Source organism: Diadema antillarum, unplaced genomic scaffold (assembly GCF_040938485.1).
Source record: "Diadema antillarum isolate AM-2024a unplaced genomic scaffold, OU_Dant_1.0 seq00001244_RagTag, whole genome shotgun sequence".
NCBI classification, from domain to species: Eukaryota; Metazoa; Echinodermata; class Echinoidea; order Diadematoida; family Diadematidae; genus Diadema; species Diadema antillarum.
Window position 1 is genome coordinate 94,063 of NW_027272031.1, and position 72,089 is coordinate 166,151.

A 72,089-nucleotide genomic window follows, 5' to 3' on the forward strand; every position below is an offset into this window, starting at 1 on the left:
TTTTGTCCAAAGAAGATAAGGTCAATCTGTGATATGTCGATTTCCTCACAGATCTCTTCCACATTGACATCAAGGGGAACGTCTTGATTCTTGCTTGGATTAGGCATTCTGCTCAAAGCATCTGATATGATCATCGATTTGCCTGGCTTGTACTTGACATCATAGTCATAGCCTTGAATTTTGATGAGAAGTCTCTGCAAACGTGGTGGTGCACATCTCAGTGGCTTTCTGGTGATCATCTCTAAGGGTTTGTGATCAGTTTGGACAGTGAACTGGTTTCCGAACAGGTATGTGTGGAAACGTTGTATTCCAAACACGAGGGCTAGCGTTTCTCTCTCTATGTTGGAGTAGTTAGCTTGTGACGATGAGAGAGACTTTGAAGCAAATGCGACAGGTTTGCCTTCTTGCATCAAACAAGCTCCTAGGCCTTTTGATGATGCGTCGACTTCTAGGATCGTTGTCTTCCTTGGATCATAGTACTGCAAACAAGATTCTGCAGAGATCGCTTTCTTGAGTTCGTTGAAGGCATGTTGATGATCGTCTTGCCAAGTGAATGGCACATCTCGCTTCAGTAGTTCACGTAAGGGTGATGCCTTTTCAGAGAAGTTGGCGATGTGTGGAGCGAGATAGTTAAGAAGACCAAGGCACTTTTGTAGATCTTCTTTGTCTTGAGGTGTTGGCATGGCATGAATGTCTTCAATCTTCTGTGGATCAGGGCGGATGCCATCTCTGGTATATACAGAGCCGAAGAAGTTGATGCTGTAAGTTTTGATGATACACTTCTTACTGTTGAAGACAAGTCCTTCTCTTTGGGCAACTTCCATCAGTCTGTGGAGGTTTTTGTCATGCTCTGCCTCGGTACGTCCAACAACTGCAATATCATCAGCGATACAGATGCATCCATCTACTTGACCAACGATACGGTCCATGTGTTGCTGGAACAAGTCTTGGCTGACAGAAAGTCCGAAAGGTAGGCGTGTGTAGCAGTATCTGCCAAATGGAGTACGAAAAGTTGTCAGCTCCTGGGATTCTTTGGATAGGTGAACAGACCAATATCCGGATTTCGCGTCGAGCTTAGAGAAATACTTTGCTCCGGAGAAAGCTGGGTTGACCTCTTCAAGAGTTGGAATCTTGTGGGGACATCGTTTGAGATTCTGGTTTAATCTCCTGGGATCTAGGCATACTCTCAAGGATCCATCTTTCTTGAGAACTGTAGTAATCGAACTACACCAGTCGGTGTGATGGTCGATTTGTCTGATGATGCCTTGCTTCTCCATTGAGTCAAGCTCAGACTTCAGTTTGTCTTTGATGTGGACGCTGCACTTTCTTGGAGCATCAATGGTGGGGACAGCTCCTTCTTTGACATGTAGTGTTGCTTCTCCACGAAAGTTACCAATACGATCAAACTGGTCCGGATAGAGCACTTGCAGGTCCTTGACAGATTTCAACGGAGACGGTCTGTTAGTTGGACTACGACTCTGAGGGTGCATCTCATGGATTGTTACCACGTGTAACTCACTGCACATAGGTAGTCCAATTATCACTGGTCCTGAGACATCGACCACGTAGAAAAGTTGATCTCTCCACTCGGAGTCTTTATACTTGCACGTGATCTGAAGGGTTCCCAAACAATGTATCGGGGAACCGTTGTATGCGGTAAGACGTGCTGAAGTCGGGTGTACAACTGCTTGCCACCTGCTTCCATACATGGCCTTGATTGTCCGTAGAGGGAGTGTATTTCCACTCGCTCCGGTATCGACCTTTGCATGTAAGATGTGTTGTCCACGTTTGCTGGGACAGATAATTCCAATCTTCACGAATGCTTCTTTCTGATGCACAGAATCGATAGATGCGTCTAGGTCGTTTCCCAGTACGATAGTGTTAAATTCCTCAAAATCTTCCTGGGTTTCTCCTTTTGGCTCTTTGGAGAATTCGGCTACATTTTGTTTGGTTGGCTGCCTGGTGGGTGTCTTCTGTCTTCGTGGTGAAAAACTGCGGTTACCACCTTGGCGTCCTCTGCTTGGACTTCGTCCTCGAAGCACTTTTCTGTGTTTTGTCTTTCTGCAGCATTTAGCCCAGTGTCCTTTGGAACCACATGCTTTGCAAATGTCTCTGTAGGCTGGACACTTTCGTGGTGGATGATTCAAATTACAGTTACCACACTTCTTGCGTCTATCTTGGTTATGTGATAGAGCATCTACGTTGCTTGCGGAGGAGTCGATCGAACGAAGACACTGTTTGCCTACGGCTATGGCTTCGTATTTCCTGCCTTCATCAAGGAGGTTTGCTATCTTGTAGCCTTTGGGTTGGTCTAGAAGATCTTTCTGGAACGCCTCGATAGGTGTAGACGCAATGACTAGCTCTGTCACGCGTTCTGAGAGCTCATTTTCGGTAAAGTCACATTCTTTGGCTTTACTCCGGCATCTATTTACAAATTCGTCGATAGTTTCATTTGCGTGTTGACGATATCGCATCAGTTCCAGTCTGTGGATGCGAAAATTCAGCTTGACTTTCAGCTGACCTTCAAGAGTAGACCACAACATTGCAGGTTTTTCTTGATCCTCACTGGATAAACCGGATGCGTTAATTCTACGCAAACCTTCATTTCCTACTGCAATTTTGATTTTGATTGCTTGCTTCTTTGGGTCTTGGACATCGTTGTCTTGGAAGCATAACTCCATGCGTTGTTTGAATAACTTGAATTCTTCCGGCACATCAGCACTATTCCAATTCATTTCTGGATACTTTGCCATCGTGCGTTTTGATTTAGATTGAGTTGGAGATACAAATGATACAATGCTTGATATCAACGTCACACTGTGCAAACTTATACGGCTGAATGGTTACAGATATAGTTTACAAAGTAAACAAATCAATAATAGTTTGCAAACACAGAAATATGTGACACAAAATCACTACTGATATACATGTATCAATAATATACACTCTCCAAAATACACCGAAACATGTCTAGATGTCAAGATTACCACAGTAATACACAGATGCATATGAATATGTCAAAACATTCATGTACACAAATAACGAATGTATGTAATTGTCCACACGCAAGTGTTCAAATGTCTGAGATAGTTTAATGAATTGTACTCATTCTCATTTCTTTTATCTGGTTGCATGGATTCAATGTTGATATCAGTGTGGATCGTGCCGTGTCTTGATTGTCCGTCCTCGTAACGTTGTAGCTTGCAGGGTAGATGAACTGCGATAACGGGAAATTGCGTATGCTCTGTCAGAAATATCCTTCCGCTGAGTGATGGTCCCAGTAGAAGCAATGATGTCGCAATACACGTTGCTATGCCGATAAGATAAACACATTTCTGGCCAGTCCAGGATAATACGCGTCTATCTGCGTCTTCTATTGTTATGTCAACAATGGATGTCAATGGATACGGTGCGCTCAGGTAATGCGAACTTGGTCTATTGTTACGTCAACAATGGAAGTCCTTGAATGAAACGCTCGGGTATTGCGCGTACTTGGATACGGTGCGCGTCGATAATGCTTGCTTACAGAACTGCAACTGTCCAATGTGGCGAATGTCAGCGACGAAAATGTTGTGACAACATTTTGTACGAGCTACACAGCTATATCTAACGATGTAGAAACGAATATAGAATGCTCTGCAAAGCGTTCATCAATCCGATGATATGTATTCGTATCGTTATTTGTTGATGAGCAGCATGGATGATAAAATAATCGGTTTACTCACGCACAGTGTTACTCACAAGACGAGTCGTTAAGCTAGTCCATGCACGTATCTGCAGTAGACGTAGACGTGTTGTGCGCAGTGTCCTCTTGGGCGGTTTCAGCACAAATCACTCATGATGAATTTCCCTAAGAAAACTTAAGTTCCGTGCTGTTTTGGCATAAATCCGTGTCGGCACCGCTGCCACCATGTTGTAATAGTGGACCAGATTCAATGATGAACAGAGGACATAGTTGTTTAACGATAAAATGAACAACTTTAATCCACTATCACAATCTAGCGTCATGTAACGACTGCTACTCTGACCGTATCACTCAAATATAGAATACATAGAATATGCGTACACTTGTGATAAATGTAGTGCGCTCATATAACACAACAGGTTGAGGTGAGGATTCAGCTTTTAACTTAGAAACCATTTTTATCAAATGTTAAAGATCATACAACTCTGTTAGGAATTCTAAGTTCATTTGATTAGAATTGGTTTTGAAATGGCTGACATATAAAAAAAAAAACCAAAGTAAAACAAAGCGACCCTGATAAAAGGTGGGTTCCACCTTTAATTAGAATCATGCTTTTATTTTGTTTATCTTAGCCATTTCGAAACCCATTTTCATCGAATAAACTTTCAATTTCTCTTAGACTTATATGCTCTTTCATATTTCATAAGAGGTTTCTTATTATCTTAACAACAACAAAATCATATTACCATATCCAACGAAATAGTTTGATCTATTCCCCACAATCATGTAGAACACAAGTTGCCGGTTGAAGAATATTGTTAGTTTGTTTAACACTTAACCATTCATTGACATTTAGTGACAATTCATTGTTTGTTTGTCTGTTAATAACTGTCTTTACTGTCAGTGAGCTATAATCCAGGTTAGTAGTAGTACTATACGAGCAAGTAAAATGAATATGATTATGATGGCGCAGATACAGCCCGAAAATCCTGTCTTGTTTTGGAAGATTCTGCCATAATATTAGTATTTGACTGCCATAGAGTGCAGTAGTCTATTCTGCATCACCATAACCACAAGATGCGAAAAATAAACGAACGTGTTCCAATGAAGAACTGATAAGTATTAGTACTCTGAGTCATGACATACCGCTGCTTTCACAAAATAACATTAAGGACAAACCGAGAAATCGGCCAATGTGTGCATCCGTGCACGTTGACGTGAAGAAACATTGTACTCTGGAGGGAGCACTTGTTTTTCAATGTTCTTTCCATCTTTGCCAGGACTTTCACATGGACACCAGAGGCTGGTGGGACATAGGATACAACTTTTTGATTGGTGGAGACGGGAACGTGTACGAGGGGCGTGGCTTGGAGAGAAAAGGAGCACACGCAAGATCGTACAATCAGTACTCAATAGGTCTGTGTTGTACGGAGGTTGATGATAATAATATTGCCATCAAGAAATATCCCGTCTTCTCGACTTCTGAGGTCTATATACTGAAGGCAAGAAAACGAGATATGATATGATATCTCGTCTTCCCGACCTCTTGGGGTCCAAGAAGGTGGGAAGATGAGTTCTTTTATCTGGTCTTTTCGACTTTTCGGGTCCGAAAAGGAGAGAAGATAAGATTTCGCAACTCGCCTCTTTGGGACCACAAGTAAAGGCCGAGATGACGAGATCTCATAATCATCTTGCCTTTTTGTCTTCTCGGACCCGAAAAAAAAATCGAGAGTGCGTGAAACCGTCCCGTCTTATCGGTGGCACTTATTAACTTTCATCTCATTATCATTGGTTCCCACATTGCGGCCTACGCGAAATTAAACAGTCATCTGTATTCTCTAGCGAAACATCATGATCAGGAATATGCCTATAGAATTATCATCTTAAATTAATCTCTTCGATATAAGCTGTCTGTTTCTGAGGGTTCTGACATTTCTATTACACCATTGCTAGGTGCTTTTTCTGATATCCGGGGTTAAAAGAGACAACCTTTATGGGGAAAAAAATAAATACATAAATGAATTAATAACAACGACCAAAATCACACTGAGAATGATCTAAAAAAAAGAACGTGAAAGTAACTCTGATTTAAAGAGCCTTCCAGAAACCCTAGCTAACTCACTGTCAAATTATGTGCATAACATCCTATACCTAAAATAACTACTAATCACATTGGGCTACAAGGACAGTGTAGGTATTGCATCCCTTAGCCAAATATGTATATAGGCACTTCCTAGAACATTCTAGATTGGGTGAGCTGTTTCCTTTCACAAGCATGTACTGTAGCCACACCAAATGGAAACTTCTCCACTAGTCTGGTCAACCTGTATACATGCACACATTAAAGCAACTATACAATACATCTGATATCTACCACAATGCACATTCATGACAACAACAACAACAACGACGACAACAACAACAACAACAACAACAAGAGTAAGCGACCTTCTCCAAGGAGAGCTGGGCAGGGCTAGAATTCCTCTTTTTTCAGGATTACTAGACTTGTTAAATATTCTATAGTCACGATAGTGACTAATACAGCTTGTGATTTCACATATGTAAAACCATATAAAGAAAATATGAAGAAAATCCAATACATTTTCACTTTTCTCGCATAAGAAAAGAACATTTGACTTTCCCCTTTCGGAAGGCAGGGGGAATAATATTACCCTTAAATACCTAAATGACAAGTTGAGGAAATGTGCACTTTTTCATATCGTTCTACGCATGTGACATCGAACTCTGTAATAGTCTTCTCGCCCAGCAGTTACTGCACAGATGCTTTAAAAAATTTACAACTTTGAACATCTTTCCCCCAAACTTTCACTGATGTGATGATATTGCTGCATTCACTCAATCTACATGACAATGTATATGAAGTTGGACTTGTCCTTTAAGTGGTTGTATAAATTTCCGACAATCTCGACGACAAACACAATAATATCTCAGTATGAGTATACCAATGATGAATCATTACAAAGTTGGAAGGACTGCTAACCATATACCATAGTGCTTTTTTTTTTCTTATCCGTGACTGTATTTCAGCAGGCATTGCCGTGATAGGAAACTACATGACGTCACTTCCTAGTCAAGAGGCGCTTGCTACCCTCGGCAAGTTTTTAGATTGCCTCCGGAATCAGTGAGTTTGTTTGCTTGTTAAATTGTTTGTTTCTTTGTTTCTTTGTTTGTTTGTTTGTTTGTTTGTTTGTTTATCTATTTATGTATGTCATTATTCTTTATCTTTTTTCTATTTGTTTTTTGTTTGTTTGTTTAAGGTGGCTACTTTCTGTAAAGCACCCTTAAATTGCTTATGAGCAAGCTCCCACGGGTTTGACGTCTTTAAATCGTTAAAGTGATTTCTTATGTAATGTACATCTTTCTCCATTGCATCTACCATTGAATTTATACAAACACACACGCGATCACAATATGATATAATATGATTACATAAACATATCATAGGCCTCCTTGCATGTATGTAGGTATTACTATACTCTACGTGGATTTGTATACGTTATGAATATGATGATTAAGGATAGGGTAGCTCTCAGGGGTATAATTCTACACACTTTTACAGAGTTTTAGGAGAAAGGCTGTATCACGCGTATAGCTCGTGGCGCTTTTTTGATCGATACGAGAAGCTTAATGAGGATAGTATTGATACAAAATCTCTGATGAAATTGGATCTTGTTCTTTATCAAAAAAGAATTTTGATGGAACATCTTCAAATGATGATATTGTACCCCCCAAAAAAAATAATAATAATACTAGCATGCATTTATTGACTACTCATCCATAGTCATGATAGTGATGATCCGATGGAATGTAGCTGGTCACTTTTTATCAGCAAATATTTTGAAAGAAAGAATGCATCGCGTAAAATAAATTTGCTTTTGCTGGAATGATAATCGATATGAAAGGAAATGACAATTGTTGTGTTTTTGCAAATTTTGATGAAATTGTAACTTGGAACACTTTGTCACTTTTATCATCACCATATAGATCGATGCTTCATCCATGTTACGCCCTTTACGGTCATCGACAGGCAGTCGCGACCTTGTGTCCGGGTGATACGTTTTACGCGTATTTACAGGATCATCCTCATTGGGTATGTCATGTTCCTTTTGTAGACTTTATATTTTGAGTCTTTCTAGATCCATATATCTATCTATCTATCTATCTATCTATCTGTCTATCTATCTGTCTATCTATCTATCTATCTGTCTATCTATCTATCTATCTATCTGTCTATCTATCTGTCTATCTATCTATCTATCTGTCTATCTATCTGTCTATCTATCTATCTATCTATCTATCTGTCTATCTATCTATCTATCTATCTATTTATCGATCTATCTATCTATTGTTTATCTATCTATCTATTTATCTATCTATCTATCTATCTGTCTATCTATCTGTCTATCTATCTATCTATCTATCTGTCTATCTATCTATCTATCTATCTGACTATCTGTCTATCTATCTATCTATCTGTCTATCTATCTATCTATCTATCTGACTATCTGTCTATCTATCGATCTATCTATCTATCTATCTGTCTATCTATCTATCTATCTGTCTATCTATCTATCTATCTATCTGTCTATCTATCTATCTATCTATCTGACTATCTGTATATCTATCTATCTATCTATCTATCTATCTATCTCTTTCTGTCCACCACACTACGTAGGCCCTATAAACATATACATTTCTTTTCCCCTCCCAATTAATTTCTTCTTTAACAATCTGCATTCTACCCATTTTTATGTGTCTAACATAGTTTTTATCCCTTTTTTAGACTGATCAAAAGAAAACAACAACACTGAGTTTGTATCCAGTATATAATGAGATTTAGGAAATACACTGCAACATTACGCAAACGACTACTACTAAAGGTTCCTATTAATACGATTCGGAGGAATACAATGGTATAATGATAATAATGGTGATATTTTCAATCATAATGAAAAGATGATGAAGTGATAAGCACCATGATATCAAGTAATGATAATATCTATCATCAAACTCCTCATCATGATTATTGCATTATTATTGTACTAACATACGTTTAAATTATAGACTTCATCATTATCAATATCATTTTGATATTGCTGTGTGTAGAGAATGATAGCTTGCTGCAGGACCGAAAAAGAAGCATCAATTCTGATATGGGAATGGCTGTATTTTTACTCTTCTTGTTTCTACTGACAGCGTTACGACAACAACTCCATCGCTAACCCCAACCCCGTGGCTTCGTGTACGTTGTAGCTGGTAACTACTTGGGTGGCGAGGAGAAAGTGGCGTCAGTTACATGAGAGCAATGGCTGCTAATTGACTACGTAAGATGGGTTATTCCGTCTAGAGTGATTAGTGATGAAATCATCGCCGAGAAACATAATCTCGAACATCAAGCATTATTATCAGTGACTGGAAAATGTGTTACCAATTTGGAAGCAACATGGCCAACAATCTCCCCTGCAGGCTTTGGCACATGAAAACCATGAAACATCAATTTCATGATGGCGATAATGATGGATATGAATATATTACGATGAAATACTTATAATGTAATGAACAATAACGATGGTGAGTTTATGTACCATCTTATATATTTTATTTCTGCGGAAAATGACGATATTAACCGGAACTTGTTAAATTGTAATCATTAATCTTTATTAGTTTGAACCGAATCCGGTCTAGTTCTGGACGACAATTTGCGGAATATAGTTCAACTCGCATGTATACAGACCTTGTGTTTATACCAAGACAAACTTTTGTACATTTCGGTGAAGTTTCATCTAATCTATGTTTTGTATAATTTTCTTATTTATGTACTTTATTGTGATATAATGTTAAAATATGAAAACAAATTGAAATGAAATGAAATGAAATGAAATAAAATAAATTGAAACACTTGAGGGGGAGGGGGAAGCGTTCAATGTTGCATACGAGTAAGGAATATCTAATCTTGTGAATTCGTTCTAACACGTATAACAGTATAATACTAGGTTTAGAAAGAAGGGATATTATAACTCTCAAAGAGTTGAAAAGTTTGTATATGCAGAAATATTCTTTGCACTTTGCGTATTTCAGTCACTTCAGTCTTCATGACAATGTATAGACCTAATCACTGTAAGGTTCTACAATATTATTGTATATACTCTTGTCAGTTGCGTTGTTTTGCTTATGAAGCATTATTCTCTGTTACCAAAGAAAATGAAATGAATACGTTCTTGGCAAAAAAAAAAATAATAATAATACAATTTGAACTGAGCTGAACTTCCCTGTGCTATGACACAGGGTCATTTACGTGGAGATCAATTCAATTAGCAAACTTTTGTTGTCGTTGATACTACCGTATCTAAGTTTTTGTGTTCGAACCTGACAGGTTGGTTAATTGATATGAATCAGACCAAATGATGGTTGATACATCATCAGATATGTATATAGGAATGTATATCATAACAAAGTTTTTTTTTTTTTATTGGATGGTAAATACGTACACATATACGTACCAAAGTACATATTCAACACATTGGTTATGTTTGTTATAATTATATCGGTCGTATTTCTTTGAAATATTGTGCATCTGAAATATATGAGTCTTTGGGACTACATGTATATAATATTCAAGTACGCATGTATTAAACATTTATTCAATTTTAGTTTATGCTTGGAGTATATTGGCTATATATTCCTTCAAAATAGTCTGCATCTAAGGGTTTATTGAACGTTATATAAATATACTGCTTGCGTGTGCGTGCAGAGTATTTGGTTTAAAACTAATGCTTTATGACACTATCGACACTAGTCATGACAGATTGTTGGTTAGATGATCATAGTGTGTTTGCGTGTTGAGGATTTTGTGCGTTGGAGAGAGAGTTCGATGTCTGAATCAACTGAACACATCATGGCGGCCATACTCCGCCCAACCAGCCGGAGGTTATCTTCGTTTACTGACTAGCGCTCACGTTCTGCCAGATCAAAGTACACTGTCTTCCCACCATCCCGTCCACTCCTTTCTTTCGATGAGAAAAGGATGTGAAGCTCGTAGAAACATCGAATGTTTTCATAAAGGAACTGGCGATAAACTTCTACATCCAAATGCAGATAGAGTGACTTACACATATTGTGATTTACGTACTTTCAATCTTTTTGGTTTTCTTTTAAGCAACTCACCAATATAGACTACCTTAGCTTCTCGCAAAAGTAAATATGTGATTTACGTTAATTTTAATTCAATTTTCATTTGCTTTTGTGATGCGTAGTATTGTTGACTTCACGTATTTTTCTTTGTTACTACATTGTCGAATATCCAAGATATAAGGAAAAAGGGAGTGAAAATTTTAGGGGCAGAAGTAGATGTGAAATTATTATATTTTAACAATAAAACTAAATCAAAGATTATAATAGAAGACAAATCATTGCAAAGCTAATCGTCTGAATTGAAAAAAAAAAGTTGGGAAGTCGAATATAATACAGGGCCGGCGCACTGTTTTCAAAAGTGTGGGGGCCCACTTCTGGGTTTCATGGGCTAACAAGCAAAAAAAAAATACTTCCGGGTTTCTTCAGCTGACAAGCAAAAAAAAAAACAGGTCCTCAGCTCATCTCTCCCCGTCCCCGCGTCCACTTCCGGGTTTCTTCAAGCAAAAAAAAAAAAAAAAAAAAAAAAAAAGGTCCTCAGCTCATTCTCTCCCCTCCCATTTTAGTGCCACTTACGTACTTCCGGGTTGAAAAAGTGTGGGGGCCCAAAGTGATGACACCTTATGTATTCCTTTGTATGTTGCACAAAAAGTGTGGGGGCCCGAGCCCCCACGGCCCCCACGGCTGCGCCGCCCCTGTAATACAATGGTGTCACTGTTATCACATACACAACTATAAACATAACTAACCTACAACGTGATGTGTATACCAGGCAGGGAGCTGAAATTGTCTGATTTTATTTTTTTCTCTCTCTCTCTTACAATCATATTTCCGAGTCAAACCAATCCTACAGGCATTTAGACAGTTGACTTACAGTTTCATATTCATTTGTGTGTGTTTTTTTAAAGCAAAACAAAAAAAAACCCTAATGTAGCAATTATATGTCAGGGGAAGAACCGACTCAGTTTATCTGAGGTCCCTATCAGCGTATCCCTACGCTACTGGCATGAAGCACTCTGATTATGTTTTGTTTGTTTGTTTGTTTGTTTGTTTGATTGATTGATTTTTTTTCAGCATAATTTCATACATGAATCAGAATTCTTTTTACCTTAGAAATCATCAATATATAGATTGCAATGTACATGAAAAGGAGAAAAGATGAATGTGTACATTGATTCCATTACCAAAATATTTTGTATTACCAAATTTGCAAATAATTACCAAAGTATATCATTGTATAGTCAATGCTTGATTGGATGTGACATCTATTAATGAATTGAATTGAATTGAATTGAATTGAATTGAATTGAATTAGCAAAACAAGCAAAGAAGCAAGACTGGGACTTCCATCCACTTTTTTGCTGTCGAAGGTAGTAGCAAGTTTCGCAATTCCGTGATAAGAAAGCGTCTTACATCACGTTTAAAGTAGCCTTTTGACAAGGCGTCTCTTTTTTTTTACGCCGGATGTAAAACGACTAAGATTGTACAAGAGACAGGCTGTCGATATGGGGTATTATTATTATTTTTTTTTTCTTGAGTTGAGTTTATTAACAACATACATGTGAATATGATAACATGATAACATGAAATTCCACAGTGTAAGATACAATAACATGAAATTTTATGAGAATACAATGATTTTGTACATGGTTCTTACAGCTTTGCAAGCATATATTTCACATACTTATATCTACCTTACATAAGAATACATGTGGTATAATAGATTTAGTTTCGTTGTGATACATTTATCACTGAAAAGGCAAAGAGAATGAATAAGTATGTAATGTAGACATATATGCATAGACAAAGGTTCTGAAAAAAAAATAATAGAAAAACGGAAGATAATGTTGTTAAAGGGGGAACCAAAAGTTAGCACAAGTGCTAGTCGAGAATGGTTCTCCCATTATAGCGACATGTATATTTAAGCTGCTTATTGCAAGGTCTACTCTTTTAAAGTAACTGTACTATAGAAGTACATTAAACTAAACACTGAATATTCTTTTCATCACTAAACTTCATTTAACGAGTGATTTTTTTAGGTTTCTTCGAAGTGAAGATCTTGTTCTTTCCTCTTGAATATTTTTGGGCAAACTATTCCAAAACTTTGATCCGACAAAAGATATAGAAAATGTACCATGACTTGTGTCGTTTTACATTTCGGAAGTCTAAGCATGGAATGATCTTTGCCTCTAGTCCTGTATGCATGATTCATTGGCTCATAATATTGCGTTACAGAATGTGGTAAATGAACCTTGTGTAGATCATGTACAAAGGTTGACACTGCAAGCTTATGCAGGTCAAAAACATCTAACACTCCTAGACTCGTGAATAATGGCCTAGATCTTGTTCTTAAGGGGAAAATGTAATTGCTCTTACGGCCATTTTTTGCGCTAAAAATAAAAATAAAAATATTATATGGAGAGACTCCAGTGGAGCGCGACAACGAGTGACGAAAAAAAAATCGTGCTGAAGTGTTCGTAATTGAGAAGCAGTATATTTATATTAAAAAAATACAAAGAGACTAAGTTTTACAATTTCAGGGTAACTTGAAATAATTTTCAAGAGCACTTGCGTATTGCCCTGGGTTGTTCTTTGATTTCAGTGCGAATTATCGTTCTTCGTGAACCATATTCAAGTTGACTCTAATAAATAAAGTCCAATTAAAAAATTAACAGAAGGATAGAAGTCCCATCAAATTTTGACATTAAAACATTTGACAGTTATAAAATTCTATGAAGTTTCATAAAACTTAGTATTGTCTTCATGGACAGTGACATAAGAAACCGCATAAATTATGTAAATAAGATGATGTCATGACATAAGTGGCCTCGCAAGTCTCTGCCCTTGACCTTCACATAAATCTTTAACATTCCATGTTTGAAATGAAATCAAACAGGAAAACCTGTGGAATCATTTGCACTATAGGCCTATAGCCTACGGTGTTGTATTATGTTGCATCAATGTTATGTTGCATCAATGCAGGAGCAGGACTTAACGATTCAGATGAGTTGTTATATACATTATGATTAATCCAAAATATGACTCCTCCTGATAACTAGTTTATTGCGTCAACCAGCTATTCAGGAGAGTTATACGTTGATCATCTCTTCTTATTTCCGTATGTGGCTGTAGGCCCTACAGCAAAAATGCATTTCTATGGGCACATATCAAACTTTGAAATCCTACAACTTCCTTAGCTTGTGTCCGACTGAATTTATTGACACTTTCACCATCCTCTTCTTATATAATATAATATTTATAGTTTATGAAGTTAACTTGAGCCTACTGAGAAATAGTCGCATGAAGGTTACACTAGACTTCATTTTCGTGTCTGACATTGTACATGACAGCAAGATGACCAAATTCGGTCTTTTCGCAGTAGGTCGTGAATACAGTTAGTTCTGCTGAATGCATTCATGAACATGGTGCAAATTGTACAAGACTCCTGCATTTCAGGAAGTTATGTTTATGCCGTTGTTTCCTGTACACACGCAATCTTCGATCTTGCGCCACTGTTTGGAAATCAGTGTGATCGGTGCTCCTTTTCGGAGTGCGCCATCTAGAGCTGTCACCAGTAGGACAGAAGTTGGAACCCAATAATATGGGAACGCAATGGTATGGTATCTAACTGTTTAAAACTTAAAAGCAAATTGAAAATTGAAAACGAAGCATTCAACCATCTTCATGTTGTAATGGACGTAATGTTCATATCAATTAAAGGAATTTCTACAAAAGATTGCTGTTAGACTTTGTATATCACTATGTACATGGCAAGTATTGGTTGAGGTGAGGATTCAGCTTTGCGAAATACCACATTACGAATGTTGAAGTTGAATAGCATCCACAATTCTAAGAGGAATTCAAGTTTTATTCATTGAAAATCGGTTTTGAAAAAGCAGAGATACCAAAAATAAAGTAAAACAAAGTGATCCTAATAAAAGGCAGTGACGGATCCAGAAGGGGCTCACCGGGCGCTCCCTCCCCCTTTATTTTTTTAACAATAATAAAGAAATAAAAAGAAAAATATGAAATGAAACCCGGAAGTAGCACCAGAAATATCCCCCCCCCCCTTTACGGAATTCCTGGATCCGTCTCTGAAAAGATGTGTCCCCTCTTTTATTGTGATTGCTTTGTTTGGGGTATCTCAGCTATTTCAAAACCAGTTTTCATCAAATAAACTTTATATTGCTCGTAATGTTCTTTCATATTTCAAAAGAGGTTTCTCATTATCTCCAAATATCATTACCAAAAATCGCCGGAAACCTGAAACCCCATCTCAACCAAAAATCCACCATCTCTTTGTTGTTTGCACTGACGGTCTAGTTGTAATTTGATGTGGTTAACCAAATATCAAACAATTTGTGGAATGAAATTAGCCTAGACCAAGATATGATTACACTTTGAGACAATTACATTTAGAATCACATTTATTTTCATAAAGGAAATAGAATTCCATCACATATAATATAGTTCATATTCATGATTCTTTTAATTAAAGTTTCTTTACTTGAACCTATAGCACGTGTCCTGTTTATTCTTCCATTTTTTTCTTTCTGTATCGTTCTATTCCATTTCTTCTTTTGTTAGATTTTTTTAAATAAAATAAAAACATAATTTGCTCTTTTATATCTGTATATAGTCATCTCACATCTCTCTCTCTCTCTCTCTCTTTCTCTATCTACCCTTTTGCGAAGCCTTTGTCAATTGTCCAAATAAAAGAACAAATTAACAACATATTGACGAATAAATTCCACATAATATTGTCATTCTTCTTTTTCTTACAGGGACTATGCAGTGCAAATGCATGTTGACTTGTTATAGGCCTAAATAGTGATCCATAATACCCTGGTCATCACTAGTAATGGCCAAAAGAATATCTAAATAAATATGTGCCGACATTTCATAACAGTATTTTACTATACTTTTCGTCAGGCTATTCGGATACGTACACACACACACACACACACACACACACACACACACACACACATATATACACATGTAGATTCTGCCCGTGACATCATCTGCCACTATAAAGTCCCTTTAACAAGACACTAGGTTGGAATGTACCTTCCCCTATAGACCGAACATAACTTTCATGCACGTTTCCCGGCAATATGCTTTTTTTTAATTCTTTTTTATTTATAGGTTTTCCCGGCCAATTTCGCACTTTTGTCAGTCCATTTGATAAAAGGTTCATTCAATTTAGCGAAAACCCTTGTCACTGCACATTCTATCATTCAAAATTGCAAGTTGTTCGTTCAATTCAACATTTCGATCAATGAAATTTGCACATGTGCCTTTCGAATTCGAAAACGGGCATTCAAATTGGCACGTGCTCTTCAGTCATTCACATTCGCCAGCACTGGCCGAAAGGGTATTTCAGTCATTCAATTTCGCGTATGGGGCAGTCAAATTCCAAACATGCAAACGTCATGTTATTTCTTTTTTGAATAGGTGAGAACATTTAAACGCGTATTTCTATGTGACTTTTTGTTTCATCCACGCACTCTTAAGCAGTAAAAGTATCATATATTTGACCCTATATAACTCGATTTTGTTGTTCTTATCTGGCCATTGAGCGCTTTATTCCTATAGTGTGTCCTTTTTCTTTCATACAATAACATGTCATTTTAGGCCTACATGTACCAATACTATACAGATCAACTTCATCTTCTCACAATCATGACAGCACAAGTTAGATACAGACGTATTTCTCAAGAAGACAGAAAAAGAATTATAGGAACATTTGAATATCATAAACTTGATTTCCTATAAGCAATAGAACTGGCCGACACACTATAGGAATAAAGCGCTCAACGGCCAGATAAGTAAGTTGTGGCCACATGCACTACTAGTATCTTCGGACTGGAAGACTCAATAAGCACATTGAAGAAAAAAAAAACTGTTGCCAAAATCTCTAAAATGAATACGAAAATATGAAATGTAGTATGACGCTTGCAAAACAAAAACTATGTTGAAAAAAAAAATGAAGAAAGAACCAAAGCATAAACATGCGTGCTAAATTGACTGCAAAAGATGTTAAATTGGATGCCCCAAAATGAATTCGAATGAACGAGTGCAGCATGTCCGAGATCACGTGACTATATCATTCTAAATTGAACGAACGAATAACGAAATGGTGCTTGTTTTAACGAATTTCAATTGAAAAGGTGTTAATTAGAATGAGGCTAAAGGTAATTTGAATGCTCCAAAATGAATTTGAATGAAGAGATCATAAAATTTAAATACCGAACATGTCACCTATACGCTAAATTTTGCTAAATTGAATGCAGCAATTAGGAATTGGACAGACAAAAGTGCGAAAATGGCCGGAAAAACCTATATAATTAGAACATTGAAACATGCAAGCCTTATAGCATTCCACTGTCCGTTTTGTTAATGATATATTATCAGTACTCTTTTTGTGAGCGTATCCAATTTATCTGGAGAAAAATAGTAGAAATGTATTATTGTTGATGGCACGTATTGCTACACTTGGGTGTTTAGGCCGTAAGTGATGCTGAAGGTATCTTGAATCAACACAAGGCAACATACATTTGAATTGCATTACATATTCGTTTTCCTTTCATTGATCTGTCTCCTTCAATTTTGCAGACTACAGTATACACGGAAAGGCATTGTGTGTGTGTGTTTGTGTGTGTATGTTTTGGCCACTTCTCCGGAATTCCCCCGTTCTTTATGAGAAAATGTGTTTTTTTTATTATTATTTATTCGTTTGTTTTTGTTTAGGTTTTCTGTTTGTAGGGTATATATAGCTCATCCAACACACGGAACTCCTCCGAAAGACTTTGCAACGAGAAAAAAAAAATAAAAAAAAAACATGTCTTGTCAAGGGACTAGAATCTCATAGACGACACTTCAACCAGTAAAGGGCTCTCTTTTGCGTTTTAAAATTGTGCATGTTCAACAAGATTTATACCAGGTTTATAATTATGATTCATTTGACCGAAAGATCGGTCTGTATCTGATCGTCGCGGGGACTGCGTCTGGCTTCACGGATCCCTTCCTATACAGGAGAAGAGCAATAATGTCAAATGGGTGATAAGACTCCTAAAAGACTCCTAAATAAAAGACAGACGGATCTTTCTGTCTAATCCATTCATGGTACCAAACTTTATTATGGATTTCATATTTGCAACTACCTTACATTACGCACGATTCGATTTGTTTTGGTGGGTAATCTTCAACCCTCGAGAACAAACTTCGAGCAGCAGGTGTACAACTGCGACAACCGGGGACAGTTTTATGATATTTTGACGTGTCATTTGTCAAAATGCCTCCGAAGAAGGGTGCAGCTGGTCCTAGCAAGAAAACTGAACAGAAGAAAAAGGATAAGATTATCGAGGTAACCTTTCTAGCTGTAGTATTTTCCATTTTGAAGTCGCCTGCCAGCCTTCTGAACCGTGGTATGGTGCACACTGCTTCCTTTTTTGGTGCATGTGTATGCACGCAGTGAGTTCGCGCGCTATGTCGCCGTGGGTGAGATGGGCGATAAGCGTTTGTTCATTCATTCATTCATTCATTCTAGAAGAAACATATTTTATGCCTATTTTGAAACGGGTCGTTCTTACTCTTTCCCCTCATCATTGCACGTTTGAGATCGTTTGTGTTTGAGTTGTATTCATGAGTCTCCATAGAACTCTCTTGCCACAGATACAGGAAATTTCCCGATCCTGATTCTATTTCTGCAAGCTGATTTTACGTTTTTATGTTTCTACGTAGGCTACTGCACTGGTGGTACCAGTGCCAGTGGCCAGTGGCAGTGCAGTGGTCGTGGCTGTGGTGGCCTAACGTTACATTGCATTTGTACTGCCTTAATTGTATTACTGTATATAGCCATATAGACCGATCTAGATGTGGATTGAGTGACATCATGTCATTTACTATAGACTAGCGCTAGTTTAGTGAAAATTTTTAGGAAAATCGGAAAGCCAATTAAGAAACATGAATTCTTTTTTTTTTTAAAGTTTTGGGGACAGTCATCGCTGCCCGGACTGACACTGGATAAGGAGACTATGAATGCATTTGAATTCACAAGAATCTACACTTCATGCTTGTTATGAGACATCACATCAGTATGAACATCAGGAACTTTGTATTTTAAAGAGAATATAGAGTGTGTCCAAAAAAAATTGATGTGTATCAATCAGTTTTCACTTTCCTATCCTAGACATTCCTAGCATTTGACGTGTTGACCTCTTTCAGAAAGCTGGAGTAAATTTACATTGTAACAATGGCCTGACCAGACGCCGTGCAAAGCACAGCGTCCCGCCTTACTCAGCACACCTGTATAGTAACAGAGCTGTGTAATAGGGTAACATGTTGATGGAATGTGTACTTTTCATGAAAAACAGAATTTCACGAAATCCTATTTATATTTTTTTAATATTGTAATCCATAATAATGATCTTATGAATTGTAGTAGTCGTCTTTGAAATCCAGCAATTACAGCAAAAAGACTTTAAGAAATCTTAACTATTAAATTGATCGTCTGGTTTCCTCAAACTTTCACTAAAGTGTTCTTGAGACTAGGCTTACTAAATATTGCTGCTTTCAAACTATCCACATTCATGATTGGGCGTCGGTTTCCTTTAGTTCGGTGTTACTTATAGGATTCTGAGATATTCTCCTTGCGATGGCACTTGCCATTTTAAACACTTTCAGGGATTTGTTTCATAAACATGTATGAATTCTACTTTTTTCAGATGATACTCTTGCATAGTCACTCAGTCAACGCCAACAGTAGGTAGTCTGGTGGTAGAAGTGAATTCACTGGGAGTAACAATTATTTTGTGTTTTACATAATAACGTATAGAGTAAGGGAGGGAGTTTTCGGCCTTTTTATGATGTAGGTAAAAAGTAAATAACAGAACCAAAGTGATGAATACACAAATAAAGAGTGTATATATACATGTAATCCCTAAACATATCATGAACCAGTGGTAAGATATTACCATGGCAACAGTTAGAAAAGTGACAAACTTCTTTGGAGGGAGTTTTCGTCCACTCTGGGGGAGTTTTCGGCCGCTATGTAGTATTTGATAATCCTTTCATTTAGACAGTAACAAAATGACTGTATTTGTTATGAAAAGTTGTATACAGTGCACTCCCGTTACAACGAACACGGTTATAACGAAATTTCGTTATAACGAAGTTAATCTTCTGGTCCCAAAATTATCACCATTAAAGTCTATGGTACAAAATTTGCTTATAACGAACACAGTTATAGCGAAATTTCCGTTATAACGAAGTCTTTTCCGAGCGCCACGGACGAAGAAAAACAAAAGAAATGTGCTCCGTTATAACGAAATGCGAATTGCTTTCGAAAATACGTAGCAAAACATGCATTTATAGCGTCTCTGCATGGGTGAACGCTTCACACTACTGTGTGTTCGCTCCTTGTGTCACACACAGTTTCTGAGGGGAACTTGCGTTTATTATTGTAATACAGTTATCCCATCTCATTTCACACAGCTTTCCAGTGTTTGATGAGTAAAAAGCAAACATAATATGATATATACGTGGTTCTTTGTTTTCATTATATATTGTATTTGTTTGGTTATAACGAAATTTCGTTATAACGAAAGAAAACTGCCGGTCCCGAGCATTTCGTTATAATGGGAGTGCACTGTATTAACAAACAATATTCCTCTCTTCTTAATTCATCCACAAATTTCAGGGTTTTTTTCTGCAAATCTTTTCTTAATATTGTATTTTTCTCAACCTACAACATGTACCCTTCTTTCATTACTAACACACTGTATACTTACAGCAAAAGTCACATTGTTTCTCCCTTCTTTTTAACATTTCTCATATAGTGATGGTAATTTTCTTTTTTCTGCTTGTGTGTATAATCATTGAACTTTCTTATATCTATTCCTTATTTATGATCATTTCCCCCTTTTGTCTCATTAGATCATAACATAGGTCTACTATTCAATAAATTTCATTATCTTTATTGATGTAAAACTTCACTGTTCATATGGGGGGGGGGCAAAGTTTACATCTTTTGCCTTAATCCTTAGGAATATGACAATGAAGACAATCTAGGCAGGCTTATGTCTTCTTATTTGCACGCATATAAGGAAGTGCAAAATTGGACTAAACTTACGCTATATTCTCAGTTTTTAAAGTGAAAATAGAAAATCAAAAACTTAACGTATCAACGCCAAATCTCTGCAGCTAGGTCAGATTGTGTGAGCAAAGATATGATCGAAAGTTTGCAAAGGTGGCCGAAAACTCCCCCCGGACGAAATTACCCTCCCTTACTCTACAAAACAATCTCTGGATCTGGTGAAAAACATTCAATTCAAGTAATTACTGGCATAATAAAGAAAGGATGAATTTACCCCATTTACTCTATTTCTTTAGAAAAGATTCAACGTACTTGAAAAAAAAATGAATGAAGTTGTCAACATTTCACTGAAATCAACTGAAAGTTAGACATGACTGACAGCAGCTGTAGACAAATAACATTGAATTCACAGTCACATTCTTAATGTATAGACTATTACATCTATGGCCTTCTTGAGGCTGACTTTGTGTGAATGCATCCAGACTTGCTTGGTATATTGTATTTATATATTTTCAATCTGCAGGTAGATATTGACTACCTCATTCTTGAAAGATGTTTAAAAATATGTTTTTGCCTCAGCCAGTGGTCATAATATTAGACAAAAATCTGATAGCTTGAATGATGAAAATACATGTGTAGCTATATGCCTATTTGATTTGGCAATCCATGATGAAATCTTCATGTACATGTGTAATTTATTTACCCATTATTCATTTTGTATTTCCTTTCTAGGATAAAACCTTCGGCTTAAAAAACAAAAAGGGAACAAAACAACAAAAGTACATCAGTAATGTTCAGCAGCAAGTCAAGTATGGCAACCAGAAAGCATCAAAGGTAAGATCAGTGCTACAAGAGTAATTGTATGACAGGAGATTATTGGAATATACCGTTTGCCAAGACTGAGTAAATTGTAGTTAGGTATGGTATTGATGATAATTGTAATTCCTCATGAGTACTGAGAATGTAATATTTTTATCATGAATATTACTTGTAGAACTAGTAGTAGTAGTTTTGTAGAACCATAGTAGCAGTAGTAGTAGTAGTAAGAGTAGTAGGAGTAGGAGTAATAGTAGTAATAGTACTGAGTATTGATAGTATATCATCATTAAGAATGCTCTGGTATTATTGCTGTGATTTATAATGAATATAAATAACAGTTAAATATTTATAATGCACTAGATTAACCTACACTGTACATGTTGAAGGCACACAGAAAAATGCTCGTGACAATTAAAGCTGATACTATGTGTATAATATACTGCTTTCACAACCATTCTTGTAATTAATGTCAGCCAAGAAAATGGGTCATGTAATATCAATTTATACAGAGTTTGTATCTAAGTTTAATTGTGTGATAAAACTTACAAAATTTTGTAGTTTCACAAAGTTGATTAAAATGATTATAGTGTGGTAATTGTGAGTAAGTTAGCATGTATGGAAGTGCTGCTTCCTGCTCTACATTAAAATGTCTAGATCTCTTCATTAGTTGCCTATATGTCTTTGGGTATCTATATGGCTATTCAGTCACTTGTTAATTTGACTGCCAATTCACCTGCCCATCCATCTTCAATCTTTTATTCTATGTTTTGATCCTTATCTAAAATGTATTTCTATGTCTCTTTTCCAAAGGCAAAGGAACAGGAGCTTGCCCAGAAGGGCGCGAAGAAAGAGTCCAAGAAGAAAGAAGCCGAGGAGCTGAACATGCTCTTCAGACCGGTCATGGAGGCTCAGAAACTCTCCAAAGGTAACCAGATCTGAAAGAGAGACAGTTTGTCACCCTGTTCGTTCGGTCACTCTATCATTCATGATAGGCAGATTACTGTACGAGCTGAAATTTTGGCGGTGGTTTTTTGCCTTCGAACCGCGAAAATAACAACAGGCGAAAATAACAACGCGCAAATAAGTAAGTTCAGTTAGACCCTGGCAACCACGAAATTAACAACACGCGAAAATGTCCTCAAAGTAGAAATTCGCGAAAATATCTGTACGCGAAAATTTCAGCTCATACAGTAACTCCTAACTACAAGTTCCATTCACAGAATGCTTATCAGTGATGATTGGACTCTATAGTCAGCCAACGAGGATCTACACTGTGATGACAAATTGTATTAATTTGTTTTCAGAACAGAACAAAAAAAAAAATGTGAGATCAAATGTTGGGACATTGGCAAATCTCTCTCAAGAGTGTTCTTAATAATGTGGAAAATTGATTCCGTTACAGCTCAGAAAACAAATATTTCATCTTTTTGTATTGAAATCAAAGCATTGTTGTATTGGTTGATTTTTTTCTGTGTACTGTGCATACACTGTATACATGTACAGTAAAACCAGAAACATTCCGGGCATGAAACTTTCACAAATTGACAACTGGTATTTAATGCATTGTATGTACAAAATCTTTCTTGCACATTTTAATTTTGCAATTCTTGGCTCTTCAAGAAATTGGCAAGAGTTTCATGCACACAAATCTCTCAGATTTTACAGTAACTATTGGATTTGCAAAGATGTCATAAATGCATCCTTTCAAATACAGTCAACCATGCTTCAGTCGACCTCGCATTTAAGTTGAATAATCACCCAAGTCAAATGTCTTTTCAAGTCCTTTTCTCTTTATTTTCTATTGATTTTAATCCCTCATAAATCAAATTTTCTCTAAGTCAAAGCTGTTTCTTCAGTCCAAATAGATTCAACTTAGGAAAGGTTGACTGTACATATCAAGTTGACGAACTTGATAAGGAGCCCTGATTATTCTCCTTCTTTTTTTTTTTTAGGAGCGGACCCCAAGTCTGTCCTGTGTGCCTTCTTCAAGCAGGGAACTTGCACAAAAGGAGACAAGTGCAAGTTTTCGCATGACCTCACCATGCAGCGCAAGGCAGAGAAGCGCAGCGTGTATGCAGACATAAGAGATGACGAGCTAGAAAAAGGTGAAGCCTTCGTATGTCAGTCATAGGATGATCTAAACAAAATTCCAAACATTTTGGCCAGAGTGTTGATCAAAAAGAAGAAAATGTATGATAGCAGAGGAAAAGAAGACATCTTTTCATCCTGTTGAAAATGTAGATTTACATGATTAATAGAGATGCCATTGTTTATCGTAGTTTATGATTGTTGTGCTTCTACTATGAAGTACCAGCAGATGTATTTGTGTTTCGTGCCCATCTATCTTATATAGTGTGCAGCTTATGATTTCTTTTGGTAAGTGTGTGGGGTTTTTTTACGCATTGATGATATTATCTTTACAAATTGTATTATCATTACTATCAACAAACCTCCAGACAAACTTTATGTGCAAGTAAAACAAGTGAGGTATAAATTCCAGTGTGCTAAACAGCTAAAAGAAAAAATATAGACACTTGTTTTCTTTACCTATCCAATTTTATATTTGAGTCAAAACTCTGAGGAAATATTACAGAAATAATTCATAATCTTTTTCATTACATCATGATCTGTTTGTGTGAAATGTCTAAAATGCTTACCTAGCTCTCTTCTGTATGTGTATGCCCCTATGCATACATGGGCTACATACATACAGACAAACAAACAGACTGATCACACCATTTACAATACTGACAAATGCTGGCCGGTACTGTAGTCACTTTGAGAAAGATTCTAATTTTCCTTCCTTCATCTTCATGTAGAAAATTGAGATTGCACAGAATTTTTTACTCTGTTTGACACTGCGACATTCAAGAAATACCAGTGTAGCAGGCATTGGACTTCCTCTCACTCTATGGCCCGAATCAAACCTATTATGCAACTGGAGGTAGAATAATATACTTTTCCTGGCTTCTCGCCGTGCACTCTGAGGAACGTGAATTTCCAAATTCTGTAACAAGATATCGATCAATAAAATACAAGTCTGTGATTGGATGAATGTGACCTTATGAATGATGATGGATTATTTGTTAATGTTCTCTCATGAACAGAACATTGTCATGGATGTTTTTGTTTTGGAGGACGTATTCACATTAAAAAATGTGGGAAGGAAGGCATGATGAACTTAAATTAATGCAATATTTGTTTGGAGAAACAGTACAGATTGGGTGCAATATTACAGAAAATGTGTATTGTGTTCATGAGCAGACAGCTAGGTGTGGCCTTGTTGGTGGTGGGTACTGGTATATAGACGTTGTATGTTACAGGTGTGAATTATTCTCAAAGTATTCTGACTACCGGTGCCCCATATGGTAAAAGAGATACGAATTTGACATCATGGAGACGTCCCTGCCACCAGCAGGAGACTGGAAAGAGTCTTTAAAAAAAAAATTCAACATGTATGATTTCATCGCGACTCCCTGGAGACTCGGCTACATTGCAGGAGATGTCACAGAGACATCTCTGCAACCAGGGAGACTCGAGTTGCCAGCGGGTCGCCAACTAGTCTTTAGCCCAGTGAGGGATACCCACTTTAATTTTCATTTTTTTTATTGATTCTCAAAGATACCATGGAAAATTGGGATGAGGACAAGCTGAAGGAAGTTGTCAACCAAAAACACGGAGAAGCCAACAAAAATCAACAAAAGACGGACATAGTGAGTGTATACAATACCTGCCTTTGGGTCTAGTGTCAAATCGCAATAGCTGTGTTTATATCATGACTGTTGTTGATGCTTACATGCATGTCCGCATTTGGTTTACTTCAGATTAATTTGTGTGATAATTGTATGTGTTACTTTGTAAGAAATCATGTGCGATTGGAAGTTACAGGTGCCAGAATGATTTGGAATAAACGAACCATGAAATTAAATTAAAAAAGTAGTCATTCACCCAGGAAACAGATTAGTGTAAGAGAAGCGCTTCATTAGCTTGTAACAAGGAGATTCGAGAGATGGAGTTACAACTGACTATAATTATTCAATCAGCTGTCAGTTTTCTATGGATGGACAAAAGAATTCCACACGTGCATTTGTGCCTTTGATGTTCGATGCTTGAAGCCGCCATCTTTCTGAGCAATCTGAAGAGTCATTTTTAACGCTAACATTATATCGGGTGTATGCTGCTCGTTTATATATCAAATGCAATGAAATTTCACCTAATGATAAAGCATATAAAACAAAAGTCAATTCCGTTCGAAAGTATGTGCAAAAGTGTAAATCTGAGCTGTATTTTATGAAAGTGTTTGAAATTTTACCCTCATGGAAAGCCGGTTTTATCACTTTTCTCCGTATTTCTGCCAAATGAAACTAATATGGTATCATCTTCAAGTATAGTTCTTTATAAAATGATATGTCAGATTAGCGTAGAGACACGTACAGTCGAGTAATTTTGATTTCTATTTCAGCAAATTCGTGCCTTTACCATTGTCTACCGCCCATTGTTTGCAAGTAGGGATAGCGAAAAATAATTACCATCACAAAGACATATCTTCCTTGGAAAGTGGCTGGTGATTATGCAATGAGACACGAGTCAATTGTCTTCACATCTGAGCGGCAGATCCAGTTTGACACATACTTCAAATATTTTTGAGTGGCGGCTTCGAGCATGGGATCAAAGTGAATAACACTGTTGTGACTCCATTTCTCGAACCTCCTTGCTTGTAACTTGTTAAATGTTATATTTTGCGCCAATGCCTACCTCATATTGTAATATGTTTTATTTGGAAGTTGGCTTCTTTGATGAAGATTTGTTGTTATTTGATGAAGTCTATGTTATGTATGCAGGGGAAAACAAAAGCAAAACAGAAACAAACAGCAGTGGTTGCAAAGCAGTGTGTTATGCAAGGTGGTATCAAGCGGTAATCCTATTTTGAGAGAAAGACATTGTGTATATAATTTTAAAGTGAGTATTCCGATGTTGTTTGTGTGTATTCTTCTAAGGTGTGCAAGTTCTTCATCCAAGCGCTGGAGGACATGAAATACGGTTGGTTCTGGGCTTGCCCAAATGGGGAGAAGTGTAAATACCGACACGCCCTCCCTCCGGGCTTTGTCCTCAAGAAGGATAAGAAGAAGATGGAGGAGCAGACGGAAGAGCAGATCTCACTGGAGGAGCTGATCGAAGAGGAGGTGAGACCCTGTTCATACTGAACAATTAAGGATGGTCCAGAGTGGATCATTGAAGAGTGCGATTGCATAGACCTAACCTGGTGTAGCCTGCTTTAATATGGTCCATGGTGCTGGTCTTTGGCCAAGGTGTAGAGCACTGTGATGACATAAAGGAATCACAAAAGGACAAAAAACAGCAACAATGCAAAAATGACTCACATGTATGCCTAAACTTTGAAATTTTGAGGCTTTTTCGTTGCACATATTTCATCAGATTGGTATATGTTGTTGTTGTTGTTTTATTTCCGTACTAAAAAAAAATCAACACATTTCATACATAAAGGTCAGTAAAGAAAAAACATACATACGGAGGGTAGCCCAATATGGTGATGGTTATCACAGATAAATTTTGAGCAAAATCTGTTGATGACTCAAGTCACAGATATTAAAAGGTCAATGCCTGCGTATTCCCACCATGGCTGTATAAGCTCCAGAAATACAATGTCATGTGATTATAGTTTTCACCAAAACTGGCTGTCGATGAAGTTTGTGGCAAAATTTGACAAAAACTCAGTTCTGGAATAGTATAGTCAAGTTTCATCCCTTGACATTGAAATATGGAATATTATGTCTTTAACCTGTTGATCACTGAATTTGTTGTCTTTGCTTTCTTGCTGACAGAGGTCAAAACTGGGTGGTACCCTGACAAGGATCACCTTGGAAACCTTCATGCAGTGGAAGAAGAGGAAGATTGCAGAGAAGAGGAAAAAGCTGGAGGAGGACCAGGCCAAGAAGCGCAATGAACTCAAGCAGGGCAAATCACTCGGGGTTTGTTGTTTTCTTCTGTCTTATAATGTCATCATCTACGTCATGTATTATTGTCTCTGTCCTGCCCCAATTTTGTCCCCCTTGAAACATAATGGAGTCATATGAGGCCTGAGCTTGCAATTGTAGGCGAATTTTCATTAGAGGCAAAAGGATAAACATACAGGGTAAGCAGACACGTGCATGTTCTATGCACTACATGCACTGTCTGGGAGGCCCAGGACACAGAACAGAGAAAACAAAAGGGTTATGCATGTAGGTTAGGTGTCAAAGGCAAGGAGCCAAACGAGTAGGGAGGTGGAATTAAAGCAAATGGTGGAGTAAATAGAAGGAACAAAACATTCTAAAATGGTGATTACAAATTGTGCTGGAAATAGTGCAATGATTTGAGGCGTTGTCACACTGTCCAAATATACGGGATACTTATCATATTAGTTATTGTCACATAATTTGGCACCAACAACCCAACATGCCCAACTGCTGTATTGCCACGTATTTGTGCATGTACACCAGCTAGCTGTTTCAGCTGTCGTGTGGATTTAAAGGGACTGTACAGTTCTGGTTGGGGTGAGGATTTAGCTTTTACCGTTTTGCGAGATATTCAGAAACTACTCTATGAGATGTCAAAGAGCATACAATTCTAAGGGGTATCAAAAGTTTATTTGATGAAAATCAGTTTTGAAATGGCTGAGATATCCAAAAACAAGGTGAAGCAAAGAGATCGTAATAAAAGTCGTGGCCTGTAGCCTTTTATTATTTTCACTTTTTTGGATATCTCAGCCATTTGAAAACCAATTTTCATCAAACATTGAATCCTTCTTAAAATTACATGCTCTTTCATGTTTCATCGGATGTTTCTCATTATCTCACTTAAGAATGTTATAAACCTGAATCCTCACCTCAACCAGTACTGGGCAGTCCCTTTAATATTTCATTATTACACTGCCAAAGTGAAATGACTGAATGAAACAAAAATCTTGCTCCATTGCAAGATTAGATCACCCTTCTTATGCAGGTTTTGGTGTAACAGTGGAAAATGATGCAATAACATCTCACGTGCTAGTCAGTATCACATTATTTCTGGTAGTATAGGGCTGCCTTGTTATAATGTCATCTTATCTGTGAAGTATAACCTCTTATTTTGGTATGTTTCTCCAGGTTACGGGTCGTGAACTCTTCCAATTTAAGCCGGAAATGGCTGGAGAAGACGAAGACGAGGGTGATGTCATCACCTACAAACGGGAGGTGGAGGAGGATGTAAGTTTTGATCCATTTTCCACTAATTTTGCCCCCAAAAGTATCATTGCTACTATTCACACATAACAGGATAAGGTTATAGAACTGAGCAACTTCTCTGTTGTTTCATTGTGTAAGACTTGTAAAGCACTATTCATACATGGCACTGCTACGGTTTATAAATTTGTCAGCCTTGCTTTTCTTGCTGTATCCCTGGGTGGATCATTGGTGGTACAGTAATTGTAATCTTGTATTGTATGTCCATGCTATCATGTAACAAAACCCCAAACCTTGCAAGAGATTTAAAATGCTAAGTAACATTAGTATTGTGTTGTAAATGACCACAATAGAACTTTACATGCTAGGTAAGCAAAAAGGTGGAAAATCCAGTGGATACAGCTTATATGATCACATTCATATACTGTATACGTCATACATTTAGCGAGTCTAAATTTTCGGCGATCAGGACTTCCCGACGATCGTGGAGTTTAGTACTGCACGGAGAAATGTAAATGTGCACGTCACATTCATGACGGGTTCAGCGTCAATATTTTCGCTTGTCTTTAAATTCGCGAATAGCACCTAACTCGCGAAATTTGCAAAAATAAAAGCATCGCAAAATATTCGCATTTACAGTATTAAAGACATTGACAACAGTCATCAGTTAGGCAAGCAAAGCATTTATAGAATGAACACCATTATGATTTGTTTTGTTTAGTTTGGCTTCATTTGGTATAATTTCATGCGAAAGGCATCTTGCAAATGGAGGAGACAGTTCGTATCTGACATATTTTGTCTCCTTGGCTACACACTGTGTGCAGGATTCAGTCAACGTGCAAGATGTCAGTATAGAAGCCTTTGCGGCAGCAGCCATGGAGATTGACAGCACATCCTCAATCACAAGTAAACGGGATCCGGCGGATCGCCAGGCTGCTGCAGCGCCCTCTACCAGCAATCATCAACAAGGTGGGTCATTCAGATGTAAAATTTATATTTTATGTATTCAGCAGGGCTCAACATTAGTGGTGGCCCATGGCCACTAAAAATATATGTAGGGCCACCAAATGAAATATCAAAAACAATTATATCATTGTGGCTTGATCTGGCAACTAAGATTCAAAATTAAATTATATATTTGCTTTCATTTCGGGCTGCTACATTTCTTTTTCAGGCCACCAAAACTTCAGATTTAGAGGTAATAATGGCCCGAACAGCCATCAGAAAAATGATAAAAAATAAAAAATATATATATATATGTATACCATATAAAGTCTGAGATCATAAAGAAAAATGTGCATAAACCAGACTTTGACATTATAACCTTTACAGGTTTCTAGCATTCAAAGAATGTTTTCCATGTATTTAAGTAGGGCAATATCAATTTAAAGTGTAGCATCTACCAAATTCAGATCGGCCCAAAGCCAAGAAATTATTTACCTGACATTATATGGCTTTCGTGATGACACATCACAAATGATAAACAGGGTATGGTAGATTTCATGATATTCTCTCACCTTGGAAATCAGTTAAAAACATCTGATACTCAGTACTTCGATAAATGGCTGTTTGAAGTAATACATTGCTAGTTTTCATGTAATAAATCCCCCCTGATGACATTACTGATACAGGGGAAACTCGATATAACGAGATGGTCAGAACCGAGTCGTTTTCCTCGTTATAGCTGATATCTCGTTATATCAGTAGGCATAAAAGAAAGTATAGCATAAAGACATTCATTTGCACATGTGGGACTACCCATCATCTTTCAATCAATACTGATAACTTGGTAATGTGTGTGAGGTAATTACTCACCTTTATGTGTAAGAAGATGTTTTTCGCCAATGAAATCCAATATCAAGAATGTGTTTCTTATTAATGGTAGATGTTTGAATTTGTAAATTTACATAGCTTGCGATTGTGTCAAGATCGTCTGTGGATTGGTATGTGGTTATGGCATGGGTGTGTGTTGTGTGTGGAAAGCTTGAATATGGTCTGCACAATGCTGTGTGTGTATGCGACACATTCTGTATTTATGTACATTACGACTGCGTGTGTGAAGATGGGGAATTCCCTACGTAGAAAGCCAATCACAGCATCAGATTGCCTCACACCTCCTAAACATCATGATGATGTCATGTATACATACGGCCGTCCCACCACATTTTCTGCATGTATCAGTGCGCATACACACACACATTCACGTACAACATGCGGTGCTAGCTGGAGTGCACTGAAGAAAATAATATGTGTGTACAAGACAGTTTTTGGCGCATCGAGCTTTACAATCTCGGAACATGATAGCACAGGCGAAGTAAAGCTTTACCCGAAGACATTTTGCTTTATCTCGCTATAACAGGTTTTATTTACTATGTTTTTCTTTGTTTGGAAATCACAAAATTTATCTCGTTATAGCAGTTATTTCGTTATAGCCGATCTCGCTGTAAGAGTAGCATTTTACATAGATTTGTGTGGAAGGAAATTTGGGACCGGTAAAATTTCCTCGTAATAACCGATATCTCGTTATAGCAGTGTTCGTTATACCGAATTTCCCCTGTATTAGCAAATTTCACTGCAATAGTGCAGTGATGGCAGTATTGTAAAATCAAAGGAAACTTCCAGATGATTTTCTGACTTCAGCCTTTGAACATCAATAGATTGGCTATACTGGGTACAGAGTTTCAGAATTTGTATTGATTGCAATGAAGAATAATAATGTTTTTAAAATTTAAAAAAAAGCACATTGACTGGGGATGATGACATAGCAGCTTTGAATAAAAGAATGCTTGATTGGATGCTCAAGGAAGCAGAACAAAAGAAGAATGCATGCATAAATTCTGCACAAGCTAACTTGTTAAAGCAAGTGTTAAGGCAATGAAATTACATTGCTATGTTACTGGAATATGGGATCCTCCTACATCGTCAGCCTTGTTCACTGTAATTTGTTTCAGGTTTTTCAGAGTATTGGTGTATCTTCTCAAGAAGCACAATAAATCCCATAAAATCTATACATGGCACTGTCGATTTATGTACTACATGATGTATTATTATGAATATCATCTGGAAATATGTCAAAGGTGTTAGTAACATGTAATTGTTACTTCACATTTTGCAGTGTGAATTCATACGTCTCATTTTCCTTGTATAATGCTACTTTTACATGACCCTTTTGATTTAATGTTTCCATATTGCTGGGTTTTGGTCTCTCATACAGACGAATCTGGGAAGCTAGACCAAGCTGCCGCTATTATACCTGAAGATGATCCTACGTTACAAGCCATTGCTGCTGCCGAGAGTGCGCTAGCCAATGGAGGAGAGGCAGTGTTAGACGATGTGGACATCGATGAGGAGCTATTTGGAGCAGAGGCAGACATCGATAAGGAATTAGAGGCAATCGATCTGGAAGATTAGACCGGTCACTTGGCATTCTGGGCATTACAGGAGGAAGAAAAACTTTGCAAGAAATAAGCCAGGCAACTCTGAATCGATTTGAGGTCTTCAACAACAAAAATTTTGTCATCGGTTAATGAATGGAAGTCGTAAGTGATACCGGTCATGCAGGGCCGTCGTCCTGTCAAGCAACATCTGTACTTGTGTGTTTTTGAGGGTATGACTGAGGAGGACGCGGGTGTTACCATGCCAACAGGATGACAAATTTCGTACCAGCATGGATGACATCTCGTGGAAACACACCGTCTTTGCCATCTCAGCCCCTCAATTTGCGGGATCATCCATTGCTTGCGGCAAGGCACCAGTGATGCATCGTCAAGCAACCTCACAACCAAATGTCACTGGTACCAGTTGGCAGCACCGGCTAGAAGCACCGTACATCCACCCAGAGGTGCAACTCGTGTGTGTGTCCATGGGGATGTGAGTGTCTTGTGCTGTCACCTCAGCATTGCACCATGCTTTACCTTGTCATCATTGAGAGATAAGAGAGCGACATTTAATAATGTCTGCAGGTAAACCAGCAACATCTTGATCTACTGCCTCCTTCTGTGATGCATGGGCAAGAGTCTGTTTTATTGCCACAGCAACAGTCACGTTTTCTCTGGTCACTGTTCATCCTCATTTATCGTTAGCCAAGAGATAAGTCCTGGACGGGAGATTGTTTTTTGCAAATTATGAAAAATTGTAAGAGAGCCATATAGTGAAATACAAGTATATACCTCTTGATGAGAGCTACATATATTTGCATATTTTTTTTCTTCTGATTCAAAGGTTTTGGAGAAGAAAAAAATGCTTGAAAAATGAGGCCGGATGTCTAATTTCTGATAAATCAACTTAACTAACTAGTTATGATTTGATTTTTTTTTTCAACCTATTGGCCTCATATCTTATGCTTTGTATTTCTTCTTTTTTTTAATTATTTTTATTTTCAACATACAGTCAACCTCGCCGAAGTCAAATCTATTTTGAATGAAGAAATAGATCAACTGTTAGAAAATTCAGCTACTGAGGGATTACAATCAATAGAATACAAAGAGAAGAGGACTTGAAAAGACATTCGACTTAGGAGATTATTCAACTTAAGCCAGGTCGACGTAAGCAAGGTTGACTATATTCATATAAAACTATGAAAGTTACAGAGCAAACTGAGTGTTATGATTAAGTCCATTATATCATCAAAAGCATGCACTTTGATGACATAATGGACTATAGGTATATCGGACAAGCCGTCTTCCTTATGTTTCTTCTTGGCACAATTGCAACTGCTAATGACCAGTGGGTGATGGGTGGTCCACAGGTATTCTTTGCAAATGTGGTCAAGTGATAGCCTTACCAGACTCCAAAATAAATGATATGACTTTTTGTGAGAGCTCTCCTTGTCCACGATGGAGCTGGTTGAAACATGGTTGAAATATTGTCGGCCTGTAGATTTGTGGTCATTTTCATCCATAAAGTGACCAAGGAGGATTGTTGAATGTTGTACGCTATAAGTAATAGCAGATTGCCGTGCTGTGATTATAACGCAAAGGACAGGCACATGAGCCAAGGTGGTTCAGTTTGTTTTCGTACAGGGTGCTCCCATTACAACGAACACAGCTATAACGAGAAACTTCGTCACAATGCAGTAAAAATTCATCGCCCAAATGTATCATCTTTATATTTGGGGAAACTTTTCACAGACTCATATTTCTCCATAGATGATACTAATTGTTCGTGAAATGAAATGGCAACAAAATGTGACAACCACAAGGGAAAGGTCCTCATCCATCACCCATTCACTTACATCTGAGTCAGTGAATGGCTTGTTTCTTACTTTCACTGTTCATATCTAAAATGATATGAATATTGGGAAAACATTGACCTGGTGGATGACCACTTCATTGCATTAAAAACTCAGGTGTGCATCCACTTATTTTTCTTTTAACAAAGTCCAGCTGCTTTTCATTTTCAGCTAATTTTTTTTTTCTTATTTACTTGTATATTAGAATTTGTAGACCATATTCAGTCAGATTTTTTTTTTCTTCAGTGAAGAAGTGAAGAGCTCAATTTTGCGAATGGAGAGTAAAAGAGAAATTGCATCAGTGCGTTTGTTATACAACATTTAAGTGTGGTAGTGCATGATACCAACACCAAAAGTGTTTGTAACTCGTGAGTTTTGGGGGAAAATGTTGCCAAAGAGACTACAATCTACACATATCTTCATGCAGAAGAAGGAAAATTATTCCACTTGTTTCACTAGTGTACGTGGGACAAACTCATTAAGGGATCCTCGTATATCCACGAACAACAAACCTATTACACCATTGCATCAATTATCAATCAATGTGATTTGTCTGTGGGATACTACACATTGTCAAAATGATTCTTCCAGTGTCCTGTGTCACGGCATGTGATTTTCATATCTTATTCAAAATATGTGACCCGCTACAACAAAAGGATCCTAAAGTCGCTGTCGGGTGAGCCGAGAAAATCGAGTTTGAAGTCAGATCATCAAAATCCGTCAAAACTTTCGGATTTCTGTGTTCGACACAGTTACGTAGTCTAATGTATCTTCTATCATCTGCAGAAATTTCGAAGCTAAATGATCAGAGGAAAGGCAAGAAAATAGCATTTTTCTGGGCCATGATTTTCTGACTTTCAACGGAAAAGAAATTTGTCCGAAGATTTGGATTTAGCGCCGCAGGTAGACTCCACCCCTAGCAACGAGGGAGTGATCTCATTGGTCAGTGCATGGCATCCTGGTTACTGATTGGTCGTGCGTAGACCACTGGTGCTAAGCTTGAATGAACATTGTGGAGGTCGCTAGGAGCGTGCCTTCTATTGTCAGACGGTGAAAACCGTCTTGCTTCCCCTTGATCATGATAGCGTCGGAAGGGAAACTTTGAAAGCGGTTTTCTCGAAACACCAATTTCTTAAACCTCTCAACATGCGCTAATAAAACCATTGATATCTCTGCAACCGAGTACTTTTATAAGTCATGTTATATATGGCATTAAAGTGGAAGAGTAAGGGAATCATGTCATGTCATTTTCAGAAAATTGTCATCCCCCGACTTTCGGATCCTTTTGTTGCAGCGGGTCACATATATGTGTTAGAAAACTGGCTAGAATTTATTCTATCAACTGACAAGCTTTTAGAATTGTTATCATTCTATCTTCACTAATTTGCATTACATTCAGTGGGTACCGTGGACCAGCTTGAGCTATCACAGCTCTAAGTGTGTGCACCACCTATTGCACTAGAAGTGGACTTGCCATTCTACAGTTCAGAGATATCAGTTTGATATCCCAACCAACTTATTCCAGGACACTTCTTTTTCACACAAATTCTCGCTGCTACTGTGTATGAATGGCTCATTGTACTGCATATCTTTCAGTTTGCTCAAATGACCAAGAGTTCCCGCTACACTACGTGTACTATATGGCTTCCTCATATGTGGGTGTGTAATTGCCCAAATGAACAGCTCTGTAATGTACATCCTTGTCCATAAAGTGGACATTTTCATAGCATTGATGCATTTAGGTAAAAAACAAAGTGTAGGGTGTGTGTTCCCGTAGGTTTTGAATTATTTCTGAATTGCTCATGAAATGTTTGTTGCATTATATCAAATTTTTACTGAACCCCAAGGCCTTTTAGATAATCTGACTTGGGATGGGGGTTGGGGAGGTAGGTGTCCCGACAGATTGTAATGATAACAGAGAAATGTCATAAAACACAGTATAATGCATTTTCGACATTTAGATTGCATTGGTGTTGTGAGATGAAAAATGGTTGGAAATTGAATGGCGACGCAAATGAGTATGTGAATAAAATACAAACGATAATAAGAAAGAAGTGGTACTCTTTTTTTCTGTAAAACTAGTTTCGAGCGAAACTGTTGAAGAGAATGAGGTTGAGGAGAAAGTGTTGTAACAGGGAGTTCTGAAAGAACTGTGAAGAAAAGTGGATAGTTGAGAAAAAGGACCTTTTGCTATAAATTAGTTCTTAGCGTAACTATGAAAAGAATGGTGGCGTGAAAGATCTAGCAGATATTGTGAGTGGATAGCGTAAAACAAGGAGTGTTCTTTTGCTGTAAGTTAGTTCCGAGTTGAACTACACTACATATACATTGTATTTGAAGAGTTGTGGAATGAAGAGAATAGATGAGAGGAAAGTTACGGAAAAGAGGTGTTCTTTCACTGTAAATTTTTTCGAGCTGAACTTGTAAAGGGAAGTAGGTTAAGAAGAAGAGAGTATTGTGGCAGGGAGTTCTGAAAAAAATATGGAAAATTGAGAAACGGGTATTCCTTTGCTGTACATTCTTTGCCATAAATTCTTTTTTGCTGTCACTTCTCTCCCCAAATCGGTTGACAAGCCAAAAAAAAAAAAAAAAAAAGAAAAGAAAAAACTAAGGAGGGGGCTTAAACACCCTAACCCCCGATCCACCACTGAGCCCGGAAGTATGTTTTTATGTTCCCTACCCATGTCGTGTTGATTGCATACTTGTAATTATTTCTGTAATAACAGATCTTGTCGGAACACGTCATGGTCTGATCACCTGCCTCCTGCTGTCAATTTCATAGTTTTGCTTTTCCATTTCATTCCTAACCCTAAAAGGGCGGGGGGGGGGGGGACCAAATTTGCAACGTCCGCGCATACTTATGCGAAGCCACGCCCGTTTTTGTAACGGAATGTCGTCCCAAAACGGGCACAATTTTGTGATTTTGTGTACATTTCCTATGGAAAACAGTGCTCTGTCATGAAAGCCATAAAAACCTGATGTTTTTCACAATTAATCACTTTCATTGATTAGTTTTGTGCTAATTATGGCAGAAAAGTGGTCAGTGACAATTTCCAATGAAAAAACAGAAAAAAACAAAAGTTGAAAAACAAAGAAATACATAAGAAATTCTGAAAACAATAAAATACATGTACATAAGAATTGAAATGAGTTTGGGAAGTTTTTATGATCTACAATTGTTGAATATGCCAAAACAAATATACAGATAAAAAATTAGACTCTCAATGCCTTTGATTAGGCTAATATATGATCTTGAGCTTAATTTGCATAATTAATTAACTAAAATTAGAAAATGATTGTTTCAAAATATCTTATGACACAATCTTGTAGTTTATGACGCGGGTCTCACACATGCAAAATTTCATCGCGATCGCACCACCGATGGCCGAGATCTCCGGGGGGGGGGGGGGGGGGGGGGCGGGGGGGGGGGCGGAATCCATCCCCCATCCCCCCCCCCCCCCCCCCGGTCTGAGCATAGCCAAAAAAGCCCGACCCCTTTAGGGCTAAGACACCCGCCTGCTACCACTTTATTATGCAAATTACAAGAAATCATATATACATGTATCATTGTTTCTCATTGTCGTGGTAGTGATTTTCATAAATGATATCTTTTTTTAAGTTGAAAAAAAAAAGAGATATTTTACTCTCATCATCTTTCTTACCCAAATACCATTGTAGTTGTAAAAAGTTAGCCATGGCGATTTCTACAAAGTTATTGGATCAATAATCTTGCTCTATAATGATATTTAATTTTCAAGTCCTTTCACTCCGAAGATGGGGGAGAATGACCAAAGGCAATAGAGGGCGCTATTCGTTATTCAAGCTACTAAGTAACTTCGCTAAAACGCCAACGGAACGACCACGCATTTATACACCCAATTCCCTCTGAGTTTGATAATACATATGGATGGTGTCAGAAAATTACATGTCAACTGTCAGCTTTTGCTGCTGTCATGGATGCAACGACATCCTCTTGAATGAATGGGTGTACATTGTATTACCGCTGCTGTGTGGAGGTTCGGTGTAAAAATGGCAGAGGTAAAAATGGCAGAGGTACAAATGGCAGGGGTAAAAATGGCAGAGGTAAAAATGGCAGAGGTAAAAATGGCAGAGGTAAAAATGGCAGGGGTAAAAATGGCAGAGGTAAAAATGGCAGAGGTAAAAATGGCAGACGTAAAAATGGCAGAGGTAAAAATGGCAGGGGTAAAAATGGCCCATTTTTTCCCGGTCTCCCCTCTTTTACTTTCCTGCATTTTTTTTTTCTCACGGATACCCTCTGCGTTTTAATGGAAAGGACCAAACCTCCCACCTAGCCTCCAACGTCTCTAAACTATTGCAAATGGAGCATGTACAAAAATTGTCCAGAATGAAAACTGCATTCCTTCACGACCAATAGGGCTTACGTACATGTACAAAATATTCCCCTCGTTTTCCTCACTTAAACAGGTAGGATGCATATCGCCTCACCTGACCTCTTTCTGGTTTATCCGAAACATTTTCTTGGGGCTATGAGATGAGAGTGCATAAACCGTGACGTAAACGATGTATACGTTATTATAAACATTAAAACGGGAAAAAAGGTATACATGCGCGAAAAAAAAACACGCGTAAAGGTTTGAAATTCTCGGATCACCACAAAAATTTAATCGTTTGTTACTTGTGCCATTCTCAACCTTTCCTGCAAGTTTCATCTCAAACCGTTAACTACTTTTTGACTTATTTTGCACACGAACAAACTAACTAACTAACTAACGAACGAACAAACCAACGGTAACGAAAACATAACCTCCTCCCTTGGCGGAGGTAACTAACAAACTAGAAAAGCACTCTGAGAGCGCAGACCTCCGTCAAGCATGCAGCTCATTTCCACCATTGATCATGTTCTTCCATAGAACATAAAAAAGAAGGGATTGTGAAATTATCTTGTGTAAATTGAATATGGCGGGATCTAAGACTCTTCATATAGCTGCGTACTACAGGCCTCATGAAAATGACGAAGAGAGTCTTGCAGAGCTTCAGCGATCCCTGTGTAAATTAAATCGCGATCATATGGTAGTCATCGAGGCGGTGATTTCATTCTACCTGGATGGGGTTGGATTGGATTTTCTTACTGTTGTTGTATAGTTGTTGTATAACAACGTCATTTTCGGTGGCTGAATCTACCAATCTTTAGCAACACACCATGTTGATAGATTTACTACGTTAAACATAATGGAATCTGACTTCGGGAGCAACAGCTAAGTTTGAAAGGCATCAAACATTTACATTTTTTCGCCTGCGGATTCGTTCGACAATGATTGAAAAAATCCCATGACAAACTATCGGTTTTTACTCTCACTTGAACAGTTTATTGCTAAAGTTCGTCTCCAGTTTTAATAAGCATAAGTTTGTTAAGTGACCACAAAGTGTTCATTAAACTTCGAGATATTTGTTTTTGCGCCATGTGATACTTGAACAATGCAATAAAATATTTTGCAAGAGCTTACTTATGTCTGCCGATACATCTGCTGTAGTTTGTTTTTTGCGTTTTGTATTTTTATTTCTACATTACGTGATCAGGCCTTGTGAAATAAATACCCTCCTACGAAACCTGAATGTGAGAAAATAACATAGAACAGGTGAAAAATTAGCGGTTTGCTTCCACTACTGATGTCTCCTTTACTTCTTTACACTAAACAGTTCAAAGAATGAAAAATAATGACAATATACAAGCCTGGACGTGAGCGGAATTCGTTTGTGTAAGAGTGTGTATGTGAGAGTATGTATCTGCGTATAGAAGTATATGTTATGTACCAAAAGTGGGTTCGTGAGTGTGTGTGTGTGTGTGTGTGTGTGTGTGTGTGTGTGTGTGTGTGATAACTTCATTTGACGAAACAACATAGGATTATACTGTTTAAAGGTTTTGCAGCATCGTTGGAACCCCCTTATAATGATAGATAATAGTAATAAAGATAAAGATAATAATAATAATAATAATGATAATAATAATAATAACAATAATAATGATAATAATAAAAATTTCCCATAGGCCTACTATAGGCTCTTAGCTGATTTATTATTCCTCTGAACGGACAGATTACGCCACTGCACTTGAACCAAACTCAGAATAATGAGAGTGCTCTAATCTTTTTAAAACATAATTCAATCAATATTCTTCAAACCTGCAGTTGGAATTTGATAATTCGATACAGTTTGCTCTGGCTAGGTTATCAATCAAAACCTCTTTATACGTTTATCTCTGACGAAATCGCTCTCATTACTTCTGACATTTTACCTCTGACATTTTTACCTCTGACATTTTTACCTCTGACATTTTTACCTCTGCCAGTTTTACCTCTGACATTTTTACCTCTGACATTTTTACCTCTGACATTATTACCTCTGCCATTATTACCTCTGCCATTTTTACCTCTACCATTTTTACCTCTACCATTTTATACCTCTGCCATTTTTACCTCTGCTATTTTTACCCCTGCCATTTTTACCTCTGCCATTTTTACCTCTGCCATTTTTACCCCTGCCATTTTTACCTGGCACCTGTGTGGTTACGTGTGGTGGCAAGTTCTTCCATCTTTCCCCGGCAGTATCCAGTGCCTGATATCCATGTTGCTATGCTGGGCAAGCCTCGGACAAGCTTCCAGGTTGTAAGGTAAGAGCCTTTATTATCAAATATGCTATGCATAAAATGTGAACGTGCAATCTACATTATACTCGTATTTATGATAATCTGTCTATTAAACCTGTAGCATAACAACACTACATAAAAGGTACTTTGGCGACTTCAGGATATAACCACTTAGCCGTCTGAGACAGAGGACCTAAAATTAAACATACACCGTAAATCAATGTTTATGGCCTTTCTTGTCTGCATCCTGGAATATCACGTATGTCATTTTTATAAGAAAAAAATCGTGGGGCACTAGTATCGTACCTAGGTTTTCTTATACACCAAGCAGGTACTAGATGAGCCTAGTAGGCCTACCTTCTTGGTAACTCGTCGGCTAATTTTTGAAGTTCAAGGCACGTCATCCCACACTTGTTTAACAAAAATGCCCAATACACAACACACACGCGCGCGCGCGCGCACACACACACATAAACACTTATGTTACACACAAATTGCGTCAAACGAAAGAAAAAGATTATTTGGAGGCTTAGGGGGTGTTGCAAGAAAGATGAATTAATTGCAACTCCCCAAAATCTAAGTTGCAAATCCTGCAATTAATTGCAAGCTCCCTTCTTGCAACTGCATCCTGCGATTGATTGCAATTTGCAATAGATATTTGCAATTGATTGCAACTCGACTTTCTTGCAACACCCCCTCAGTTGGATGGGTGAATAAAAACAAAAACAAAAACAACAAGACAAAGTTGAAGATAGACAAGATGCAATGTATTTACTCAGGACAATAAAGAACTGAAAGACAAAGAGAAATCGGTAGGATTATATCTGGAATTACAAATTGTAACGAAGAAACCTCTTTCAATAAAAAAAATGATTCATAGAAACTGCGCAATATAAATTCACAATTATTATTATCATTATTGTTATTATTATTATTATTGTGATACCCCAAGAAAATAGACCCCCCCCCCCCATTTTTTTAGAAGTTTTGGACAATTGCACTGATTTAAAAGAAAGAACATACCCTCACAAACTTGATCCATCCACCCCTAAAGCCCGGAGTGGAGTTAACCAAACTGCTTGAAATTCAGAGAAAAATGACATCACTCAGATGGATGTGGTTTTGAGCACACTTTTCATCCCTGCATCCATCTTGACTGGACGTGTGTTATCTTTCTCTGCATACAGATCAAGAGTGATATTGGAGTGTAAATTCAACCCAGTTACCCGAGACCCGGGTAACATTTTCTGGCGACCCTGCCAGGACGGCAAATCAACGGGTTTGAAGGATGAAGACTTGCTGTCCTTGGACATTGAACCTGGTATGAGCAGTTAATCTCGTGATGCGACGACGAATTGGCTAACAGCTATACCGTACTGAGACTCCACGGCGAAGGCTTGGGTGAAAGTGAAGGACAACTAGTCTACAAGGCCAGATAGGGGGCAGAATCTCAGCAAGCTGCCGGGAGAGCCTGACCTTGTAGATCCGAGGATTCGACACTTTCAACATGGAAGCCTTCGAGGAATCTCAGTTCGAAATAGAAGAGCAGCTGTTTGGTCTTCGCATCGAGGAGCTACGGCAGGTATGTCCTCTCTTGGGCATACCCACACCGGACGAGGATCGGTCAAGACAAGCTCTAGTACGGATGATGCAGTCTTCCCTTCGGAAGTTAAGCTCGGAGGAGGAGGGAGACAAGAAAAAACTGGAGACCTTGAAATCGCGGATTGATGCGATTAAGCAAGGCTCCAGTGATGACAAGGATGAGATGCAGGTTCTAATAGGGGCTCACAAGGCCAGGATGAGCCAGCTGGAGAGTGACTTCCAGGAGAGGTTGCGTCGTTTGGAAGCCCGGGCTGATGAGAACACGCATCGAAAAGATGAACTGCATTCCTTGCCTCCTTCCACCCCACCACCTGCTGCCACCATCCCCGACCACGCAATGCCGACTACGACTCCTTCGACTGTCCCTCCACTTTTCCGGAAGGAACTGCGGATCAGTGGGCAGATCGGGGAACCCAACCAGAAAGACCGTTTAACCTACACCAGCCTCAACCACCAGATCGAGGCTGCCCTCTCAAAGGGCTACAGTGAGAGGGAAGTGATCGAGGCAGTAGTGAGAGCCATCACTCCAGGACTACGCTTAAGGTCTTACCTTGAGAATCACACCCGCCTAACCTTGGTCACTCTGAGGACGGTTTTGAAGGCCCATTTTCAGGAGAAGGACGCCACGGAAGTCTACCAAGAGCTGTCGAATATCAGCCAGCTGAAGAACGAAACAGCGCAAGCATTCGTTATGAGGGCGCTTGACCTGAAACAAAGGGTTCTCCTCGCATCTGAGGACTCCACTGCTGGGTTGAGGTATGACCCCCACCTCGTCCAGAGCATGTTTGTACATGCAGTGGTCACGGGGTTAATGAACGATAACATCCGACAGGACATTAAGCAATCCCTCACCCCAGGGGTGTCTGATGAAGAACTTTTGGAGAAACTGACCACGGCTGCAGCACTGGAAGCAAAGCGTCTCCAGAAGGTTGGGGTAAAACCTCAAAGAATCAACACAATCACGACTGAGGAACCCCCATCCAAAACCCCCAAGGAACGGAAGCCAGAACTGCGCGAAGAGATGGCTGCCCAGATTGCAGAATTGAGAGCGAGTATTGAAGCTATTCAGGGGAAAATGTCGACATCTCAGCGCTCCCCACAACAACAACAATCACAAGGATCCGGACGTCGACCACCTCAGCGACCAAGGGGCTGCCCATCATGCCGCAAAGAAGGGACAGGAGATGATTGTCAGCACTGTTATAAGTGTGGAAGCAGTGAACACTTCGCTCGGGGATGCAGAAAACAACAGGGAAACGACCAGGGGGCACCCAGCGGGGACAGGGTGTAACCCAACCAAGACCAGGATCCCCAACCACGACCAGACCCGGACAACCAAACGTAAACCAGATTTTCCCACAAAGCCCTGGCCATGTCCCCACATCAAAACAAAGGGGACGTGTTGTGAACTTTGTTGGTGATAGGTGTCTAGTTAAATGCTCCTTGAATGGGATTCCGTCTACAGCTCTCTGGGACACAGGAGCCCAGGTCTCGGTGATGCCAGAGAGAATTTATCGAGAGGTGCTTCCACAAGTCAAACTGAGGGAAGTCCAGGAAATACTAGATACTGACCTCCAGCTCAAGGCAGCCAACAGCACTTCCTTACAAAGGCTGGATAGAAGTCTGGTTTAGCCTCGACCCTGACACCAACACATCATCAACCATACTCGTACCTTTTCTAGTGACACCCGAGGAGCTGCCTGAGACCATCATTGGGTACAATGTGATCAGTGAGCTGGTCCAAGCAACACCAATTGGAAGCCTTCCTGGCATCACACGACAGCTTGGAAGCTCAATGCAAGTGTCACCTAGAGCAGCTGACCAAGTAATCTCCTTACTGAGGACAGGACCACCAGAAGAGTTGTGCACCATAAGAACTGGTCGTTCCCCAATCGTCTTGCGCCCGGAGTCCTGGACGAAGGTGAGAGTAATGGTGAGACTTGGGAACATGAGGGAAGAGACACTACTGTTCGAGCCAGGAATCAACAGCAACCTGCCCGAAGATGTAGAAGTTCCCTCCTGTGTTGTACAAGTCTCCCAAGGTCAGTCTCCTCGTCTAGACATCCCTGTGTACAACTACTCCAAGAATACGATTGTAGTCCCTCGGTATACGCAATTGGGAAGACTACAATCTATGCATTCGATACTCCCTGACTATCCGCGTGACCCACAACCCACCAACTACCAACCCCAAACCGATGGTTACATCGCCTCAGTGTCAGGTACCGATGAGAAAATGGAAGGACCCTCCTTCAAGCTTGACCACTTGGCAGCAGAGGAGAAGAAGGCTGTGGAAGGACTCCTTCGCCAGGAAATAGAGAGTTTCTCATCGGGTGACCAGGACATGGGATGTATCCCCGACCTCAAGATGACCATCAGACTTACCGACAACGTCCCGGTACAGAAGACCTACCAGTCTATTCCCCGACCACTCTACCAAGGGGTAAAACTCTACCTACAGGACCTCCTTGACCGCGGCTGGATCAGGAAATCTGAATCACCCTACGCCTCCCCAGTAGTGTGTGTGCGAAAAAAAGATGGAAGCCTCCGTCTTTGTATCGACTACCGCGGACTTAACAAGAAGACAATACCTGACCGATAGCCAATACCGAGAATGCAGGACCTGATTGACGGACTGGGAGGTGGTTCACTACCCTAGACCAGGGTAAGGCGTACCACCAAGGTTTCATCACTGAGGAATGCCGACCGATGACTGCATTCATCACTCCATGGGGTCTCCACGAGTGGAATAGAATCCCATTCGGATGCACCAGCACCAGCTGCATACCAAAGGTGCATGGAGACAATGCTCGAGGGCCTCAACCACAACATCTGTGAGGTGTACCTGGACGACATTGTTATTTACAGCCAGACCTTTGATGATCACGTCAGGCATGTCCAGACAGTTTTGCAGCGTCTTCGGAAAATGGAGTGAAGCTGAAGCCAGCAAAATGCAGCTTCTTCCAGCAGGAAGTGAAGTTCCTGGGCAAAGTGATCTCTGGGGAAGGGTACAAGGCGGACCCAAGTGAAACAGAGGCCCTCACTTCACTTAAGAGCCACACCCCGAAGACAGTAGGAGACCTGCGCAAGATACTTGGCCTGACTGGTTACTACCGCAGATACCTCAAGGACTACGCAAAGCGTGCCAAACCACTCTACAACCTCTTAAAAGCACCAGTGACCACAAGGGACGCAAAACCACGGACACACAGACCTACCAAACGGACAAACAAGACAAAGCACCACGGACAAGCCCCCTCCAACACCCCAATCACCTGGACACCCTCTCATCAGGAAATCGTGAACTCCTTCATCGATGATCTTGTGCAGCCCCCTGTGATGATGTACCCGAACTTCAGTGCACCGTACATCCTACACACTGATGCTTCACAGGAGGGACTGGGAGCGGTACTGTACCAGGAGAGTGATAGGAAGCTCAGGGTGATCGCCTACGGATCGCGAACCCTGACACCTGCGGAGAAAAATTACCATCTCCACTCAGGGAAACTTGAGTTCCTGGCGCTCAAGTGGGCGATTACTGAGCAATTCCGAAACTACCTCCTCTATGCTGAGTCTTTCACCGTGTAACGGATGATAATCCGTTGACCTACATCCTCAGCACGGCAAAGCTCAATGCCACAGGGCATCGATGGGTTGGTGAGCTCGCTGACTTCAACTTCTCAATCAAGTACAGACCAGGAAGGAAGAACGGCGATGCTGATGCTCTATCTACAATGCCCCTGACCCCCACCCAACGACAGGAATCGTGTACGCAAGAGATCACGACAACGACTACCAAGGCCGCACTGAGAGGTTCCCTTCACCAGACCCAGGATGAAATGGCGTTGGTCCAGGCACTATTCATACAGCCCACTGACACCCAAACAGACATGTCTCCAGAATTTATTACCGCCTTCTCCATGACTGACATCAAAACAGCCCAGCAGGAAGACCCAGACATCTCACGAGCGCTCCTCTACAAGCAAAAGGGAAGGTGGCCACATGCAGATGAACGCACAGATGAATCTCCAGAAACCAGAGCAATGATGCATGAATGGAGGAGACTAGAGGTTGGACATGATGGAATTCTCAGGCGGAGAACGAAAACGAAAACACAACTTGTTCTCCCCTTGAAGTGGCGGAATTTGGTGTGTACCGAGCTGCATGACAAGATGGGCCATCTGGGGACTGACAGAACAGTTGACCTCGCCCGGCAACGGTTCTACTGGCCCCACATGGAGCGCTTCATCGAGGCATTCATCACCAGGCAATGTAAATGCATCATGCAGAAGAAACCCGCTCAGAACACCAAAGTCCCGTTGGTCCCCATCACCACCTCCGAACCATTTGAACTCGTGTGTATCGACTTCCTCCACCTAGAACGCAGTCGAGGAGGTGAAGAGTATGTGCTGGTCGTGATGGACCACTTCACGCGGTTTGCGCAGGCCTACCCGACTACGAACAAGTCTGGCAAGACCGCTGCGGACCGAATCTTCAATGACTTCATATTGAAGTTCGGGTTCCCGAAACGGCTTCATCACGACCAGGGAAGGGAGTTTGAGAACCAACTCTTCACCCGACTACAACAACTTTCTGGGATCACAGCCTCCAGGACATCCCCGTATCATCCCCAAGGCAACGGACAAGTGGAAAGGTTCAATCGGACCCTGCTAGCCATGCTACGAACCCTGGCAGAGGAGCAGAAGCATGATTGGAAACGCCACATCAATAAAGTCGTCCATGCCTACAACAACACACGACATGATGCTACCAACTACTCACCCCACTACCTACTCTTCGGCTACTCACCAAGGCTCCCTATCGACCTAGCATTCGGTCTGACAACATCAGAACAGGCAAAGTGTCAGAATCTTCCAGAGTATGTTCAAAAGTGGAAAACCAGACTGGAAGAGGCTTATGACCTTGCACGTAAGAATGCGCAGAAGGCTTCAGAGAGAGGAAAAAAGTACCACGACAAGAGACCAGCGAGTACGGTGCTGATGCCGAGCGATCGGGTTCTCGTCAAAGACTGCTCCCTGAAAGCAGGACCTGGAAAGTTACGGTCATACTTTGAGGACAGAGTATACACTGTTGTGTCCAAGAAGGGTGACCTCCCTGTCTACGAAATTCAGCCAGACGATGGTAAGGGTAGGACTCGTACCCTTCATCGCAGTCTCTTGTTCCCCTGCGACACGCTACTCGCTGACCGACAAACTCCCTCTGTAAGACCGGCTGTAGAGAGAAGTGGGAGAGGAGCACCGGAGAGGAGCAGACAACAAAAACGACACCTTCCTGACCGACACCGAAATGAGACTCCAGATCCCTCCAATGCCTGCATGGAGGAAAGCTCTGACGATGATCTCCATCATGAATGGTACAGTCGTAGGTATGGAGAGCAGGAAGGCCGTCAAGAGACCCTCACTGAAACCCGTCACCAGGCACAACAGGTACAACCCGAGCCGGAACCAGTACCCCCACCAGACGCCCAGCCCCAACCAGACCGGGAGGCCACCGCGGCACCGAACGCTGAGGGTCACCACCACCCAGACCGGGAAATCACCACGGTACCAGCCCCTGAGGGTCACCACCAGCCAGACCGGGGAATCAACGCAGATACTGAGGGTCATCATAACGAGGACAACCCGATCGATGGAGATGGGCAACAGACGATGGGGCCGCCACAACATACTACTCCCAACCGGGAGTCAGAAATGACGACGAACCCTGAGGGACCCCCTGCGGCACCCCAGACAACGCCACCTGACGACGCATCCTTCAGCTCAGGCCGCCCTCGCAGAAACAGGCAACCCCCAAATACCCTAACATACCACAATCTCGGAAATCCTACCCCCCATTGCATGCCATTGTACATTAATGACATAAACCCCACGCCCGAGGTACCAAGGCCACCAAATAATAATATGTATCCTCCCGACCAACCTATGAACCCGACCTATAACTACCCCTGGTATAACCCTTTTGTACCTTACGGAATGCCGTTTGCATTCCCCACAATGTATGACCACGGACAACAGGTGGGAAATCAACAGTGAACCATGCAGTTGACCAATACGCCGAACATTATGTGTGCCCCATAGTGGAGGGGTACGCTGAGTAAGACGATGATTCGTCGAATGAAGGTAGTTGTGATTTAGGTAACCAGTGGTTTAAACCTCTGTGGAAAGCAGTTTTCTCTCAGAAATTGCACCCCTGAATCATGTGGCAAAGATAAATTGTAAAAGAAATGAACAGAAAAGAAACACTGCGCAGTGTAAAAGTGGGAGAACTTTATTTTGTTTTGCTAGTTATGAAGTTCTACAGATCAAGAGTCATTTCTTTTCGCCATATCATTTTTGTATTCGAATATAGAGTATAACTATAATATTTCGCATGTGGATCTGTAAGGATCAGAAGAATACACTCTCAGGAACGCGCGCCTTGGAAGCAGTATTACTTCTTAGTGTGCTATACAATGTAGCATATGTAAGGGGTTTAACCCTGCGAAAGTGAAATGCAAAGTGTGATGTGGAGGAGCGCCATGTGTCAGGATATGTTATTATGATGTTACATTTGAAGTTATTTGTTTACTGTGTTGTATGAATAGACGGTTAAGAGATGAGATAATGTCAGTTGACAATGATATGGTATGGATTTTATTGACTTTAATCTGAACATACATTTTGTAATCCATGCATTGATAGCATCAACCCTAGTTATTGTGTAAATGTCGAGGACGACATTTCTTTCAGGAGGGAAAGATGTGATACCCCAAGAAAATAGACCCCCCCCCCATTTTTTTAGAAGTTTTGGACAATTGCACTGATTTAAAAGAAAGAACATACCCTCACAAACTTGATCCATCCACCCCTAAAGCCCGGAGTGGAGTTAACCAAACTGCTTGAAATTCAGAGAAAAATGACATCACTCAGATGGATGTGGTTTTGAGCACACTTTTCATCCCTGCATCCATCTTGACTGGACGTGTGTTATCTTTCTCTGCATACAGATCAAGAGTGATATTGGAGTGTAAATTCAACCCAGTTACCCGAGACCCGGGTAACGTTATTATTATTATTATTTTGGGTACGAATATTCTGTGTGTGAATGTCTAATTTATACAACAGCGAATGTACAGATTGCTTTATTTCCTCTCTCTCTCTCTCTCTCTCGACATAAATATGGGTAAGTACATACTTTTCTTCGTAGTTCTATACAACTATAAAAGCAGTGTATATATACTCATGTGTGTATGTGTGTCTGTCTGTCTGTCTGTCTGTCTGTCTGTGTCGTGTCTGTGTGTGTTTAGAGAGAGGAGTTATACGCAAGGTATATTTCACCCACATAAACTCATGATATTCCTGCACGAATCATTATTCGTAATGGGAGAATGCCAATGAATTTTGCCGATCTACAACATTCACTTACTTAGAAAAACAACGTTGTTATAACACACAGACTGCATTGATTTGGAATGGGTGTTACAAGATTAATTTTTCGATTGTAAAAGTAGGTCCATGGTAAAAGCAACACCTGTTGAAAGGCTGGTACATTGTACGTGCTGAAAACAGGTGACACGCACATCGACGTTCTCATTGTCAAGAAACGTACATGGTTACGCGGTGGTTTGCGAATTCCTGGCACGCTCCTAGCATAAAAATCGTGGTAAACAACTTTCTCTTTCCAATAAGGACAAGACCATTACCGATCGATTCATGCAGTCAAAACAGCGTCCCCATTACCCAAGTACTTGAACCCGAAGCGAAATAACAGCTGGCCAGCACATTAGACGTACATTTGTGTACCTGCCAATCATCTGGCGCCTGGAGCCGCCAAAAACATAACTAACCAAATCAAAAACACTGTTACTCGGAAAATGTAGCTGTATTTCCATGGCAGAATATTTGGCTGTTTATGAAAGTCAAATGTATTTTCTCTCATCGCAGTAATTGCCCATCAGTTTTGTGTGTGGGGGGGGGGGGGGGTGGGGGGCTGCAATCACTCAGTATGAGTACAATGCATTCGAGAACAAAATCGGAATAATATGCTGCTACTTCTCTATCGCAGCCTCTGCTGTTCAGTAACCCCCCCCCCCCCTTCCTCCAAATTGTGGTACCATCCTTGGGGTTACGGGTCAAGTACGCATTACCCAAATGGTTTATCAATATTTAGCAGGAGACCATCGTAAATCACTGAGGTGTTTACTTCCCGCTCATTATTGCAAGGGTTGTGAGCAGTACAAGGATGGAGGAAAAATGCATAAATTTAATGGCTAACGTCGTTAAAACAAAGATAATTATTTCGACAGGCTTACATTTAAAGGACAAGTTCACCTTCATAGACATGTGGGCTGAGTGAATGTAGCAATATTAGTAGAACAAATCAGTGAGAGTTTGAGCAAAATCGGACAATCCGTTAAAAAGTTATGAATTTTGGAAGTTTCTGCTCAGTCACGGCTGGATGAGAAGACTACTATAGCTTGTAATGTCATATGAGTACAACTAAATAAAGAAAGTATAAAGAAAATTCAAGATATTCTCACTTTTCTCACATAATAAAAGAACACTCGACTTCTCTCTTTCAGAAGTCAGGGGGAATAATATTACCCCTAACATACGTCAGTAGCAAGTCGAAGAAATATGCGCTTTATTCAAAAAGTAAAGTTTTGTGAAATTCTCTTTTCATTTTCCTTATATAGTTGTACGCATGTGACATCATACACTGTAGTAGTCTTCTCTTCCAGCAGTGACTGTGCAGATACTTAAAATATTCGTAACTTTTGAACGGATTGTCTAATTTTCCTCAAACTTTCACTGATGTGTTCTACTAATATTGCTGCATTCTCTCAATCCTTATGTATATGAAGGTGGACTTGTCCTTTAAGACGCGGATTGTCCCTCACTCTCGATCACGCCCGCACATTTTAAGATTAAATTTTAAACGAAAGCAAGTTCAGACATCCATCAATCTACGCTGGAATTGTGTTCAAAGTTCAAATTTATTTTCTTTTACATCAAATAAACAGAGAAATTATATACAATGTATAAGCAGAACATATTTGTAATAGTTGCGAAAACGTAAATTAACAAAATACAGGTGGAAATGAGTCGCAAATGAAGAAACATGCAAATGTACAAGTTAATTAAAGGTGGGAATGGAAATGGAGGGTCCCACTAAAAAGCAAAGCTTGTACGATATGGGACCCTCAGAAAATACATAAGACAGCGAACGATGAATTAACGAAGCTACAAACCGATATAAAACAAAATCAAACGAACCAATTAATGTCAATTAACTAACATGAAATCAAATTAGGAAGAAAAAAAAGAGGAAATGAAACGTGCCATCGTGGACACAAGGTAACTGGATTACTTGATGTAAGAGTAATGATGAATACAACCTGGATTGAATATATTGCAATAAACTGTGTACATCATTATACCAGTAGGAATGCAGACGAGCGGACATATAAGGAGAGAATAGACACAATGGTATTACGGTACAATAACAGGAACAGCTGAGGAGGACTTAGGTGGGACAGATTATCATTTTTTCTATATAATAGAACAGTAATCGATTCATAATTGTTTAATGTTTCAAGAAGTGATCTCTCGATTGAGATGATAAAACGAACCTAATTTGTATGTTGTAAGATTTCAATAGAAATGATTTTTATTTGTTCTTGAAAGAGTTCCACGTTTTAGCTGTTATTATAGTGTTATGAAGTGAGTTCCAGTACTTTGGCCCATCGTATAGATGAAGGTGTTCGGAGCCAGCAGAAAGTCCTCCGTTGTATCAATAACTTATTTAACGGAAATTTGATGTGGAGGGGGGGGGGTCCAAGTTCCGTGGCCCAAGATTAAGTAATTGGTCTTAGTTTGTCATTTTGAATACCTTCTTAAAGGTTATGTTTACCTTTGGGAGCAGTGATTTAAACATGTTCAAGATATCGCATTTTGATGCATATGTGTAGGTCAGTTGAATCACAAAATATCCTACCATATAAGATTTTTGCAATAATGCCAAAAATATAAGGAGATATCACTATTTTTCTTAATAAACCATAACCATACTTTATACGGTTTAGTCTGGAAAAAATTTTATTACATGTATAACTATTGTTCACATTTTGTATATTCGATTATACTGGTTCAAATTTTTACATTGGTTGGTTCTATCTCTAACTCACATTTTAGAACTATTTTGAAGCTCTAATGTTGGGTTTTTGTTTCATCTGCAAATGGTAAATTATGCCTTTAATGCTTAAATCACATCTGCATCTACCCGTAACAACGATACAGTCTGTATCACCCAAAATTTATTGCACACCTCATGGTCATGTTTAACATTCTTCCCTCTCGATTTAAACGAACACATATATACATCATTTACGACAGTTTTATGTCATTCTTCCCGTCTTCGGCTAGTTGATATTAAAGGACAAGTCCACCTTCATGGACACGTGGATTGTGTGAAGGCAGCAATATTAGTAGGACACATCAGCGAGATTTTGAGGAAAACCGGACAATACGTTCAGAAGTTACGAATTTTTGAAGTTTCTGCTCAGTCACTGCTGGATGAGAAGACTACTACAGCTTGTGATGTCACATGTGTAGAACGATATGAAGAAAATTCATCATATTTTCTTTTTTTTTCTCGCATAATAAGAGAACCCTTGACTTGCTTGTTTCAAAAGGCAGGGGGAATAATATTACCCTTAAGATACGTCAGTGACAAATCGAGGAAATGTGCACTTTTTTCAAAAAATGAAATTTTGTGAAATTCTTTTTAGATTTTCTTTATATCGTTCAAGGCATGTGACATCATACACTGTAGTAGTCTTCTCATCCAGCAGTGACTGCGCAGATACTTTAAAAATTCATAACTTTTGAACGGATTGGCCGATTTTACCCAAATTTTCACTGATGTGCTCTACTAATATTGCTGCATTCACTCAGTCCACATGTATTGAAGGTGGACTTGTCCTTTAAGTAGGCGAAAAGAAAGTGACATTGGCGGAAAATGTTGTTCGGTGGAGGGTTTTCATTTGAACCATGGAGGTAGAAAACTTTTCTACCTCCATGTTTGAACGAAGCGTCACGTGTGTTTGAGACGGACAGGATGAGGAACTGTTGTGTGCTCAATGGATAAAAGCATTATCTAGGTAAGGTCATCCCAAGAGACCGACACCCACTAGTAGATATACATCCCACGAGTTCGATCGACATTGAAAAAAGGTCCAAGAGTCATACTGCCCATGAGTTCGAAACTAGGCAAATACAGCCCATGAGTTCGACATTAAAACACGGGGCTAAACACGGGGCTTAAAACAAATGGTATATAAATTTTATTAGTTAGGGTGAAGACTCCGCCTTAATCTTTTTGTAAGATATTTAGAAACCACTTTATGAAATGTTAAAGAGCATACGCTTTTAAGAGGAATTCAAAGTTCATGTGATGAAAATCGGTGTTAAAGTGGCTGAAACATGAAAAAACAAAGTAAAACGAAGTGATCCTAATAAAGGATGGGTCCCACCTTTTATTAGGATTGCTTTGTTTTGGATATCTCAGACATTTAAAAACCAATTTTCATCATAAAAACTTTGAATTCCTCTTAAAATTATAATAATTATGCTCTTTCATATTTCATAAGAGGTTTTTCATTATCTCAAATGATCATCATTAAAAAACAAAAAACAAACAAACAAACGTTGGAAACGTGTAGCCCCATCTCAACCGAAACTGTACCATCCGGTGTCGGTCTCGTGGGCCTTGTTTGCTTAGTGTCGAACTCATGGGCTGTAAACGACTCGTGGGCTGTTGCCGTGGGTGTCGAACTCGTGACGTCAACTCGTGACGTCCATCCGTGCGATCCCGTGGTTGCTTGGTCCAGGGAGATGGGACTTAAAGGGATCGTATAGTTTGGGTTGAGACCTAATTTCAGGTTTCAAAAATTTTCTGGTGAGATAATGAGCAACCTCTTATGAAATATGAAAGAGCATGTAATTCCATGAAGAATTAAAAGTTTATTTGATGAAAACAGGTTTTGAAATGGCTGAGATATCCAAAACAGAGCAATTCTAATAAAGTGTGGGACCCACCTTTTATTACGATCGCTTTGTTTTACTTTGTTTTTGGATGTTTCAGTCAATCCAAACCCGATTTTCATCAAATAAACTTTGAATTCCTCTTAAAATGGTATGCTCTGTACTATTTCATAAGTGTTTTCTTGGTATCTCGCAAAAAGTTAAAAGCCTAATTCTCATCTCCACCAATAGGCCTACTGTAACATCCCTTTAAAAGCCCCATCTCACTGTTTGCTCGTAAGGATTCAGTGCCTCTTCTTAACGGACTCGTAAAAACGAATCAATTCAATCCCGATTGAATTCAATCATTCAATTCAATATTTGTGATCAGGGAGGTGTACATACCTTCCACCTCCCTTTGTTATATTGTGACCATGTCATTTTTTTTTCGCGCAGTGTTTTGAAAAAAGAAAGATAATAAATCTAGATCTACCTCTGAGGAATCTGATGAAAATAATGTAACCACTCTATCAGAATGACCTGTGTGATGTCTTTGTCTTCATGTTTGTGCTTGGGCTAGGACATCTATTAGTTTTATGCAATTTTGTTTGCAAGGCATTTGCATTAAAAGTCACTGCTGGGGAACAAATTGATACCGTCAGGTGGTAATGGCATCTTTTGCGATAGGTTCAAAGTACTTTTCCGCTGTCTTTACAGTTGTGATAGATAATTGTCAATTCTGCTTTTAAGGTGAGAAGCATTCCTGAAAGGAAATATAAACACACAAAATACACACACACTTTCACGTCAGACAGTAAAAACATTTAAAAAAATTGGACCCTGAACTCTTTCTATAATGAGAACTGAATGACCCCAAATACTTTTCTAAGCTGCTTCCTGCCTGTATTTTCAGATCCTAGACAACAGGCCCTCATGGAGCAATAACAGAGTATACTCCAGGGAACAAAGGTTACACGCGACCACATTAAGAGCCATTCCTCCCCGTGAGTTTCATGTATTCCTGCCTCGGTGTGTGCCTGAAAGTGCACTTCACTCCATCATGTTCGAGTTGACTTTAAAGGGGATCTCAAGGTTTTAGAAATACTTTTTTAAATCTGGTTTTACTTTAAAAATGCATGCCAATGAAATATAAAAACATGGCTGCGATCTCTGTAAAGAGAAAAACAACGATTTATTGATCGCCTTTGCGGAATCTATGGTGTATTGAGACAGGCGTATTGGCAGACTATGTTGTTGTTTTTTAATTTTGTTGATGACTGAGCAAATCTTGTGAAAGCGCATGCGTAGCGTCAGCCGACCGATGCTGAGCGTACGAAACGAATGACCAACGAATACCCAACGTATGCAGATCGTGCTTTACTAGTATGCAACGTTTCCGAAGTCTCTGCGCTCCCTCAAGACCAGCTGATTTAGTTTAGTTCAGTTGTGTTTAGTTATCTTTATCAACTCAATCACTCCATTGGGATTTGCAAATACAAAACAAAGAAGGATATGAAATAGATTATGCACAAAAATCAAATGTCAGTAGCGAGGTCAATATTTGACAAAATCTATAAAGGCAATTTTCACAATCAACGTTTGGTAAGTAACCGTATATATAGGTATAAACACAAACATACAGGTAGGCTACAGGCACCGCCTGCATTAAATATTTTCTGAACCTCTCCCCCATTTTTTAAATCCTAGCAATAATAAAAACAAGGGCTAATATAGACAGTGAAAACTCAGTATGAGGTCTGACAGACAACAAAATACCTGACACAACAAACCACCCTCTCTAGTCCCAACTAAAGTAAAAAAAAGAAGTGTCATTTGTTTTGCATCATCCATTAACTTTTCCAATGCAATAAGAAAAGTACCTACAACCGGGAAGGTGTTAGAAAAGGAGAGACAACTCCTGCTCTCCTCTGAAGTCATGCGCGGCACCGCCGAGAAGTTATGCGCTTAACTACAGGTGGAAATCAGGTGCTTTGACAAAAGAGAGCATCAATAATCAGGACTAGCGCTCTCACATCTAGAAATACTTGCCCCTACTGTATTTCGCTCTCTCTCTTTCAATGTGATGGCAACGATGAGTTTGTGTACCTTGAAGTGGAGCACCGAATCAAAATGCAGTGTAAAACTGACAATTTTAACAGCAAATAGTTTAAAAGCACGCTGGTGCACGCTTTAGCGGAGTAATTTATTTGAAAGATCAAAATATCCCAGATTAAAGGATAAAAAACTAACATGCGGAAATGTGCAGATTATAGATAAATATCAGGTTTTTAAGATGGCCTAATTTTCATTTCATTTCAATTTGCGCATTACGAATAAACTAGAAATACATGTTTATAATATTGAACTCTTTCCTAAACTACTCTTAATCAATTCTAGTATTTCATTTCAAATTTCACGGGGAAATAAAGCTTGTAATTCAACGAAAAGTGAAATGCGTTCTTCGTCTCCGAACTTCGCCTTGCAACTAGAGCGGTGCAGAGCATGATTTCAAAGCGTATAGTGGAATGCTAGACATCCCATTGTAACGCTTTGAACCAAAAACATGTGTTTGCATGAATTACGAAGAGTTGTCTCTCCTTTTCTAACACCTCCCTGCTACAACAAATCTACTTCCGGGTACCATGCCATGTTTCAAATATGTTCTACTGTATGGGCATTGATCTTAATGATATGTATAAAGTGAATGATGATACAGTCATTTGACTATATAATTCTTGCCATTGTATAAAGTCTTTATCCCTTCCTGTTCACATTTCCTTTACACGATTCGCCACCTTCACCAGTCTCTTCAGTAGTGTTTTTAAAAAGGGTATCGATTTTCAATAAATAATAGTGTACCTTCGGTCGTCTCCAAAATATTTCGTATACAAGTGTTTTTTCCCGAAATTTTTCAAAGAGCGGACACTGAAACAAATAACGGAATTTATCACCAATTTGAGCGCACTAGATCGTTACTCTGTCGGTAGACTAACCGCGAGCACGTGAGATTAACGCCATGTGAACGTTGAAGTATTATGTTATTAGAATACGTTGTGTATTCGTTAGTCATTCGTTATAGCCATTTCTTACATTACATACCGTAGCTCTGTTTATTACGTTGTGCATTCTTTTTGGCAAAGTTCCAGATGGGCTGGACGTATCTGGACGAACGGCGAAGAAACATACATCCAGCGTGCTAAACGCATAAACAGCGAATGTTCAACGTATCAAGCGTATTGATAAAACTTACCATGACCTGTCATTTTATTCTTCGCGGGAGATAGTGCCTGTCGAGCGCGAAATAGGCTGAAGTTCGAGCAGGAAATTACTGTGGTTATAATCGTTGGCGTTTGGTACTTCACTGGAATGATTAGGCGCTTAATGTGTCATACATCCCTGGATTGATCATGTTACAAAAGTGGATATGAGATAATTGTTTTCATTAACCGTGCTTGTTCCAGTTTACGTTGACCCAGACGTGAAGTACGCGTGATTGAGTTTATATTGTTATTAGCTCAATCGAATTGAACGAATCACTTTGATTACTAAAAATGGTGTACAAGCCGTTGTTAACTCAACAGCTTGCGTAAGAAATAAAACCATGTTTTTTGTTTGTTTGTATTTTAGTTCCACCTCTTTTTTTCCAGCTGTTTCTCATAAATGATAATCCTTACAACTAAATAGACATGACCGAGGATTGAACGACTTATATTAGCCAAAAATGACATTGTGCCAGCTATCCGATGCCAATGTTCTAAAGTATGTATTAGACGCACGTTCAATAGAACAGCCTGTTACTTTTATGCCTACCACGCCCCGAGGGAGGCATTTATGCGCTGTTGTTATGCATTGATAAGCAGGTCTATGCCGTCTGCAATAGACTCCAAAATAAATTGATAAAATTTATCAAAAACAAATGAGTCCTTATCAATTTGTTTGCCTCGTCGTTGTCATCAAAGATTACTGAGATTAAATTGCAGGCGTTGAAACACCGGTGTTTTAATCCCGATGATATAACCTAGTGTGATTGGGATCCGTGGCACACGTCCCGTCAAAAGGCAGGTAATGACTTCATTATGTGAATGCCGAAAGGTACTTGTTGACCAAACGGATGCGTGCGAGGAAGACCCCCAAAACGGCTACCACCTGCATTACCTCTGGCCGTGTCACCTGCTGAAGGTATGGGAGTGCAGGGTTCACGAGTGGAGAAAGTGAAAGAAAATTGTATGCCTTATTTGATTTACCCCTCGCGTGGCAGGAAGAGGCGAGAGAGAGAAGGTGGATGTGCGTAATGGTGGAAAGTGAATGAATTAAGTCAAGCGTGATAATACGACATGAGGCCATTGACAAAAATATTCTGAACTCGATGAACTTTTCAACCCAAGCGACATGCCTACTCGACAATTTGTTGCCTAAAATCGAGTTTGTGACTTATATAGCAACAATGTACTTTTCTTTGGGTACGAAAAATAATTTCCAATTTCGTTCAGGACTTTTTTGGGGGGCTGTCATTGCAACTATCCGATGTTTCTGTTAGACTGCTTGCTTATGTCTTGTAGTCTTGTATGGGGAACAAGACAAGTCATTCCAATAATTGGAAATGTTTAACTTTTCTTTACATAGAGATGGGTTTTCGACTTCTGCATTCTTACCGACTGGAACGAGTTGTGACAGGGCTAGAATAAAAGAAAGAAGATGAAAAAATGGGTAACCTGTCTTCAGTCAATGTATCGAGAGTACAATGCCACCCAATATTCCAAACAATTCTGATAAAAACAGCAACGTCAATAACTGGTGATGATATTAAAAGTTTCAGAAAGATCGAGCAGAAAATACAGTCAACCTCACTGAAGTGGGATCATCCCACAAACTCAACACCCACTAATCAGACAACCCATCCTAAGCTCGACACTGTACACAAAGGCCCACCAGCTCGACACTACGCAAATAAAGCCCATGAGCTCCACACTGGGCAAATAATAAGGTCCACGCACGAGACGGACAGTAGAAGACTCACAAGCTCAACACTATAGGACAGAAAAAGGCCCACGAGACCGCTACTCCGTGATGTAATGTCTGTCTCGTGGGCCTTGTTTGCCTTCAGTGTCAGTCTCGTGGGCCTTGTTTGCCTTGTATCGTTCTCGTGCGCCTTATTTACATACTATCGGACTCTCGGGCCTTATAGCTCCTTGATATCCAAGCTCTGATCATTTTGTACCGGTTAAAATTTCTGTCGTGCTCTCATATTGGTTAAAGTACGGAAATGGTCATGTGAGCACTGGTGCGTAAAACATTTACCCATGCAGACAAAATTAATGGTATTCGGTAAATAAACATCAATCAATCAAGCGGTGTCATGATGCTTCCAGTAGACATTATTATACATAACACATTATACAGAAGCAGCTGTTGTCGTTCGGTAGTGGACACTAAGTGTCGTTGTGCCCAGCAATGAAACTGCAGCCAGTGTACACCAAAATCGACGAACTTACAAAATGAGAGAAAACTTTCTTCAAGGTTAATCATAAAATTAGAAATTATCGCATTGTACTGCAATATGTCACTTTTTTACCAACAAACACGAGAATTTTCAGTCAAAAATATGTTTAGATCAAACAAAAGATTATTAGTTGTACAAGTGTATGTCTGTTATGACGTAACAATATCATATGGCGAACTGCAAGAGGAGAGGGCTGCTTTTGCTATATTATACTCTACCAAAATGCAGATTTCTGAGTGTTTTTCGCCCGTTTTCTTTTTTAATTTTTGTATGAACCAGTTAGTGAGTTATAAATCTGTAAAGACCTAGTTGTGATAGGAAGATTTGCGGATATTTAATTGTCGTTACAAAATACGCATGCGCAACACTGCACCGGTACTTCTGCTCAAAATGTAAACCGACAGGTCACTTTAACATCTGGATTCGTGATTATTTTCTTCGCGACCATGAATGGAGTCACGCCTCAACAGAACACCTGTTTTAATCGAGGCGAAACCCTTTTTTCTACCTTTCCTTCTTACTCACACTTCACTGTCAAGGGTTTGTCTCCCAACCCGATGAATCGATTGAAGCAACCGATTATCGATATCATTGGCTCTGCGATTGGCGGTATACAGTGCACTCTCCGTTACAGAGAAGACGGTTACAACAAAACTCTCGTTACAACGAAGAAAAAATGAAGTCCCAGAGAAGTACAAACTCTAGTCCGCGAATTATTGTCTGTATATATTTGATGACCTTATTGTTCATCTATAACGAAATATCGAAATAAGGACAGAAACTTGGACTTCGTTATAACGGATGTCGCATGATAGAAGAACCCGAGTCGTTTCAAGGTAAGAAGTGAGTGCATGTTACGCGGTATCACTGAAATGACGCTGTAACGGCAACACGATATAAAAAACACATAATATGATTATGAATAATTTCACAAATCTTCGTCATTTTTTACGAATAAAAATTCCTTCCATCTAGTTACTAAGGCAATTACTGTTCCCCATGGCTTCCCAGGAAGCTTCAACTCATTATTGTGTTCTTTCCATGTGACGACATAATGAATTGTATATTGAAATTCTGATTATACGTGTTCACAATGCTTTCATTGTCGTACATCACGAATTGGAGTAAGGTTCGCATATAGAGAGGTTGGTATAAGGAATTAGCTAGAACGTTAAGACTTTATTGTTTTTCTCAAGTTTTTATTGAATGATATTGTAAGTTTTCTACTTTTGCCTAATCCCTTATGTTTTAAGAAACTTCTCCTTTAAAGAATCCAGAGCAGAATCCGCTATGATAAGACATGGCGCTCCCATCTTACTTTTCCTGTAAAATACTTCCTTTTCACGATCACTACTTGCACCGTTCGATACGGCATGTAAGCACTTTTGATCTTTTGATAAAAAAAGGTGATACACATTTGAGGGTGATGACGTCATTACTGTTTCAGATATGGAGGACAGTATGAGCAGATCCTATCCTTTTATTTTTGGACTCATCACGTTAAAATGCACTTTATACATGATGCCGCGATGCCTTCTCAATGGCGTTGTCATGGCGACTGTGTCAAATCGCTCCCTCATTATAATCCAGAGACCTTCTTCGCTTCTTACATTGAATTAACCCACCACCAAGCTCAGATGAAGTGATCCACTAAGAAGGTACAGTATTATACACACACACACACACAATCCCACCCCTTTGCTGTTTCAAGAGAAAAATAATGAATAGCATGGCGAGACGTGAATTAGAGCTTTAATGATGTCGGTCCCTCTGAATGATAATAGGAGAAATGCAACATAGATAATGTACAATAGCGGGGAGAAAATCCCGCTTAATCTGTTTCCACGCGAGGGAAATGATCGTCTATCGATTGCAACGGAACAGCGGTGCGTCTTTACGAGGACAACATCGATAATCGGGAAACCCCAAATGTTTCCTTTGAAGTCGTTCCTTAGGAATAATTTTCTGCTCTTTATTTAGTAGTTACAATCTCCCTCTCCCACCCTCTTTCCTCTCTCTCTCTCTTACTGTCTCTCCCCCTCTCTCTTTGACCATTCACCTTTCTCCTTCCCTACCTCTTTGTTGTTAAAGGAAATACTTAAAGGATCAAGTCGAGATGGCCAATTACCAAGTGAAAGTACTTAAAGAGCTTGTCGCGCGACATAATATCACTCCTCAGGTAGACCACCCTCGTGATGATGAGATAACCGCGGCTGTTCCTATTTTCCAGGAAAAAATGGACCGGTTACTACCAAATCTATATATCGTGCGTTCTTAGTAAAGTCACATGTATTTTCATCTGTCACTGCTTCATTGTGTGTGTGTCGTGTGTGTGTCTTTTGGCCTGATTGCTAGCCATATAAGGGTCATCAATATTTTATCTGTTTGATGGTGCTATCTTCATTCAAATCAACTTAAACATCGCGTTGATTTTACGTCAAGTACGAAAAAGATAAGAACAGCTCGCAAGGTTATGACGCAGGGTCACCTTTGCGTGCAGACTATAGAAGCAGGGAGGTGGCTACCTCCCTTGCTAGAAGTCTTTGTCGAGGTTACTCCACTTCGTGTCATTGCCTTACTACAATGTACTGACTTTCTTACTGTAGTATCCACTGTCCATTTTATAGTATTGTATTAGGGTCAAACTTTTGTTTATTCAAAATAATGTAAAGACAAAAAGGAGGCAATACACGACACTTGCAGGTGCACTACAGAGTTCGATGTCCGTCTGTTTATCTATTCCGTTAGCTCGTCTTTCATATTGTTTTGCTTTTCTAGCGTTCTGCATGTAAGTCGTGAGTGTTGTGTCATCTTTAACATTAAACATTAGAATTATGTGGCTTCAATATTTTGCTGGTAACGCGTATAGATAATACAGTTTATTGATATTTTCTCTGTTCCAATCCTATACAGACGCACAAAATAAGTGAGGAAAAGTGCTATTGTTATGAAGTGACAACAAATCTATAATTTATTCGTGTAGGATAGATGCAAAGCCCATGTGCAATTTGCACCATACCCAATGCAGAATAAAAGTGTGGTCCTGTAAATGTACAGGGTTTCATGCAATCATATCCGATGTAGTAATTTGAAGCGACAGCTGTACCATCCGACTTAAAATGAAATGCCACTTCATGTGTTCAGACAAAGGTTTCACAAACAAGACAGTAGAAACGTTTCGCTAAAAATCAGACACGAGCAATGACGAGCAAGATATAAAATCATGGCGTTTCCCATATTTTTGCGGAGTAGTGATACAGGCTACTCAAGTTTTGAGAAAATTGTCGGGATTTGAAGTTTTCTTTCGTTTTATCAAAATTTCGTCTAACCGAAATGAACTTAGCACCATAGATTTTAACGATAATAATTTTGGGGACCTAAATTCTCACTTCGCTGAAACGAATAAATTTCGTTATAACCGTGTTGGTTTTATTGGTAGCGCCTTGTATTAGCCATGATTCCATCTGCAATGTAGATCACGTGGTATAATGCCATCACTTTTCATTCTCAATATAACATTGACAGAAATACATAAATTGCCAACGCCTGGCTTTGAAAAACCTTGGAAGAACAGCCTATTGCGCGCCGCATTGGTAGTCAGCGCTGCACAGCACACGTGGTGTGAGCGAGTGCGTCGTGTGTATTGATAGCGATGCCGAGGTTTGGGCATAGTTCAACGCCTCCCGCAAAGTGATTACTAGTACTATTGTCATATCGGGTGAGTTGTTACAGTCGAGCGGGAGTCGTGCCGTTCAACCTCCCTCCTACTCTGCCAGTGGCCTTCCATAGGGATTCATTATCCAGCTTGGATTTACACATTTTACAGATTCTCTCCCAGGAGTGAAAAATACCGAACACGTGAAACCTGTTTACAGGTGGGTGACAATCTGTGTTAGTTGTTAATCGCATGGAATAGGCCCCACAGCACGGTGACATTTAGCTGTAATCATAAGATATAGAAGGTAGAGTTATATAGCAGTATAGTATAGCAGTAGATGTAAATATAATTCGGTTTAATGTATGATATAGGCCTATGCTATAGGTGTCATTATGAGTGGTGTATAGAATGATAATATAATTCTATTGTACAAATGAGAAAGTGCTTTGTGATTATTAGGAATTAGCAATCCTTGGAAATAATACCACTTTTTACTTAGCAATTAGCGATGAACAGCACGGCGCAAGTACTAGAAGCGGAAGCTAACGGTACTAGCCGTGAAGACAGCAGTAGATGTAATAGCAAGTGCAGTAAGTCTTTAAATCAACTCAAGAGACTTTACAAAAACAAATTGTTTGATAAACTTGAAGCTCAATGTAATTCATGAGATTGATATTACAGTGTAGATATTTCCTTTTCCGTTTTCTATACCCCTCATATTTTGTATGTTTTTTAAACCTGAATTTCATTGACGATGTTTTTAAATTAAAACTGTTTCTTTATTTAGGGGATCACTATGAACAAGCCTCTATTGTGTGTTTTTATGGTTCCTCCACTATCAATAAAATTTGCATGTTCGGTATTTTCATTTTTGCAATTCAGTGTTGCTGTTTTAATGCCTGATGTGGAAATAAACTCAATTCAAAATCAAGGATTAATGAATTAGCAGCAGTTAATATTTTTGGTCAGAAGTACATGTTAATAGTGGTAGTAATGGTAGTAGCTGCAGGCGAAAACAGTGTTTTTGAATAGGCCCTACATTTGAAAGAATCATGTTAGTCATTATTAAACGTGAATAAGAGTGAATGTAGCCGTTGTTTTATTATCGACAGCAAGTCTATGACAAGATTTCACAGTCACTAACTCACACGATTAGGCCCTATATATGCACCTATATGCGCATATAGTGTTTCAAAGTGCCCATTGCCGCGTTGCAACAGATAAACCCATGATAATTATATGCATCGACGACCCGACAGCACAAAGACAGATCAACACAGATGTAAAGTGTGTATACTGACTTTATCTATCAAGATTCTGTTTGCTGAACTGTGTAGCGCTACAATTAGCAGGCGTGAACAAACTTTTCTTCTCTTTCCTTTTTTTTTTCTGTGATGAGTCCGAATTCCATCATCACCCCACTAATACCCCACAGAGATGAGACTAACTTGTAGTGTACAGTGTACTAGTACCTAGTTCTAATTTACAAACTACGCTAATTAACGAAGGCATTAGGCTTTGCTTCAAATCAATAAACGCGTCTCAAAATGTGTATTGCTAATCTTGCAGAGAGAGAAGAAATTCAAACACAACGGTTATTCCATTATTATCCTAGTAACAGTAATTAACGGTTCGTTTGTAGAGCTCATTATAGTGGGCGGTGCTGGGATTCACTCATAGTGCATTCTGTGGTTACAAAACAAATTCGTGTGGGTCACACACAATGCTTTGGTTTCTGACTCTGGATAAAGTGGCATAGAAGCTATACCCTACAGCTATATGTAATTATGTCGATCAGAATGTATTATGTTCGTGTTTACGGGAAGTAAAATATCAATATTTTAATCATTATGAAACAACCATTAGGCCTACTAGACAAAATCAAATTAGTATCTCAGAACATTCGTGTATTCTCAAATCTAATGAAAGCGGCATGATTAGGGAATGTTACATGTCATAATCATGATTAGAACTTTAGAAAATCTTGTAATCAAGGATTAGGCCTGGGACCATATTATTATGAATGGCCAAAAATGAAATTAACAGATACGCATACACGCAAATTTTCCAGCTTTTATACCTCTCTCTCTCTCTCTCTCTCTCTCTCTCTCTCTCTCTGTCTACTTTTTCCCTCATCTCTGCCTTTTTCCCCCTCCCCTGAAGTCCCGGTCCCAATTTTCTTCCATTTTTCTCACCACCCATGCAAGCACAAAATGGAAAACAGCTTTTATTTATTTACACGCGAGGGCCTAATTCCCCGTACGCAAAGTCACTAGAGATTACCAGTAGATGCCCTTGGTTCCTTTATTCACTGCAGTATTTTGATTCCGCCAATGTTTCCTTTCCATTTCTAACCCCACGGTGATTTTCATTACTCTTTTCCTCATCTAAATTCGGTGAGAAATGGAAACCTAACGCTAATAGTCACATATCACTCGGGGCATGCCGGCAGCTAACCTATGATAAAAGCTTTTATATATTTCTTTTTCAGCACGCACTGGTATATGGATTTCATGGCAAAATTCGGTCAAATCCAAAGACCCACAAACCAGCAGTAAAGCGGAAATACGTACCCTACAGTTCGGTTATTCCAGATGCATAGATGATTATTTTTAAAGGTGGGTTTTTATGGTTAAAAATCAGCCGATACCAGCCATCGACAATCGACATTATCAAGCGTTCATCTATCAAAGGAACAAAGTTATTCTCTATCACCGTAAAATGATTCGTGAGTGCTGAGGAAAGGATGCATATCGAGATATAAGCCATTTTTAGACGCCAGAAGGAAATCGATTTAAGAAATGTTTCATTTCTTTCAGCGCCAACCCTTAGATAATTATGGTATTGGTTTTTTTTTTCTGTTTTTGCTTTTGTTAGCATTTTACATAGTTCTTTTCTGCTACAAAAATCCCGTTTACAGATGAAAATTAGTTGTTGTACTACGTTCCTTACTTATCAATATATTCATTCAGTCATTATAATCATCATCATTATTATTATTTAGCATTATTATCATTGGAAGAAGTAGCAGTACAGTGGTGGTGGTAGTAGTAGCAGCAGTAGTAGCAGTCGTAGCAGTAGTAGTAGTAGTAGTAGTAGTAGTAGTAGTAGTAGTAGTCGTAGTAGTAGAAGTAGTAGTAGCAGTAGTAGTAGGCCTAGTAGTAGTAGTAGTAGTAGTAGTAGTAGTAGTAGTAGTAGTAGTAGTAGTAGTAGTAGTAGTAGTAGTACTACTAGTAGTATAGTAGCAGCAGCAGCAGCAGTTGACCGAAAGATCGTCTGTATCTGTATGATAAAAGACTCCTCCGGACAGACGGATTTTTCTGTCAACAGCAGCAGCAGCAGTGGAATGAGACAGGAAAAAGAGAATGATTTTTAAGCGTATCTGAAAAGTCAGCAAATAATCATGAGTCCTCATCACCAAAGTTCTCTTCGAGTGGTGCGGGGAGTGGTGCTGGGGCTACACCGCGCGGATACAAATCCAGCAACAAGAAGCAGGCGAGTTTGACTTTCCAGCCACGAAGTTTCCTCGCCCCTCATCCCCGAGGACAGCCGGGCACCAAGGGCCAGAATCATCGGACACCCATTGATTAGTCAGAAATAATTGACCTTGTATGTTTTCGCAATCAATCATTGAATTCCCTAGGCTCTGGTTGCACTTTTTAGGGTAAGACGCGTGGGAGTTCTTGAGGCAGAGAACTTTCACTCAACTTTCCTTTCTGTTTTTTCCGCTTGCCGTTTCTTGTTTTTCCTCAAAAAACGTATAAAACGCACCCTTGGGGGAATTGACGATGCTTTCATTCTGCGATGTTCTTTGACGTTTATTGGTGTTAAGCCGGGCTTCGTGCTATTCAGTGATTGTATAGTCCTTTCTGCATGTAAATAATTAACAGTATGTGTGTGTTTTGTCAGTCTAATCTGCGTCTTTGAACCCTGTCGGGTACATCAGTTTACCGTGTCACCACAATTATGTGAAGAATTATGGTTGTACCACGCCCTCACCGCTCAAAGAGTAGATGAAACTGACGTCGACGTTATGTTTTCACGCGGTCAATCAAATCCCTTCAGCGTCCTATTAATGGCGTGAGACTTGCTTCCAATGTGCGCTTCTATACCCCGATGTTATTTCGATGATAAGAATCATCTCCGATCAGGTATTTCCCCTCGATAACAGTATTAAAAAATGTAAAGCTAAATTCATGTGAATCGATTGATCTCGAATGTATATGTGCATAGCATTATACGCTGTTCACTTTTTGAATAATTTAATAACGTAACATCAATGACAATTTAATTAAAGAGCGCATTTCTTTTTAGAAACACTGACAAAGCTACAGCCCTACATCCACACATGACACAGACATCTGCGAAAAACGAGAACGAGAGGGAGAATCATGAAATCTAAATCTTCCAATCTGTAGAAATTTATTTTCGCTTTTATCAGAACTCCTTTGAAGGAGAATTTACCCCAAATAATAATTATGGATTCAGTGAATACAATAAGTACGAAAATTGTAGTACACATTGGTAACGTTATTGAGGAAATTGTACAATCCGTTCAAATAATACTTAAAGGACAAGTTCACCTTCATAGACATGTGGGTTGAGCGAATGCAGCAATATTAGTAGAACACATCAATGAGAGTGTGAGGAAAATCGGACAATCCGTTCAAAAGTTGTGAATTTTTGAAGTTTCTGCTCAGTCACGGCTGGATGAGAAGACTTCTATAGCTTGTGATGTCATATGAGTACAACTATATAAAGAAAGTATAAAGAAAATTCAAGATATTCTCACTTTTCTCACATAATAAAAGAACACTCGACTTCTCAGTTTCAGAAGTCAGGGGAATAATATTACCCCTAACATAAGTCAGTAACAAGTCGAGGAAATGTGCACTTTATTCAAAAAGTCAAGTTTTGTGAAATTCTCTTTTTATTTTCCTTATATCGTTGTACGCATGTGACATCATACACTGTAGTAGTCTTCTCCTCCAGCAGTGATTGTACAGATGTTTTAAAAATTTATAACTTTTGAACGAATTGTCGGATTTTCCCTAAACTTTCACTGATGTGTTCTACTAACATTGTTGCCTTCACTCAATCCACATGTATATGAAGGTGAACTTGTCTTTTAAAGTAGCTTGATTCAAATCCATGTGCCGTCGTCGATTGATTGGAACACTACGTCAGAAATTCGTGATGACACAGTAGGGCAACGATATAATGAAATATAAAGAGAATTCAAATTACTTTTTATGCGTATTTTCATTTTAGTGCCTCGCATGATCATGGTAAAAGAGAACTGTACAAACCTCTGATTTCAGAAGGCGGGGAGATATTACGTTTATAGCATAGAAATCAGTAGCAAGTGAAAGTAATGTGTCTTTTTCACTTATTCATGACATTTTGTGAAAATTCTCTCCGAAAAATCAGAGATGACGTCGAATCCACTTTGTGCCAACTGTAGTGGTGTTAGTGACTGCGTACGTGCGCACAGCAAGACATCTCACACACAAATTGGGCACACGTGCCTAACCGTGATCCAACTCAATTAAGGGAGTGTGAGTACAGTGTGTGAAATACATTGTATGTGTATTGTGTATGATTGTGATGTGTGTGCATTTTGTCACTGTGACCTGACCCTTCTCGCTCCAGCCGAGACAGACGGGGGTAATACTTGGTGAAAGTGGAGATATTGCCCCCAAATAATTATATATGAGGTGCCCCGAATGATTTTGTCAGGAGTTTTCAGGATAGTGCAGAGCATGATACGAAGGGACATGTCATATTGAATTTGGGCGAGTACAGAGAAGATTGGAAAAATGACTATCATATACATGTATCAATTTCCATACTTTTACACCACGATAATGAACTTTACAATGAACTTTTAAACTTTAGGATTTCATCTTTCTTGTTGTTTGTGGAGAGGTTGAGAACAGCAGTGATTTGTTCATGAAAATCCGTGAGGATTTCGTTAGTTCGTATGTAGTCTGCTTCTCAACTCAATCAAAATAAATAACATAGTTGTGAAAAAAATGTAAACAAAATATAAACAAATGACAAAGGAGCAATACAAAAATGCAGCTTATACTGCATGTGTAACAAACTCATTCTAAAACTTTCATGTTCATAGAAGAATATTCATGCCCTTATTATTTAAGCTGCCCAAATCTCTATATATTTGTTGCTATGACAACTAATACTTCTCTGCTCTGTATCGGCCACTGACAATGACGGCTGCAGATCGTGAGTGAGAAGTATGTGTGTTTGTGTGTGTGCCCGTCCATTTTGCACATGTTGCATGCGAGAAAAATTAGAGCACGATGAATAAAGGGAAATACCGTATAGCCTACCAGTTAAAACTTGTTTTGAAAAGAAAGGGTAAAAATTTGATAAAAATTGGATTCAAAAAAAGTTATAAACTTGTATAGTTTTTTTTTACGCAAAATGTTCGCATAACAGTTATCCTGAACAGCCGATATGAATATGCATGAGTTGATGATGTCATCTGCCATGTTGTTTGTCTGTGAAATCTTGAAATTTCCACTTTTTTTCTTTTTTGTTCAAACGCAATTATGCTCCAGTCTCAAATCCTGATTATATCTGACTGATTATTATTTCTACATTGTTCAGCCAGGAACAACATTGTGTTTTATACTGTGTATACCGCAGAACATTTGACCTTTTGTCAGTTTTATTTTCCCTATTATACACGATCGATGGAAACTTCGTTGGCGCTCTAAATTGCATATTCCTATTGTGCTAGAACTGTTATGAGAAAATTAGCGAATGTTTTCTTCAAATCATGAAATTCTTCTGTTGTGTGTATCTATAGGGCAATTTGTTAATCAGTTGCTATAGCGAATATTTGCTGTATAACTTCATCGCTTTTACTCCGATTTGATCAAATCCCAACTGTTGTACTTGTAATATTTTACTTTTCCTTTTTAGATTAACTTTTAAGTGGTCTGGATTTTATTGTGGAGTCCAGAAATCACCTTGTGGGATATACAGAATAATTCGATCGAACAAGGACATACCCCACAAAGTGATGAGTGAAAGTCTGTGTGTGTCTGTACATGTAAGTGTGTGTGCGTGTGTGTTTGCGTATGTGTGACGGAGGGGTGGGGTGGTAGACAACATCTCGTGTCTGCCTTGTAAGGACAGACAGACGGAAGTCTTGAACCCAAAATACAATGTCCAAGGCTGAAGAACACGTGTGTGTCGAGACGTCCCAATTGACCACGTGAAGGAGGAGAGAGGGCGAAAAGCTGATGACGAAGAAAAAGAAGAGGATATGAATTTTGAAGAAGTGATTATTAAGAAATGCAAATATGAAGAAAAACGAAGTAAATAAAGAAAAATAGCAGACACAAAAATAGAAGGTAGAGATAGACGAAACATTCACAAGATGAGAGGTTAAAAAAACCGAAAATCACAGGAAGAAGGAATCAGAAAGGTATAGAAAAATAGAAATGTGACTGAGATGAATACTTCACAACGAAACAAAGGCAAAGAGGACAACGTTCACAAGTTAGTAGTACATAAGTTGGAGTCACTTTGTAATATGCGTTATTGCTTTATCTCGTCTTTATTGTTATTGTCATCACTTGAGGTGCTTGATTTAGCTCGATTCTCGGTACTATACTGGTAGCTTGACATCTAAAACACAATGAGCAATGAGGATGAGAAGCTTTACACTCGTGCCTCCCTGGCTTGCCTCGTATAATGTACTTTATGGCGTAAAAGCGTCGAGAGTCGCAAGTTTTGATCGACTGACGTCAAGACGCTTGTGACACAACTTTCGTTTCAAACGTTCCTCGCATATATTGCCGATTATGCATTTTTTTTTTTCAGTCTGAACACACCATAACAATAACATAGGTTTACAAACGCGTTTCATGCAGGAACGTGATTACTGGCGAGTTCCTCGTATAAAGTCTGAAGTCACCCAAAGTCGTCTTGGTGGTGGTCGCTTTTATTCTGCCGGAGCGAGTCCAGAGGATTATGGTGTGGCGTCGGGAAGATTTAAACATTGGCGGTGACCTAGCTTCAAGTTCTTGCCTAAATTTCCCCCATCACGTCTCCGACTCGTAGTCTATTTGCCTTTCGGTAGGAGTGCATCTGACATATTTTCGATTGTTAAAACTGTTAAAAAAGCACGGTAGAGACCGGTGTATAGATGGAATGGATGTTTCTTGGCCAGCTTTCTGTAGAATATAATTGTTATGAGCGAGACTATCAGGAGATAAGTAAGTTAGTTTCTCTCTTTATAAGCGTTTGAATGTTTACTTCCTTGCTGACTATGATACGATTCAGTGATCCTTCATTTCTTGATTAGTGCCGACTGGAACCGAAGAATTTTCTGGAGAATACCAAGTTACAAGATCACGACAACTCCAAGGAGGACCCCATCACACATTTAAATCCGACCAATGTAGTTAAGTGAACCTTCCACAGTTTGGGTACACATGCTCCG

General features: G+C 39.2%; 1 protein-coding gene across 1 annotated transcript; it reads left to right on the plus strand.

The window, feature by feature from the left end:
- The first annotated feature begins 18,061 nt into the window (after positions 1-18,061).
- Positions 18,062-34,079, plus strand: LOC139745232 (zinc finger CCCH domain-containing protein 15-like). The gene is made up of 10 exons (XM_071655638.1): positions 18,062-18,203; positions 21,666-21,767; positions 22,563-22,677; positions 23,705-23,857; positions 25,374-25,465; positions 26,750-26,935; positions 27,596-27,742; positions 28,898-28,996; positions 29,797-29,941; positions 32,187-34,079. The coding sequence occupies exons 1-10, from the start codon at positions 18,132-18,134 to the stop codon at positions 32,381-32,383; spliced, it is 1,308 nt and encodes a 435-aa protein (XP_071511739.1). The 5' UTR covers positions 18,062-18,131; the 3' UTR covers positions 32,384-34,079.
- Positions 34,080-72,089: the final 38,010 nt, after the last annotated feature.

Coding starts and splice junctions, on each gene's coding strand:
- LOC139745232 (XM_071655638.1), top strand. CDS start 18,132: ATGCCTCCGAAGAAGGGTGCAGCTGGTCCTAGCAAGAAAACTGAACAG. Junction 21,768..22,562: donor GCAACCAGAAAGCATCAAAG/GTAAGATCAGTG, acceptor TCTTTTCCAAAG/GCAAAGGAACAGGAGCTTGC. Junction 26,936..27,595: donor AGGAGCTGATCGAAGAGGAG/GTGAGACCCTGT, acceptor TCTTGCTGACAG/AGGTCAAAACTGGGTGGTAC.